Genomic DNA, 63,523 nt, shown 5'->3' with positions numbered 1-63,523 from the left:
TTTGTGTGGCATCTCGAGTAAAAAAGGTAAATTAGATAGAGAACTCTAATTTTGTTATGATTGAGTTTGGTTTTAAATTAAGCGAATTGTGCATAATATTCACATTACTACAGATTATAACAATGAATAATTAATGAAAAAATATGTAAAAAGAAAATGTGCTACTTATTGTTTAAAATCTGTTATCAACAAACTTGTTAAAATACTAAACAGAATCCAGTTACTCAATTCGCAATAATAACGGAATCAGTACATATTATTAGCTTGTGTGTGCAGTGATTAAAAGTTTTAATTATCTTTGTGAGCTAAATTACTGATGTAATTGAATAAGACATAATTAGGGGCAGTGGCGGAGCCACATGGGAACAAGGGGTACCAGTGTACCCCAAAACTTGTCTTTGTAACGTAATTAGATATAAGTAGCAATAACTCGGTGACTTGGTCTAGCGGTTTTTTCCACTTCTAACACAGCAAGGGACCGAATTTGAATCCCTTCAACGCATCTCCTAATTTCGTTTTTTCTTTGTTTATTCCATTTGCTTCAATTCCCTTCATACTCGCTTCTGTTTTATTAAATCTTATGCATTTCTTGTTTTTATAATATTTTAATGCATTTGAAAGTTGAAACCTACACAATTCACATATCTATTTATTTTTTCTGTTTTTTCAAATCTTTTAAAGTATTTTTTATAACTTCATCATTTTAGCTTTTTAAAAATGTTTTATTACATTTGAAACCTACACAATTAGCACATATATTTATTCTTTCAGATTTCAAACCATTAAAAGATTTTTTTTCATATGTTCATCATTTTAGGTTTATTAAAATATACTAATATATTTTAATTCCATATATATCCTTTGGTCATAATACATATCTTTCCAATTCTCTTGTGCACATTGTTTTAATAACAAAAATAAAATCATAAATTTTGATTGAAAAACAAATTAAAGAAAATAAAAAGAATTGGTTAGTTTTGAAGTCCCGAAGAGCTATAATAATTTATCGTACCCTAGATAAAAAATCTTGGATCCGTCACTTATTAGGGGTTGAGATAACCACACATCAAAGTAAGCCAACACGTACAATATTACTCTCGGCCAAAATTCCCAATAACAGGTAATTGTGGGGATATCCTATTGTTTTCATTTGAATATAATTAGATAATAATTCCTCAAAATGACAAATTATTCGAGTAGTGGAATATTGGTTGACTGGTGTCAATTTTGCATCGCATTTACCACCTCAATGCCACGTGTACCTCCGTAAGCCTTTCACTTGTCAATTTCAACACCTCACTATGATGTCAATTTGAGTTATTAAATTATTTTATTCATTGTTTTATTATTTATGGAACCTAAAAAATTAATGATAATAGAAAATATTCATTCTTTATTCAAACATAGTGCCTATCTAAGTTAGTACTCCCTCCTTCCTTTGTTACTTGCACTATTTTCCTTTCTGAGCGTCCCAAGTTATTTGCACTCTTTCCATTTTTAGTAAAAATTATCACCTACAGCCGCAATTGTTGACTTTGCTAATCACTCATTCCTTAATCTCCGTGCCGAAAAGCAAACGTGCGACTAACCCGGGACGGAGGGAGTATTTTACTGCGGCTAGCTAGATTAGTGGCCCATGCCTCTCATAAGCCAAATATAAGGCCATCCGCAATGGCGCTTATCGCACCGCCTAGCCGAGCGCCGGCGCTATGCGGTGTGCTAGGCGGTCCATTGCAACCGCCCAGCCATTTTCGGAATTAAAAACCGCCTAGCGCTCGGCGATTTCATGGCGCTAGGCGATCCGCTCGGCGCTATTGCAGCGTCCAGATCGCCTAGCGCATCGCCCAGACGATTTTTTTTTCAAAACACTATATATACGCGGTTTGCATGTCATTTTCATTCGCACCACTTATTTTAACGAGTACTCTCTCTATCTTAATTTCTGTACAAGATCAACACCGAGAAATGGAGAACACCAACGAAGGTACTACAGTGACGACCGGGTCTCAAACTCCCCCCGATACCCGTGGGAGTTGGATGGGGTCCGATGCCAGAGTACTACAACATGTACCCTTGGCAGGGGATGATACCCGGGATGGCAGCTGGGGGGAGTATGCCTGCGTGGCAGGGGGTACAGGGGATGCAGCCCGGTGTGCATATGATGCCGGGGTGGGAAACCGGGATGGGAAACCGGGATGCAGATGATGCCTGGGGAGGGACGACGATGCAGCCCCCGACGCAGGGGACGACAGGGTGGGTACCGGGGACGCCGGGGGATGAAAACGTCTATCGCCCCAGTTTTGATTTTTCAACTGCTTCTTCGCACACTTCGACCCCAACGGAGATGCATTTCACGCAATTTGAGACTTTCTCCTTGGAGTAGTTGGGGATTGATATGCTCGGTGTTCCGGAAACTCCCGTTCCCGCTGGGGGAGCAGTGCGGGGCGCCCCAAAAAAGAAGGGCAAGGGGAAGAAAAAGGGCGAGTCGTCGCAACCGGGTGAGGATAGCCAGGTCCGGAGGAGGTGGACGGACGCTGAGAAGTCGCGCTGTGCAAGGCGTGGGTCAGTGTTTGCGATGATCCTCTCGCTTCGAACAACCAGAGGATCGTCAACTTGTGGGGCAAGATAGCAGCAACCTACCAGACATTTTGCCCGGAGGGGAGGCCACGCAACGGGGAGGATTGTCGGAAGGGGTGGGACGGAATCAAGGCTGCCGTCTCCCGATTTTCGGGTTTGTACGCCAACATCCTCCGCATGCAGAGCAGTGGCCAAACGGAGGAAGACTGCAGGAGGATAGCGAAGAAAGCCTTCCCCCAGCCCGGGTTGTATAAGGAGTTCACCTACTGGAACTGCTATCTTGTGCTGAACGACTCCGAGAAATTCCGAGTAGGTGTCGACGCTGGCTGGCCGAAGAAGCAACGACTGAACTATACCGGTGATTATAGCGCCAACAGCAGTGGTTCCCATGACCTCCCCGAGCCGAACTATACCGGTGATTACAGCGCCAGGAGGTCCCGACCCCTCGTTCGTTCGCTCGCCGAACTCGCCCGGTTGGGCACAAGCGGCCTCAACAGGAGGCGAGGGGGGTCGCCGGGGATTCCCAGGAGGTCCAGTCGGCATCCCCCCTTGGCCAATCCACAACGAATCTCAAATTCTTCGCGCGTCAACAAACGCGCGCTCAGATGGTCAAGACGATGTCCGAATGGCGGGCAGCGGTGGACCCCGTGGAGAAGAGTTTGCTTCAAACATTGCTCATGAGCATGCAGGACGAGTTGGAGGCGGCATGGAGGGAGACCGGCGGGAGTAGAGGCGGCGGCCACGGAGGCGACAGAGGCGGCGGCGATTGTGGCGACGGAGGCGGAGGCGAGGGTGGCGACAGCGACGGAGGAGGCGACGACGGAGACGAGGAGTGAATTATTGTACTTTTTTTTAATTATTGTAATTTTTTAAAATTATTGTACTTTTTAAAATTATTGTACTTTTTAAAATTTTAATAGTATTATTAATGTTTCCCGTATATGTCTCGTAAATTAAATTCTGTATATTGTGTGATTGTTAATTATTTCATTTTTATATAATTGTTATTAGTGATGTGGCTAGGCTATGGCTGGGCTATTTGCTTGTTTTGATGATGTGACAGTAGGATTTTTAGTGCTGATGATATGGCAGAAGGAGTTTGTGGCTAGGCTATGGCTGGGCTATTCCTATTGTGGATGGCCTAACATGATTTGAGTGTCTCTTTAATTTTATTCGAATAATTAATACGTCATAATTAACAAAACGTGTATAAAATGTATTTTCATAATATAAATGTGGTGGGTTTCTAATGATAGTAATTATGGAAGTTGTGGGTGAGTTGACGAGTGGTTAAATCTTGAATTTCTAAGAAGGAGAGCTAGAGCTACACTAAATTAATTGTGTTCCAAATGTCATTATTAAAACATTCCTCAACCACACTTGGTAGTAGGAAAAGTCATAAGCAATGACATGAGCACAAGGGTGAACTTGTCAATTCACACTCTTGTATATTGAAATTACACCTTCGCAATAAGACAAACACATGAACCAGATGGCTATAGACTTGTGTAACATACACAAAATACAAAATACAAAATACAAAATACAAAATACAAAATACAAAATACAAAATACAAAATACAAAATACAAAATACAAAATACAAAATACAAAATACAAATTACAAATTTAATATACTTATATTTATAAATTAACCGCTTCTGGAAGGCTCTATAATTTTATGTATCATACAAAAAATTTCAAAATACTCTCTATACTATCTTCCTTAAAAATTATGTAAGTCTATAATTTTATTCAGTATGTTACTCCATATTTTCATCGACCTTTATAGCTTTTCAAGTTCGGTTTCTAAAATTTTAAATAAAAGTTCGGTTTCTAACTAACTCTCTTGAATTTGGTAGCTTATAATCGACGAGGTTTAACGGAATTTTTTTGCAGTTAATTATAATGAAGTATCCAAATTAATTTTGGTAGCTAATATCTAAACTAGATTTGTCAAATTAATTGGTGTAATTGTTGAATTTTATTCAAATCAAGCAAACATAAATTTAAAATTACTAGTATTATATATAGATGTATTAATTATTAATTGTTTAAACTTATTCACAAAACAATATATATGTAAATTTTATTAACTGTATTTTATTACAAATTTTATGTATGTTGATTAATTCTTTAAACCACATGTAATTATAGATTAGTTATATAAATTTATTATGCAGTACATAATTAAGAAAGTGATCTTAACTAAAAGAATATACTTATGTGTATTATAAATCTTCAAACTAGTCTGCATGATTATAGTTCTATTTCATACAGTAAACCAAGATATGATATATTGAAATAAAATTAATTATTGGCAATCTCGTACATGCTCATCCGACATATGAGGAGATTATTTACACAGTATTGACTCGGTATGCAAACAGAATTTAAAATAAACAATATGAATTTTACCTTTTACAATTTTGATCATAAGATGATTTCTTACAAATTTATACAGTATTAATTTAACTATTTAATAATCAATATAGTCACTGTCAGGCTTTGACCCGGGCCCGATAATGTGTGACTCATGCTGCGCGTGCCCCGTGCGGGACCCGACCCACCACCCCACTTAGCCGTGGATGCTTTATTTTTATTAATTATAATTGCTTTTGCTAGTTGCAATAGCAAATAAAAATAATAATTGTGGTGCAATATTGGAAACGTGTAACAATTTGTACTCTTTCTTTCTTTAATTTTTTTATCTTATATAATCAACGTATCGTAGTTCCAATACTTCCTTCGTCCATGAAAAATAGGACACATTGTGAATGACACGGGTTTTAATGTGAAATTAGTAAAGTAAAAGAGAAGGGAAACAAGTAAGAGAGAAGTAGTGTTAGTGGAATGTGGAGTCTATATAATTAGTAAGAGAGAAGAGAAAAAAGTAAGAGCATCCATAATAGTAAGGACTAGGACATCTCACTGCACAATAGTGGATAAACACTAGGACTAGCTGATGCCCTAGCCAATAAAATAAATTGAAATATACGATTAATTTATTTCAATTGTTGGTGTTTATCAAATATACAAAAAATGAAGTGCAATGAGTTGTAAATATTAAGTATAAAAAAAAGTACATTTTTTTTAAAAAATAAAAAATGGGACGTCCTACCTCTTGTCCGTCGTCTGCCCACAATAGCGGACGAGCGCACGGATAAGGAGGCGGACATCCGCCTTATCCGACGGACGACCTCTCGTCCGCCTGGGACGTCTGCCACCCGCTCGCCGCCCACAATAGTGGACTAGCACACGGACTAGCAGCTAGTCCGCCGCCCAAAGAGTAAGAGAAAGTAGTGTTAGTGGAATATGGGCTCCATAATATTACTAAGAGAGAAGAGAAAAAAAGAAAGAGATAAGTTGTTAAAACTTTCCTTTTATAAATGTTCTCTATTTTTCGTGGATAACAAAAAATGACAAATATGCTCTATTTTTCGCGGACGAATGGAGTGTGTGTTAATGTCAAGGCGTCGAAAACGTTAGTTGTGCCAGAATAAAATGAAATTTGCACGGTGCTTGTAAAATGGACCGATGAGTCAAACATACTGTCTTTGCCATGATGCACATGGATTTCAATCATCCAAGATTATTAGAGGGACGCATTCGTCATCTTATTATTTTGTGGCTTTTTTATAATTTTTGTAATCTATTTTTATTTCTTTTTAAGTTTCTAAAATTTTTAAACTACTTATAAATAATTAATTTGGATAAAAAAACTTAGTTTTTAAGGACACAAAAATTGAGACGCTACTTGCATCGTAAATTTTTTGTAAAATAATAGTAACAATTTAGGATGCAAAAGACAACGTTCCTAAATGAAGGACAAATTAACTTAATCTTTTACTTTTTTTAAGACGTATTCTTTTGCGTCCTCTAATTTTAGCTCGGATACTAACAATAAGAACGCTTTTGAGTGGTACTGATTCAGTACTTGTTCGGATAGTCGACTGCAAAAGTAGTTTGATATTGTCCGCTTTGGGTCAAGCTCATACGGATTTGGTTTTGGGTCACTCCAAAAAGGTCTCAAACTAATTTGGATTGGATAGAAATTATATACACCTTCCAACTTCCCTCAGACACCCAATGTGGGATAAGTTTGTACTCAACAATCCGTAATAAAAAAAATTTCTGAGGATAGATCTTTGACTGTAAGAAATGCACTTTCATACTCCTCCGTCCCTTAGGAATATGCACTCTTTCCTTTTTAGTCCGTCCCATAAGAATATGCACTTTCTAATTTTGAAAAATCTTTTCTCTCTAATGAGGTGAGACTCATTCTCCACTAATAATATTTATTTACTTTTTTTCTCTACCTCTCCCTTACATTAAAACTCGCGCTGACCTCAAAATGCATATTTTTTGGGGACAGATGGAGTATATGTTTTGAGGATAAGAAAATTACAAATTATACGGAATTGACCTAACATAGCTTTGAAATATTTTACATGTATGGACAAGTCAACACGATATATATGTTATCTCAGCCAATTCTATAATGTTCATTGCTTGAAGTAAATACGATTTTCAAAGAAAATACCCGACACCGTGTTGCTTGACATTAGAAGATTAGTTTTGTTAGAGGACAGAATAGTTGACTTTTATTTTTACCTACGTGGGACCAAATGCTAATTTTATAAATATAAATTGTTTAAATTGATTGGATTAACAATTAAGTATGACTGATCCTAGAATTTTTATGAGAGGATGTTTTATTTTTATGCAATAGTACGACACTTTTCAGACCACCACTACATGTATTCATACAATCATACGTATATATATACACACATGCATGCACATGTACGTATAACTATCGTATCAATTAGGTGATTATATAGTCAATTAATCAATCAATTAGGCAATTTTAAGTCATTTTAGGTCAAATTGAGTGCATCTTATGAGAAAAGTCAATTTCCTCACATATATATTACAAACAAAAATACTCTTGTTGACTCGATGCAACGAAGTCATTGATTTAACAAGTCTATTAGTACAAAGAAAAAGTCAACCACGTCATTTATTCTCTTATATATCTGAACTTTTTGATCTACAATAATTTTATTATCATTTTTTCGGCCACATTAAGACGCACAATTAAATCCTACAAATATTTTTAAAAATATTTATACAAAACAAATGAATTTTTAAGGGCATAAAAATCGAGAAAAAAATAACAATTTGGACAGAAAAAAAGGATTCCTAAATTAAGAACAACTTAAAATAATCTTTTGCTGTTATATGCTTTTTACATTGCGTCCTCTAGTTTTAATTAAGACACTAACAACAAAATTATTTTTAAAGCATTAATGGTATATTAAAAAAATACAAATTAACATTCTTAATTATATTAAAATTATTCGTATTTAATAATTTTTTATATTGTAGTGATATAAAAAAGGTATCTTATATATTCGTCCTAACATCGACGTGGCAAGTCAGTTCAAATTAAAATTTCCCACAAACCAAATCCCTTTCTTTGTAGTTTATAGCAACTTAGGCCATCCGCATCGCGTCTCGATGTTGTCTCTATCTCGTCTTGGAGAGACGAGACCGCATCGAGACAGCGATGCAGGCTCCGTCTCGTCCCTAGCCCGTCCCCTATCTCGCCGCGGAGAGGCGCCCCGCGAGACAGCTCGCCACGGGCGTTGGCCACGTGGCGAGCTGTGGTTCGTTTGTGACGCCCACTCGCCGGCCTGCGAGTAGGCGTCGTTTATTTCCGTTGAAAATGTATTTTTTTTGTTTTTTTTTAAATTCAGAAAAAATCCTAAAAATAAAAAAAATCCCAAAATTATACTAGCCGTTTATAGCCGTTTTTTTACAATTTTTTTTTTATTTTTTTGTATTTTAAGCCCCCAATCACTTCTATAAATATCAAATCATTCCCACAAATTAATCCATAAAAAAAAAACTCTCTATTCTCACTCAAACACTCTCAAACACTCTACAATTTTCATCTCAAAACATTATTCTTCTCCCAAATTTAATCCATTCATGGATCCATTTGAGCAAATGCGTCGAATAATGGAAGAATCGCTAGAAGAAGATCGACGTAGGGAGGAGGAGGAGGCCGCGCCGCCTCAAAGGCGATCCCGGATATACATCCATCGTAATCGGGAGGAAGCCGCCGTAAGGTTGGTACGCGATTACTTCTGTGAGAACCAGATATGGGGAGAGACCTACTTCCGTTGCCGTTTCCGCATGCGGAAACGGCTATTTCAGCATATCGCAAATACATTGGCAGCCCGTGAAGAGTACTTCCAAGAAGGGTTCGACGCCTTTGGCCGTCCCAGTCACACGACGCTCCAAAAATGTACTGCAGCAATCCGTCAGCTTGATACTGGACAAACGGCGGATGTGTTCGACGAATACCTGCACATTGGAGAAAGCACTGGGAGAATGTGTTTGATGAACTTTTGCAAAGGCGTCCGGGCAGCCTTCACCGACGAATTTCTCCGGAAACCAAGCACCGCAGATTGTCAGTTTCTGCTCCGACTTCACGAAGAAGTGCATGGATTCCCCGGGATGCTTGGCAGCGTCGATTGCATGCATTGGCAATGGAAGAATTGCCCTGTGGCGTGGAGGGGGTCATACACGAGCGGCCACAAAGGCACCCACCCCACCGTTATACTCGAGGTCGTTGCCGGCTACCGACTATGGATTTGGCATGCGTATTTCGGGGTCCCCGGATCGAACAACGACGTCAACGTGCTCAACCAATCCTACCTCTTCAGTGAAGTTTTGAATGGTAAAGCGTCGGCCATCAACTTCATTGCTAACAACCGCCAGTATAAAATGGGGTACTATCTTGCCGACGACATCTATCCGAAGTGGCCAACCTTCGTGAATACGTTCAACAGGCCGATGAACGAAAAACATGCTCTTTTTGCGCAGAAGCAAGAGGCTGCTTGCAAAGATGTGGAGAGAGCGTTCGGGGTTCTCCAAGCTCGATTCAACATTATCAAAGCCCTGGCTCGTACGTGGTTTATGGAGAATATGGTCAACATCATGTATACGACATAATCTTGCACGACATGATTGTCGCCGACGAAGGACCTGAGGCGGAAATTGGTTCGACCCTGAAACCCTGGGAAGCTCTACCTCAAGTAGTCCGCATCGCAGTGGAGTGCATCCGTCTTTGCAAGAGCGGCTGTCTGTTCGGGCAAGGACACGTGATTCTACCGCCCACATCCAACTCTAGGAGGATCTAATGGAGCACATTTGGGAAAAATTTGGCAACCAGTAGACGCACATGATCGTCATTAGACAACTCTTTCTTCTGCTTCTTTGAGTTATGAGATTTTGAATTTAGAGAGAGTGGAGCGGAAGAAATTAAATTATGTATTTTTAATTTTTTTAGGGTTTTAATTATGTATTTTTTTTAAATTTTTTTAGAATTTTAAGTTGTAATTTTATTTTATTTAATGAAGTGTGTTTTTATTAATTGAATTTGTTGGAAATAAAAATAAAAAATGAAATTGAATGAATAGTTAAGGGATGAGATAGTTAAGAGACGGTTAAGATATGGAAGGCTGCAGATGTTGTCTCTTAGTTAAGAGATGAGATGAAAAGTACACTGGGACTCATGAATAGTGAAGAGATGAGACGGATAAGTGACAACATTGCGGATGACCTTAGGAATTTTTAATGATACAATCAACACCTAAATATAATAATGAATAATACACGCACTTCCTAAATATACCAAATACACAAAGAATTCTACCCGAATCTCTATCTAATTAATTAGTAAGTAGAAGTAGTATATACTTCCTCCGCCCATAATCAATAATTTTTCACCAATTCACAAAAAAAAATGTCCATTTATTTTCGATAATATAGCCTACCATTTTACTTTTTTTTTCTCTCACTCTCAATTTATGTACTTCAAATTAATAATATTTCAATTTTTTCATTTATATTTTATCAAATTTATATTAACATTCGCATGTTCCACTATTAAGATTTTTCTAATGAAGTATTAATTGTTTATAGTAAGAATGTATTTCCGAATATTAATATGCATTGTCTAATAACGAAAACATGTAGCAAGTGTCGGGACCAGATTCCAATCCTTACCTACACCATTTTCTCATCTACAAACACATACATGAATGTATATATATAGAGCCACACACATACTTCCCACCTCAAACTCAACAAGATTTCAAGTGTAGTAGAAAAACAAAATCCAAAACCAAAAAAGTTGATCATATCAGCTGCATCCATGGCAGAAGAGGTCGGATTAAGCTGGTGGAATTCGCCCCAAAATCTCTTCAATTCGTCGCCATGTTCGCTAGGGAGCTTCGTTTGGCCCAGCCCCGATCTTCATCACCACAACACGGGAGTCGGCCTTTCGCCTCCTGATAGCTGGAACCATCAAGATATGCTGTGAGTAATATTTTATTTTATTTTTTTCTCTAAAAAAAAGTTAAAAGATTTATGTGACATTATTGATGAAGAAGGTTAATTCACAACTAACCCTAATAAAAAAATGAGTGTTTTTGGACTTGCCTGAAAAAGGAGGTTGAATTACTTATATATCCATGTTTTCTCCACTTGTCGTTTTGCAGCGGAAAATCAGAAGAAAATTATTCCAATTTTCTACTCGATTCAAGCATGAATTATCGGCCATCCAGCAAAGAAGATTCAAGTTTTGGTGAATCATATTCAACCTTGTTGCAGACTCTCTTCGACACTGATTCTCAACCCCTTCCATCTTCATTAGATCATCATCATCAAACTGTTTATGATCAGATGAATTCAAATGGATTTTTGGCTAGACCTAATGTTCGTCCGCTGCTGCAACCAACAACTCATTTCCTTCAATCATCTCTCAGCAATCAGCAGCAGCATGAACAAGCCACAGCGGTGAAGAAAGCAGCCAACCAACCTTCATATAAACGCCCGCGAATCGAAACTCCATCACCACTGCCAACCTTTAAGGTATGCACAGCTCTGAAAAAAAAAAAAATTGTTTTGGACTTGGAAAAACAGATGTTAACTTTTAGCTTTCTCTCTTCAACAGGTTCGAAAAGAGAAACTCGGGGACAGAATCACCGCGCTCCAGCAGTTGGTTTCGCCTTTCGGAAAGGTAACTTTGGAATTCATCATTATGATAAAAAGTTATACAATTAGTTTCAAGAATGCTAAGATTGTGAATTAAACTCTCAGACTGACACTGCATCCGTTCTCCACGAAGCGATCGAGTACATCAAGTATCTCCATGATCAAGTCCATGTATGTTTCAGTTTCAGTTTCAGTTTCAGTTCATTTAATTCATAAAAAAATCTGTATTGATTATGTTTCTATAATTCAATTTCAGGGCTTAAGCACTCCATACTTGAAATATGGAGCTACAACAGTCCAGTGCCAAAAGAGGAGTGGGGATGAGGAAGGGGTGACAAAGGACCTCAAAACTCGAGGGCTGTGCCTCGTCCCTATATCGAGCACCTTCCCCGTTGCAACCGAGACCACCTCAGATTTCTGGACACCAAGCTTCAGATAGATATCATGACTATTTACACACCAAAAAAGAGACAATAATGTAAGATTTGGAAGTGGCAAGAATGAAGGCCGCTCTCCATTGTTGTTATACATGTTTTCAAGAAAAGCAAGAAAAAGGTAAAGAGGGAAAAGGGACAATGCTGGGCCACATCTTTGAAAGAATGTAGAACTAATCAATGTAGCATTTCATATAATTGTAATAAAGTACAATTGATCAAGAGGAGGTGTAGGAAAATGGACTGCTAAACTTGTAGTTAATTTGTTTGTGAGAAGATTATTAATATGCATTAAGAGTTTCAGTTCTTGCTTCTTTGTTTTATTAATGGAGAGTTTGTTTTTAATTTTGTTATATTTGTTAGTGGAGGATTTACATGTAAAGGGAGTTAGATAGCATCCCAACATACACCCATTGAGATGATGGGGCAGCCTCTGATTATACCTACAATGCCATTATACTAATTTTAATTTCATATTTTAATATTTTGAATTATTTAGTATAAAATATTTTGAGATTTCAGATCAGTGGTGAGGGGTCATGTAGAAATTTGAGTCATTGAGACAAAAGAAGCTTCACTGACCAAAAAAAAGAAGGAGAAATGATGTATCCATGGAGGTGATGGATGAAAAACAAGAATATATATGAAATAAGTCAAGGTCAAATTATCCGACTTTGATTTCTTTTTATCCGAATAGAACATTACCCCATCTGTTTCATTCTATATTTGTTGTTTATTGATCAAATATTCTCATGGTATCTAGCTCTCTCTCTCAATAAAAAAGTACACTTAATTATGCTTAATTTTCTTGATAGTTGAAATTAAATTGTAAACTAACCATATGCTGATTCCAATCTAGTGGAGGAATTGATGTTCTTTCACAAGTACAAAGTTAGTACTTCTGATGTTTGTTGCACAACATTTTATACATCATGTAATTAGAAGAAGAAAATGGATCAGAGCTTTGATGTGTGTGAATGAGACTTTGCTTTGAATTTATGCATTCAAAAGGTGTAAAAACTTTGAGATGGTACCAAATTTTTGTTGATGGTGTCTGTGGCATGTGCTTTCTAGCTAATCTCTTTTGTGAAGGACTTAAATATGATGGATTGATAGGAATTATACCATACAAAGAAGCATCAAAGATAAGCTTACGTTTACTGCTGAAAAGAATTGATTTTTATCTCGATTAAGGGCATGTTTTACTTTAAAATCAGGAGAGAAGAAAAGGAAAAAGCATAATAAAAAGTAAAAGCATTGAGGCTTCATTGTGAAGCAGAGATTAAAGAAGACAAGCTTCATGCCACACTTTGCTTTTCTCTTACTTGCCTTGATTAATGCTTCAGCTGTTTTAGGTAATCATTCCTCATTATATTATTTGACTTCTTTGTCAAGTTTGGAACATGATCTGTAAATTCTGTTATCAGTTAAAAGTTTAGTGATAATAATACTTGTATGTACTTAAAAAAAACAAACTTTATTAGTCTATGATGATTTCAAACATAAGAGTAATAATGTGACAACATATGAAGTATAGTGTAACAAAACAGCAACATAATGAAGAACAACAAGTGTTGATGAGATGAGGAGATCAAGCAGATTGTTTAAGCTTCTTCACGACAGTGGCGATGATCTTCCCTTGGTGGAAGGCTTGGGCCATCTCAATCTCGGAGGGCTGTCTGGAGCCGTCTCCAGCAAAGGTCCCGGCGCCATAGGGGCTACCTCCCTTGACCTGCTCCATCTCAAACATGCCAGCTCCAAATGTGTAGCCAATGGGGACAAAAATCATACCATGATGAGTGAGCTGAGTAATAGCTGTCAAACTGCAAAACAAAGAGTGTTAGTACAAGTGAAGAGGGGCTGATTGGATTAGGTTGTGTTGATTTATCGCGTACGCTGTGGTTTCTTGTCCACTTCCTTGGCTTCCCGTGCTGTAGAAGATCCCTGCAGGCTTCCCGGCCAGCGCCTGAGTCCTCCACAAGCCTCCCGTTGAATCGAAGAAGGCCTTGAATTGGGCAGCCATCATTCCGAATCGAGTTGGGAAGCCAAAAATGAGGCCATCGGCTTCGGGGAGGTGGTCCGGGGTGATCACAGGGACATCACTCTTTGGTGGGGCGCCCATCTTTGCAAGAATCTCAGAAGAAAGAGTTTCTTCAACCTTGTTTCAGTCACACAACATTCAAATTATGTAATGAATGAATAAGCTATTTGTTTGTGAAATTCTTGATTTCAAACCTGCCACAATTTGGCCTCTACTCCTTCCACTGATTCTGCTCCTTTCTTGATCTCTTCCCCGAGTCTCTCGACGTGCCCGTATGTGGAGTAGTAACTGTCGGGGGTTCAAACCATCCCACATCGGAGAATCAGAAAATGTTCAAGCAATATATAGGTAAATACTACACCTAGAGTTATTTAATATGGGAATTTAAGATCTTGACAAAGATTTCAAGTTTTGATTTTACAATGTATGTGAAAACACATCTGATCCATGACTTATATATGCATGACACAAAGAATCACCATATTTGGATAAAATTGGCAAGTGTATCAAAGATCAGACAAGTATCAAGAAACAGAGGATTCTGCAAATGAATATATATATATATATATATACATACTATATATATGAGAAAAGTGAGATTGGAGATGAAGAGAGAGAGAGAGATACATACACTATGTAGACCTTGACTGCCATTGAATTAAAGGATCTCAGTGTGTGTGGAGTTATTTGTTTTTGGTGAAGATGATGAATAATGAGAGGAAATGGCGGTATATATAATTTCGAAGAGAGCAGCCGTTGACTAAAGTAATTTTTTTAGGGTTTGCCTAGATAACTACACTCTGCATCTCCATTCCTCTATTTATTATTCCTCATTCATGGAATTTGAATTCTTCAATTTGCTTGGATTCTTGATATCACATTTATCGTCATCGTCGTAACTTTAATCTTACAATCCTAATTCGTAATTCCAAATGAATTCCTGCATTCCTTCACACAAAGTGTTTTAAAAACCGGACCGGCCGGTTCGACCACGAACCGATAGGTAGTCCGATCCGGTTTACCTATTTAGACCAGTGTGAGGTTGAGCCACCGAGAACCGTTTGAACCGACTGGTTGGACCGGTCTGGCCGGAAACCGGTTTTTGCTTTTTGTGTTCAAAATTTTTAAAACTTGTTGTTGGAATGGCTTGAACTCATGACCTCCACTCCAATTAACAAGAGCTTAACCACTCCACCACAAGCCCCTCATGGAAAAATAAGAACATTAAACAATGTTATACATTACTATTATAAATTGATCATATTATATTGGACACTATATTTTACATTATATTGGACACTATATTTTACATTATATTGGATACTATATTTTACATTATAAATTGAATTATACATATTTGTAACAATAAAACGGTTCGACCAGTGATTAAACCGGTCCGACTGGTTGAACCATGAACCAGTAGCTTCACCGGTTCGCTTACCGGTCCGGTTTTTAAAACATTGTTCACACACAAACATATCATATTCTTTTTAGATGTCTCGTACAAATAGTTCATATCCATTTATAACAACTTTTTTCTCTTTCTTTTTTAATTTATCTATCCACCGCACAATTTCAATTACTTTTTTCTTATTTTTTTGTCATACTTTATCAATTAGGCATTAAAATTCTTATCAACCCTAGATGGTCTATTTGAACTTACCAATTTGCATAAAAATAGTCATGGCTGATTTTGATGAAACCAGAAATATTGAATAGAAGATAAAGCTGCAGAGAAACTGAGCATTATTTTAATTTGTTTGAATTGATTTTAAATTAATTAGAAGAAGATATAATTTGAGGATTTTTTTTTGTTATATGAAGATTTTTTTTAATGAATTTGGCAATTTGCATACATAATACTGATGCTCAATTGCCGTCATCTTTTATGAGGGAAAAAAATACTAAGTTGACTAGACTTAACGAGATGGCGATGAAATGAACATTTAATGAATTAAACTGAATACATCCGCCGCCAACTTCGCCTTCGTCATTAAACGAGATCATCATGTAAGTATTTGTGGAAAATAAATATTACCGGCCAAAAAAAAAGGCTAAAGATATTGTTATTTAATAAAAAAAAATCATTTACGTTTATAAATAAGTTTAGACTTCATTGGAAATCAATATCTTTTATGCATAATTTAAACTTCACATTTTTCTTTTCTTGTAAATATTCCAATAACTTTAATTTTTAAATCTTTTTAAAAAAATCAAATTTATCCAAATATATTTTCAAATATAACTTCTATGATTCTATCAGTAATTTTTTCTACGTCCACTATGGATTATATCTCTATTGGATGAAACAAAGCTTGGATATCAATCAATATTCAAGCCGACTTTTCCCATTACTAGAGCCACTAATTAGCTAACGAAGACAATAAAATTAAACGAACCTCCCCCTATACTAGGGAATATATAATTAGATGCACCGTGCTGAATCTATACACCTTTTTAGTAATTAAGCTAGTCTATGATTTATAATTAAAATTAGGTCTTGCATTAGATTATTGCTAATTAATTCAACCTACACACAATTAAAATTAACACTCGGTATTAGCGGAATCCAGAAAGTATGTAACACGCTAATTCGATATTCACCACAAATTTAATTAAATGGGTGATAAAAAAATTGTTTGAACAAAAGTTACAACCAAACAAGACTTAATATTTATGTATTAATTGATTTTGCATACATAATGATGATACATGCATCATGTAATTCATGCTCTTCTCATATTTTATCTTCTTGAATGCTCTTCGCATTAGATAGGGTTAACTAACTATCAAGTTGTAATAGGCATGCAAATCATCTTGAGTAAGTCAAATTTATAACTTTCAAACATAGAAAAAGAAAGTTTTAATGCGAGGGAGTTTAGGTTTTACATCATAAATGATGATAGCTTAGCGTCATCCATTTTCTTTTTCATTTTAGGAAAATGGCAAAACTTCCTAAACAATTAAGTGTCAATTTGATACAAATCTAAACTTTGATTTAGACACAATATGATATTTTGTCCAAAAATCAAGGCAACTAACCACCCAACTAACGGAACTGTTTAGACAAATAAAACTTTGATTTGAACAAAATATGATCTTTTGTGGTGAAATTGTATATGATATGGAACTAGAAAAATTATATTTGGATGCCACCGTTGATAAAATAATCAATATTGTATTTTATAAATTAAATGATATTGTTTCGATGAAAAATATGAACAACATACTATACGTAGCGACCTGAATTTTCACTATGGGATAATTGATAACAAATTCAAACTTTATAGTTTTTCTCAATTTTCAAAGTTATGGCAAGCTATAATTATTTACTAGCTAATAATGAGTAGCTTATAACTCTACTCGATACAAATATTGGACACTTTCCGTACTTGAATTCTTGTAATAATGTTAAACAGCCCAATTTGAATATTTTGTACAAATAGATAGGCCTTTCCATGCCCTTTTGCTTTCTCAATTTGGCCTCATAGCCTCCTGGTGCAAAATATATCAAACTTTAGTGATATTTGAGTTTTTTATTCGATTACACCAAAATTCTCAAATCAACTATTAGAGTACTAATTATTTGAGTTTATCTCTTCTTTATAATAATTTTACTTCATATTTTCGATGTGGGACTCGGATGTAATTATTTTAACACTATGTAGTTAGCTTACGACAAATCATTAACACCCCAAGTCCCCAATAAAAGAGCTTGTTATATTCACTAGTGTAACACCCGCGCTATGCGCGATTTAAAATATCTTCCTTCTACTAATTTGACATTGTAAAATTCCAAGCGCCACAACTTCTTTCCACTGCCTATCTCCCTCAATCTACCACTGATTCAACCTCAGCCTCAGTTTAATTATTTTCCTCCTTCATCTCCAAATGGATAATTTGTGCATGTACACAGAAATAATGTGATATTTTATGTTCTTTGTCTTTGCTTCCTTTTGACATTTCCTTGACTTCGGATGTTTTTTTTGCATGACCACTATGAAAGTGCCGAAGTTCGAGACGGATGTAAAAACATTAGCTATGATTTCTTTATTTGTGAAAAAAAGAACTATTATAGATAAGACGGAAATAAACTCAAAAATAACACAAACTAACATTAATAAAAAGTTAAAATATAAACTAATATCATGCACTCCGACATAGAATAAGCCTCAAAATAGGATTTAAAAGTGATCTTTTTCTTTCATATTCTCCCACACGACTCTTTGTCCATAATCTCCGACTTGGATCTTTGGCTCTTTGCTTTTCACTCTCTCATAGGACTATAGCTCCACCGTCTCCATACACCGTTCAAGGAGAACTCTCGTCGTCGGCTGTTAGAGTTGAATCAAGGAAGCAGTAATAAAAAAGCATGTATTTATAGACATAAACTAAAAGTTAACAACATTTACAAAACCTTTCAAGTTTTACCTTACAGCATAGACACAAAAATATATTTATCTAAATAATCAATAACATTAAAATGAATAATAAAACCTTCCAAATTTTATTGTGTCTCTTGTAGTTTACTATTCGCTCTTCATCATAAAAATGCTTCTGAAAAGCATCTGAAACCCCCTCCCCTAATCATAACATCAAGTACAACACTAAACAAATCTTACTAATTCATGTGTACATATTAAAATTCCTCTAAAATCTCAACTCTCAACTATTCCCTAAAGCATATCCAAGCCCCCTAGCTCAAGTGGTTGAGGATGGTGGCAAGGATACCGCGCCATCCAGGAGGTCTTGAGTTCGAATCCTGGATGGCGCAACTTGAGATTAATTTCCCTTGTGGGCGATTACAAGGCTGGTTGCCTTGGGGCTTTGCAAGCTTACGAGCCTGGACCCGTCTGATGGTGCCTCACTTACGTGCTTGACCCGTCTAGGGGTGGATAACTTACATGCTTAGTACCAGCTGCGAGAGGCTAGTTCGTTTGGGGGCCACGAGGTGGTATATAGCTTACATGCCTAGTACCAGCTGGGAGAGGCTAGTTCGTTGGGGCCACGAAGGGCTGGGAAGAGAGCTAGGTCGTGCGGCCACGAAGGAATGGGGGAGGCTAGTTCGCTTGCCAATGTATCTCGAACTCCGATGTGTGTGTGTGTGTGTGAAAAAAAAAAACTATTCCCTAAAGCATGGAATACAGAGGAACAAAAACAATTACAAAATGCAGAAAAATAAGAGGATTCACCTGTTTTGACGTTTGTACGAACATCATCGTTGCAAGAGAATTGCAGCGTGGAGACGGTAACTATCCTGCTTTTTGCCATGTTTGTTTCTAGCTCGGATTTCAGTATGGAAAACCAATATATAAACGCCAAAATCTCTCTTTTCATTGAAGGGAGGGGTTCATTGCAATTTATATTCCAAAACTTAAAATCACATTAAATTTGTTGAGTAATTGTTTGTGAGTACGTTTTGTAACTGCAACCCACATTTAAATATATATTTATACTATGCGATTACATTAAACGCTGAAATGCTTCTTTGTATTGAAAGGGTGCATTTCAATTTATATTCCCAAACTTATTATTAGTATAAATCACATTAAATTTGTTGAGTGCTCGTTGGTGATGTTTTGAAACTGCCACCTACATTCAAATAGTAGTATATATTTACATCGGTTACATAATTTCTTAGTCACGGATTTGATTAGATACCACATTAGTATAAATCAATAAATTACATCATTTAAAAGTAATTTAACGGAGAAAAAAATGTAAGCACAAAACTTATAAATATTTAACTTCATACCCAAAACTTTATAAATATTCAAAATTAAGGCCAAAACTCGCCTTTTATTTTATATATATCCCTATATATATATATATATAGATTAGATTTAACAATTGTTAATATGTGTCCGAAGAAATGTACCGAAATGCAGTGATTCAAATTAGCACAAAACACGTTTATCTTCTGGAATTAGTTCTTGTATGTTTTATGTAAACATTTTGGGGACATGTAATGATGTTAATGTGCAAAGCATAATCAGAGTTAACAGTTAAGGAACAACACATGCTCCTTTATGACTGTCCATCTCTTCCATCTCATGGCGTGCTTGTAATAATGCCTTTGTTCAATATATGGATTCACCGTCAAACACAATGAAGAAAGTTGTCTCCATTCTCAAAGAGACAGAAGCACGGGGCATACGAAAAACAAAATCCCAAAGGACAGAGATGGAATTGTCGCATTGTAGAGGCCAGAATTTGAATTTAATGAAGTTTTTCGATTCTCATGAGCCAGATGTGGGGTCGGTCGATCCTCGAACCCCACTAGGAGAGAGTGAGAGATGAAATGTATCCAAATCAAAAGTAATGTGTATGTTGCGGCAAGAATTGAGAGAGACATAATTGGCAATGAATAGAAGTGAAAAAGCATGCAAACAATAGAATTAGAAGGAATCGATGAAGCTCCTTTTATTTCAAGTCAAATCACAACATTATTATTTCACTCAATCGGCCCCTCCACCAATATAGAATATACCATTCAACTCATGCCTTTTTCCCACACCTAATTACTCTATTTTTATCATACTATATAATATCCAATATTTCCCTATGCATAACACTGATATGGACCAGATATCAAAGAGCCCAGTACAATATTAGGCCATCAATCCCAAACCGAAATGAAGGACCAGTTTTTGCAATTATATTCATTTATTACATACACAAAAAAAACGAAATATCACATCCATGGAACTACTTCAACTCGGCCCTTCATTTATGGACAAATTTATGTATTTTTATACTACTTTTCGCTTTTTCTAGATAAGGCTCTATAGATACTTCTATTTGCTAAAATCAAATGCTTTATACAATCATTCACATTAGAAGAATACACTCTTTGTATAAAATTCAATTCTATAGTTCACACTAGAAGAATACACTCTTTGTATAAAATTCAATTCTATAGTTCACATTAGAAGAATACGTAGAATACACTCCGGGGTGTTTGGTTTGCAAGATTGTAACCGGTATTAAATTTGTAGTGTGTTTGGTTCATAAGATTCAACCCTATAACTCAATCATAAATGGATAATCATGGGATAATTAGTCATAGCTAACCCCATATGACTAAAATAATCTCACAACTCAATCATAGATTGTATCTTGATATTATTTTATCTTGCTAACCGAACATCACCTCCTTGTACAAATTCAATCCTATCATTCACATTAGAAGAATACACTTTGTATAAAATCCAATCCTTACTTTAATTTGTTGAAGTTGGGTCCTCGTGTCCCATGACAAAAATATACCTCATTCTTCTATTTATTAACCCCGTCTAGGATTAAATATTGTTTCATTTGGAATCTGCACGTATTTTTAAAAAATGTAAAAAAAAATGCAAAAATTTATGTGAAACTAAGTCAATAAAATATGAATTGTATTTATAAAAAATTGTGAAAGTAAAATATTGAATTTAAATATGGAGTACGTGGTTCTACTAGAATGATAACTGCATATTTAGTGACAACTAATAATTAAATCTCGGATATTAGATTTTCAAATCTAATGTCAATACATACGGATGCACTATCAAGATTAAAATATACGAATGTCAACTTTCTTCATAAGAAAGTCTTTTGAATTAAAATATACAGTCTTTTGGATTAAAATATACAAATGTCAACCAGAGTTAAATGGGATATTGTTTTGTCAATATTTGTAATTTATTGATATCGGATCTAAAAATCAAAAAGCCAAATTTTAATTATTAGTTACTGTATCACTAAATATGCAGTTATCATTTGATTACACCTATGAAATAAGGCCTATTATCTCTTTATATTAATGAAAGAGACAAATTTTCACTCATACATATGCTAATTAAATGGCTATACCTACTGCTATGCGAAGCCAAAATTTGGCATCACTGAGAATAATTCTACAATGTGCACAAATAGCAATCCCATAAATCCTTTTAATAAAAATAATTACTTATATCGAATAATCTCAAAGATGAGGACCAAACAGGCTAACCTCTGATGTGGAATTTTGAAAGATTCTTCCTACGTTACCACTTGCAATACTAAAATAGGTTAGCAAAAGCATTAATTTATCCAATTAAGAACCAAGTTTACCAACACAAAATTGCATAATTAGTCCAATTTAGCAATTTAGGTTTTTCCGGGAAGCTGCTAATCACCACCAACCAAATCATAGTGAAAGTGACAACAATCTAATCCCAATCACCAAGTTTTGATTTGATCCATTCTTCTTTATATTAATCACCTCATCACTTTTAGAGGTCGGCAGCTACAACAAATTCAAAATACTTTTTTTTGTAATATTGAAATACATACTACTATATTCCTTGATGCCACATTATTCAACTAGCTTGGTTGCATATTTCAACGACACAGGGAATCAGACCCACAATCATGTCATATTTTTTACTCACCAACGTTGCAATCACTTTGGTACACCACTCTACGGATAAAATCATAGCTCTAGCCTAAGAGCATCCGCAGCGCTGCTCATCCGAACGGACGGCATCCGTGCCGCTGAGCAGGCTGACGTGGCTGGCATCCATGCCGCTGACGTGGCTGGCATCCATGCCGCTGAGCAGGCTGACGTGGCGCGATGGGATTGGCCAACGGCAAAGCCGTTGGCATTTTTTATTTTACTTTTTTTAAAAAAATTGAATTTAATTTAAAAAATCAATTTTAAATAAAAAAATATTTTCCCACTTCCCAATAAATTATATCCGTTTTCTTCCCACTTTTAATTTATTTTTCAATTTTTCCCCAAAATTCACATTTTCATCTATAAATTCCCCCACTTCCACACAAAAAATTTCACACCACACTACACAATTCTCTTCTAAATTCTTCATCTTCTCATATCAATTTTCAATCTTTCACTCTTACAAAAAAAATGTCTGACTCCGGCGATCACCCCTCCGACTCCCGCGGTTGGAACCATGAATGGTTCGGCTCACAACCATTCCCTAGTCCGAAAACGCAATTCTCGGCCCCTCCTCAAACCCAAGGTTCTCAAGTTCCGGGTGGCTACCAGCCTTACCCGAATGACGACCAAGATTCCCCCGATGGGCGATACGGGTGGAATGATGGGACCCTTGAGGATTTTTTTAGGATTTTAATTATGTATTTTTATTTTTAAGATTTTAATTATGTATTTTTATTTTTTAGAATTTTAAGTTTGTAATTTTAATTTTTTAGGATTTAATTATGTAATTTTTATATTTTAATGTATTTTTAGTAATTGAAGTATTTAAATTAAATAATGGAATGATGAGACCCTTGAACATGGATGTGAGTGTTGTGCTATTGGGGAAGAGTATGGAGTAAAAAAGTAATAAAAGTGGGTCCGAGTCTACATCCGTACTCTTGCCAAAGAGCAAGATGGATGCTCTAACAAGTAACCAAAATATAATACTCCCTCCGTCCCGCACTACTCGCACTTATTTCCTTTTTGGGCGTCCCAAGTTACTTGCACTTTTTCCATTTTTAGTAAAAACTTTCACCTACAGCCGTCATTTTTGACTTTCCTATACACTCAGTCCTTAATCTCCGAGCCGAAAAGGAAATGAGCGAGTAGCCCGGGACGGAGGGAGTATTATCCACACATCAATTTACAAATCAATTATTAAGAAATGTACCATCTACCTCAAATTGCAGAATCTGAAACTAAATTGAGTCAAGGACATAACAGAACATATGAAAGTTAGAAACTTCTCAACAAAAGGTATGTTTTGCATCAAAGCAAATGAGAAGAAGGAATATGCAAAAGGCAAAGACAAATATACCAAAACAACATGCTTGAGCCAAGTACATTTCACTAAACAGTTGATTCTTGCATGAAAAAAGAGGCCTCACCATATTGCAAAATAGTTGATTCTTTCATAAAAAAGCAGTCTTCACAAATTACACCACTGTAGCTTCACCTCCACACAGCAAATTCACCAAAACAGAGAACAACTCAGAGAATTTGTCTTCCACAAAAATTCAAATTGCTAGCAAAAGAATAATCCTAGCAACGGTCATATTGCAGTGAGGAATCAGAAAGCATTAATACCATTTGGACAAAAACACAGAGTCACTACCAAATTCTGATCTTTCAGTATCTACCTATTCTGAGAGATGCATCATCTGATTATTTGAAAATGTACAACAAAGAACCAGATTCCTTAGTAAGTCATTCTTTATACAATATCCTATCCAACAACACTGAAAAAATTACAAAAACTTGCTACTTACTTACCTTCAAGATCAATTTTTTTTTACCACACTTCTATCAACAACAAGATCATATTTTCCTCTTCCCTTGCAATATCTGAATCAACATATTAGCATTTCTCCTCACCTTCTCATTATCATCCTCAAGCAAAGCTACACATGTCTCAAACAACCCCTCTCTCAAAGCCTCCAAACCCATCTTTTCATTGTAGCAACAGAGGGAGCTCAGAGTCAGCAGAGCATACTGCACTCCTCTTGAGCTCCCATTGCTCACAATCCCAATCAAAACATCCAAAAACCCACAAAATCTCAGCATTTCATCTCTAGCAAGCTTGCATTTTGCGAGGAGGCCGAGGACCTCCACGGCCCGGTCGAGGCCTGAATCGGCGTTCTGGATCAGAATCGGCACCGCCCCGGACTGAATTGCGCGAATTCGATTGTCGGAGAAGGAGCAGAGAGTGAACAATGCGGTGGCCGCCTCCTTCCTCTCTCTTGAATTGCCAATTTGAAGGAGGGATACCAGACCCGAGATCGCGTCCGGGTACGACCCGATCGTGACCTTGTTGACTTCGAGCACGGCGAGGCTGGTGAGCACGGTGGCGGCGACCGCGCGTGAGTCTCCGACGCCGCAGTGGAGCGCGTAGACGATCTTCCCGACGATTCCCTCGGCGACGAGCCCTACTTTGCAGTCGTCGTCGAGGCTGAGATTGAGGACGAAATGGAGGGATTTCTCCTGGAGGCCGGGCTCCCCCGACCCGATGCAGTTCAGGACCGCCGACACGGCGCCGGACTCGGCCAATCGGTGGCGAATTGAGGAGTCGCGCTTGCAGAGGCGGGTGAGCTGGTCGAGCGAATTGAGCTTCTGTTCGAGGTGGGAGGAGCGGGAGGTGAGGAGGTGAATTAGGGATTGGGGATTGGGGGTTTGGGGGGGCTTGGGGAGGGAGAGGAGGGTGAAATTGGAGATGAGGCTGCGGAGGGCGTGGTTGGGGATGAGGGAAGGGGGGTCCGAGAGGGGCAATTTCGTAATTGGGCAGGAGCGGTGGCCGGCGTCGAGCCACCGCTGGATGGAGGCGCGATCGAAGGTGTGGCCGGAGGAGAGGATGACTGGGTCGGACATTATCTCCAGAGAAATGGGGCATTTGAAATCGTCCGGCAATTCGGCGGCCATTTTTTTAATTTTTTTTTTCTGGTTGTGTCAGTTGAAAAATGGGGAGAGAGAGAGAGAGAGAGGTTTATGAGGTTTACCGTTTACGTGAGAGAGCTCTGAGAAAAGAAAACAGTGTGAGTTGTGAAATTGTGAAGAGAGGAGATTAATATGTGTGAGGTGAAGAGCTCTTCCCCTTGTGACACTGCTTCTTCTCTCTCCACTCACTACCTTAATTACGATACTACCCTCCTAATTCTTTTCCCAAATTTTACAAACAAATCAGGATTAATTGAGATTGCTGCTATTAATTGTTGATTTCATATATTTATTGGTCTGATTTATCTTAATTGTGTTGATTTAATTGGGATTGGTGGTATTTATTATAAATAACTTCTTTACTGAATGAATTTTTTAAAAAAATTGATTATGATTTTGGGTGAGATTGTTTGTGCATTTCGTCACTTCAATTCCATTTTGGAAGAAAAAAGGAAAAAAAAATTATATTATGTTGACAATAAGATTAAAAAAGAAAATATCTAAAATCAAAACTAAAATTTATTCATCAAAATAAAAAAAAGGCACGCTTTAAGTTGATTGAGATTTTGATATACTATTTATTGCTCGAATGTTCTGAATTTTGTTAATTTGATCGAGATTAGTGGTATTAGTTACTAATTAAAATATTTAATAATTGAATTTGCTAATATTGATTAGGAAATTTGGTTGATATTGTTTGTGCACTTCATTTCTTCGTTTTTATTTTGAAAATAAAAAGGAAACAATTAATGAAGAAAGAAGAATTAAAACAAAATATAGAATCAAAATCACAAAAACATAACTAATGAATTATTATTTAATAGGAGTATCATTTTAGATATCATACATAATACCGTAGTAGATTTAATCAATAGATAATTTTGTTCCTCACATAAAAAAAAGTAAGAGAAGACAAAAATATCTCTAATAATAGAAAAACATTTCATATATTATTATTTATAGGTTCAAGTTCAATCATAAAAATAGAACCTAATTATCCAAACATATTTTTATAATTCACTCAAATATTAAACATAATTTCTCTACTATAATGAGTGTCATGGATTTTTGTCGGTCGTAGGTTTTGCCGGAAAATAAGGGGAATTAAGGAAGATTCATTTCAAAAGGGTAGTTTGGGAAATAAATCATTCTCTCGACTCTGCCTTTTGGGTAATGTTTGAAGGCGTGCTTGTTCAGGATTTATCTTACCATCTTCATTTATTTCTCAATTTTATTATCTTGACTTCATCAAACTTTGACTTTTAATCAAAGTTTTTGACAAATAAATTAATAAAACTATGAATTAGTATTATTTGCTTAAACAAAATAGACACAAATACCTATCCGAGCCACTAAACAGGAATAAAGACGGAAAATTTATGGTAAGTGGGTTAACCTTTTCGAATTAATACATGCTTTCTATATCCATTGAAACATTGATACGAAAATTATGAATAAATCTTAATTTAAGTCTTTTATGGAAACATATTACAAACTAGTTATCCGGATCCAAAAAAGTCGAGACTATAAATTATTCATCAATGTGAAATTAACAAAAAAAAAAACAACCGATGTGACTGAATAACATGTTTAAAAAAGAAAAATGCAAATACTCCTGTAAAGCTCATTTTATGGGCCGATTATCTAAAAAATCCGAATTAATTTTTTATTCAGATTATTGAATTAATAAATTACCTCAAATTGAATAAAAACACTAATTATACACATAGTTGCTATCTATAACGATACAAATATATTTAAAATTTAACACAATTTTCTCAAAGAGATGTGAATGTCCCTAGTCCTACCCATTTTTTTTTGTCTTTTCTTGAAGATATCAAAAAGCAATTTTAAAAGGTGGAAACACTAATTGTAATAGAGGTTAAATACCAAAATTAGGGATCTAAAGTACTAGTATAAGGCCAACTCCATGTATAGAAATAATCAATTTTATAATGGGGTTTATGAAATAGTTTAGGGATCATTCTTCATAAAATTAACATTCACGCCTAATAATAAAAAAGAATCCTTCCACCAATCTCTTTTTTTATGAGAGAAATTTATCCTCCAAACATTTATTAATTGATATTAATGAGATATTCTAAAAATATTCATTTTGATGCGCTATTTAATATGAATGGATACATTTGGAAATTAAAAGGTTTGGTGTCACCGTTAAGAAACTATAGTCAATAATCAATACATATGGGATTAGAATTATTATTATTATTATTATTATTATTATTATTATTATTATTATATTATTAGATATTCATTAATTCAGTTATTTGATGATAAATGGAAACTATTGTTATCATTCTATTCTCACATATAATTCATTATTAAGTGAGTCATTTTACACCTCTCACAAATTACACAGACTTAGTCGCATTCTGCCCAACCGACTGACTTGTATCAATCTCAAGGAAACAAATGTTAAATTAATTCTTGAAAATGATGGGTGATGAACCTAATCCATCAAGAATCAGAAAATTCAGGTTTTCACCCTTTTTATTCAGTCCAATCAAATTGTTTCTTACATGTATATATTTTATGTGGTCATAATCGCCTCGACCCATAATTCTTGAATCATCAACGTAACACCTGTCATGGTTTAATAAGAAACGGCAAAAAGGGAGGAAAAAGAAAACTAAATACTAAAAGGTTGCTAGATTGATTAGTCACTAACCAATTCAAGAAATGTTTTGTTTCTTTTCCCATTCCACTTTTAATTTTAAAAAAATACAAATCTATATGAACACAGAACACCTATAACATCAGTATATACCCCATCCCTCAAAAAAAGAGAGAGATAATCTATCAAAATAAAAATCATATAGTCTAGACATATTATGACATGGTATGTCCAATTAATAATAAATAGAGAAAAAAAGAAGAGAAGTGGTTTGTATAATTATGATTGATTGAACAACCTACGTGACGATATGTCTATGATTGATTGAACAACCTACGTGACGATATGTCTGAACCATTAAATTATATGTCAAGAGATTGTTGCAAGCATAGTTGATGTGTAATTTTTGAGCTTTTATATTAATGGATTAAAAACACACAAGTTTAATTAAATAGCTCTAATATTACAACCTATCTGCAAGAGTACAAAGTCAACTGTAGTACTTCGAGTGTCGAACCACAGGGAGGCGTAGATTATTTAATTCCAAAACAAACAAAAGACAAAATTAAAAAGGACTTTGTTTTGAAGGTTTTGATATGTATAAGCTAATGATAAAATTAAGCTGCAAGTTAACTAAGGAAAGACTAATCAGATGGGAGAAACATGTCACTCCAAGTTGCTCATTAGACTTGAATCATTCTACACCTATATCGAAAGCACATATTTGGGATTAATTAATCAACCTAATCGCGTGCACTGAACATGTTTGCGACGTATAATTCACAGTCAGCTGAACACTTGTTCCATGAATTAACTTTCAACGATATTAATTTCCTGCGGAAGCGCGGGAATAAAATATCATCTACTATAAGAACTTACCTAATCCATTGTCAAATTATCCTCTGAACAATTCAAATTCAACAACACATCAATTGATTAGTCTATCCAAGTTCATGTTAAAGAGACGATAAACAAGGATTAAAAATCTATAACGATAGAGGCCTCTAAAGTGATAGAATCTAACATTAAACACATCAACGATGTCAAAACGTGAATTCAAAGGTGCAGATACATTCAAACAAGTGTAAATCACAACTTGGAGCAACATAAAGAGCTTAGCCTAAGCACATGGTGATAATACAATTAAAACCGTAGGAAGCTTGCTCTTGTTGAGTGGAATGGAGATATGGAGGCGGATCGTCGGAAGGTTGGTCAGATTTTCTTCCTCCTCTCCTTCCTCCTCTCTTTCTCCCCCTCCTTCTCACTTTCCCCTCTGCCAAAAACCGTCACTTCAGCTCCCTTTTTTTACTTTTCTTTTCTCTGCCAAACCACCACCCTCCGAAAAAACGTCCCCTCCTTTAATCCTCCTGCCACCTTTAACTGCAATATGGCAGTTATAATGGATCCACCCGGCCGGTGGATTATTGGGCAAAAAATTCACCCGGCCGGGTGACCAATTTTGAGGACTTGCTAGAATTTTCGTGTTCTAAACATCATACCCGGTCGGGTATTTTATTAGGCTTAAAATACACCTGGCCGGGTGGCCAATTTTGAGAGCTTTCTGGACAGCTTTTTCACAATCCAAGATTCATTCTTTGTTCCACCATTTATTCCTCTTCCTACACCATAAAACATACTTTTGCAAGCATCAAACTATATAAATCATGTGAAGTTAGGGGAATAAAAATGTACAATTTGATTCACATCAATAGTATTGTTGCACGCATAGTATTGAACCATTGAATTTTGAACCATTGAACAACCTACGTGACGATATGTCAAGAGATTGTTGCACGCATAGCAGTCCAACTTGGATACATCTTTGCACTTCCATAGATTCTTTGTTTAGAATCGATGCATCCACAATATCCCTAGAGTTTCCTTCCCTCCATAATTTTAATGCCTGGATTATAGTATAGGGACAAAAAGAAAGAATGTGTTTTGTATGAAAACTTGATTAGGCCAAATAGAATATGAAGGAGTATGTTTTGTAGCTGACATATCCTAAGAGATTAAGGGAATGATAGAATCCTGTATTCTTCTTGCCCCTTATTGGACTTGACTGAGAAGAAGCAGTCTACTGCATATTCTGGGGCCATATATCCTCCATATCATGAAACAACATGGATTATTAGCTAGGACAATTGAAGAGTAGGGATGAACAAGTTTGTTTGCTTACTAGATCTGCCCCGAACATTCTTGCTAGCCCAACGTCTGAGATTTTTGGATTCATTTTACTATCTACGAGAATATTGCTTGCTTTTAGATCATTCCCTGTGAATAATTCTCAATCTTGAATCGCGATGGAGGTATAAAAGTCCGCGAGCAATGCAATGCCTACTATTATGTCATAGCGCGTCCGAAGATGAACAAGTCCAAACACTTGTTGGGCAGTACTCATAAACCAGCATTCTCTCATCCTGATGAATGCAGCATCCCACAAGCCTAACCAGATTCCTATGTTGCAGTTTAGCAATCAAAATCACTTCATTCTTGAAATCTTGTAGGCCTTGTCCGGAGTCTCGACATATTCTCTTAACCAGATTCCTATGGAGACTTTTGCATTCCAAAATGAGATATTCCATCTAGAAGTTATATAGGTCAATCCCCAAATCTCCAATGATGTACGACTTACTTTCTTTTTTTCAATAATTAATCAATCCTTCTATAGTTCAAAACTTGAACCGAAACATTTACAAATTAAGCTGCACTTGCACTACATCATCACGTGCAGGTTAAATTGACTATCATCGACCATCAAGCATGGTAACGGTAACTTGGTTGATGGTGCATGATTCGTCGTCGTTTCTAGGCGACGATGAGTCCGTTTCGTTGGGGCGCCTTCCCAGGCAGTATCCCGGATGCTTAGGCTGTTGCATCGACACAAAATCGCTGCTCAACATTAGTACAACATTGGACATGTTGGGTCGGTCTTCTGCGTGCTCCTGCACGCATAACAACCCCACTTGTATGCATCTCATCGCTTCACCCACCACATATTCCTCTCCAGCCGCCGCGTCCACCACCTCCAGCGCCCTTCCTTCCCTGTACAACTTCCACGCCTGTACAATTCCATGCATTCATTATATAAATATATGTATGTATTGTATTGTTAACATCACTGGATGAATTATCTTACATAGGCAAGAAGGTTGAGCTGGTTGTTTGTTTGATAGAATCCTCTGTTCTTCGTCCCGCTCACTATCTCCAAAACCAGAACTCCGAAGCTGAAAACATCGGATTTTATGGAGAAGAGGCCGTCCATTGCGTATTCTGGCGACATGTAGCCGCTACAAACATTCTCATATTAGTAACTGTCGTCATCTAATGATATGCAGCAGAAATAACAGACATGAACAGATAAAGATTCATAACAGATATTGCATGCTGGTGAGAATCTTACTATGTTCCGACAACTCTTTTGGTGTTGGCTTCGGTCTGATCTCCCCCGAAGATTCTTGCCATCCCAAAATCCGATATCTTGGGGTCCATGCCTTTGTCAAGAAGAATATTGCTCGCCTTGAGATCCCGGTGGATGATTCTGAATCTCGAATCTTGGTGTAGATAGAGGAGGCCTCGCGCGATCCCACATATGATCATGAAGCGCGTTTGCCAGTCCAGCATCGAGCTTCTGTTTTTCTCTGCCAGAAACAACACTCATCAGTTCATACCAAAAAAATTGCATCATCCATTTATGTAGGAGAAGAGAACTGTTTCTTACTGAAGAGAATAGAATCAAGGCTCTTATTCTCCAAGTATTCATACACCAACATCTTCTCCTCCATCTCAACGCAGCATCCGAGCAGACGAACAAGATTCCTGTGCTGAAGTCTGGCTATCAGCTTGACCTCATTCTTGAACTCTTCTACTCCTTGGACCGAAGTTTTCGATAGCCGCTTCACAGCTATTTCCTGACCTTCAGCTAGGACACCCTAAAGCATACATATGTTCAATATTGGCCTCATTAATATTGATGATACTTATATAAAAGATAATTCACCTTGTAAACAATGCCAAAACCACCTTGACCTAGCTTATTCTCATCACAAAATTTATTGGTGGCAACTACTAAAGTTGTGATGTCAAACAGAGGCAGCTCGAGTTCATCGACTGCTGCTTCACCGGACTGGTCTCGTTTGCTTGGAATTGTTGGTGAATTCGTGAGATAGTCTTGGCTTCTCTCCCTCGAACCTGTTTTGGAATTGGAACATCAAGTTTACTACATATGTACATGTAACTGCATCATTAGACACAAATTTCCTTAGTAGTACCTCTTGGCTCTAGTATATTCACGGCCTCTGGTTTCCGTTTCTTCCATACGAGGAAAATGGTGAATCCGACGAGCAATGCAGCGCTTCCCACGACGATTCCAGTGATCATAATGGTTTGTCTAGTCTTGTTAGAATCGTCTCCAGCTGCTGAAGCTGCTGGTGCTACTAGAAATAACAAATTAACATGTCAGCCACTTAACTAGTGTGTGTTAATTAAGATTTTTTAAAAAAAGTCCTCTTAGTAGTTTAAAAAGTAGCCAAGTCGATTTGGTGTTATGCACCATTAATTAAATTTGAAATGAGAAATGCTCTTGTCAAAGTTTCAACTCATACATCGCAGTCCTCAAACGCTACATATTACCTAACCCTACCTGCACAAATTTAAAACTTAGTATATATTACTCTTTATTTATTTTGGGTTGGTAGTAATTATATACTCCTTATTTGCCTAATTGAAGATAGAGAAGCATTTAACGTGGTTGTAATTAGAAGAAGAATTGCGTGATTAAAGCAGCCTAAGTCCATAAGGTCGGCGGGTTAGGCATTGGAGGTTCGGAACTTATAAAAAACAAGAAACCATTTTAATAGGCCTTTCACCAACCGAATTTTTATAGGTTAATTCCGTCCATAAAAAACACTCCCAGTATTAACAGTGAAAGCAAACCTGGTAAAATATGAAGAAAAAATTATTAAAATTTTTTATTAGATAATGAGACTCGAGACATTATAGAGAAAAACTTACTATAAATAGTATTCCTATTTTTGTCGTAGATGGGAATAATTGAAAATGGGAGTATTTGACAAAGTGCATCTTTTTAATTATATTTCAATCTATATTTGTAACTAGTAACATAGACTAATATAAATATTAATAATATTTGAGAAGCGGATGTATTACGCATACATGTGGGAAATCATTTTTCCTACAATTTTTGGTAGATAATAATGTGAATTTGACTTATATTTCATCTTTTTTTTTAAAGATGAATGTTAGTGGTAGTACATCATACTCTATTGGTAGGCAGTAGGTGATTAACATATAGTATGAACTACCCATATGGTTGCAGTAATATAAAAGTGGTATGAACATTAGCAAATTAATTTTCCCAATTGACTTTTATAACACTAAAAGAATAGATTCTGTATTGTTGTTAAATACAAAAACTAAATAAAACAAGACAATGCATCATAGAAGGTAGCGGATGATGACGTCATGTGCATGACATGTTCAGACATGTGAATACAAAGGAGTTATTCCTCCGTTGTTACTCAGTAGGAGTAATATTTAATCACCAAATTCTAGAGATAACACACTACTTTGAAAATGGAATTGGACCCCAACACAACCTTTTTCTTGTGAGACAAACTAATTTTTACGTGCATTTGACTTTGTATCCTACACATCTTTGTTTGAAATTAGGAACCAAAATTTTAAAAATTCCAAATATTACCACAGAATATTATTGTATTCATGTAATGTTTAATAGTGGATGAATTAAAAAAGGGATCAGTCCACAACATTCATTATCGCCTAAATAATCCTGACAAACACATAATCCTGTATTAAACGAAGAATAATTCGCTCTTAAGTACTACTTGGGCCACCAACCATTAACCTACTACTACTAAGATTACGACCTTCATAAATTACTACTACTTCAAATAATTACGGCCACCAATAATAGAAACCCCGCATCAAAAGCAGTAAATAAACGATCAAATGTGAACGAACGTACCTAATTCCGCCGCCGGCACCCGGTAATAAAAATCCTGGCCTCCGCCCTCCGCCGCCGCGTATTGCCTCATATCATACAAATCCCCCGCCCAAATCACACATCCACTTCCGTCGCTAATATTCGAGCTCGAATAGCCCCGGCACGAGCAGTTCCGCTGGCACATCTCCCGGCACTGATCCAACCCCATCCCCGCGTCCACAAACGCTCCCCCACTCTCCGGCAACTTCACTCCGCTCATCGCCAAAAAACCGTCGCTATCGCACTCCAATTCCGTCTCCCTCACGCAACCGTCCGAACCATCTCGAAGGTTCCACGCCTGCGGATTCTTGGGACGGAACGCTTTCATACACTTGCACACCGGCGAAGCGTTCGCGTCGCAGATTCCGTAGACCCCACACTCCCTGTAGTCGTCGCACTGATCCTTCGGCGCGTACCAGAAAAGATTCCAGATTCCGCTAGACGGAATCCAGATGAATCTCTGCAAAAAACCGCTGTGTTTCACCAGCAACCTCGAATGCATTGATTCGTTTAACTGAGTGAAAGAGTATGATACTTCTTCTCGATTCCTGACGAACAGGAACGACAGAAGCGGGCTGCTGGGCCGCATTTCTGGGACCCCACTGAATCGCAGCCCATTCCACGGCCCGCTTCTGTAGTACATTTTTCCCCTGTTCGTCAGGTGAATCTCTGGGTAACCGGAGATGTCCAGCTTGAAACTGAAGTCTCCCGTCGAGGGATCATCCGCGGATTTCCACGACGTTATGTAACGATTCAGCCCCGTTTTCGAGTCCCACCCGAGTTTCATCCCTGGCAACAGCGTATCCGTTGGATGGTCAAAGCTTTGCCAGAGATAACTCTCTGGGTCTTCGTCGTCTGCTGCGTGGACGACGAAGTTTCCATTATCCAACAATACTGCGATTGTTGTTGTTGTTGTTGTTCCGGTGATACCAGTGTGGTTAGCTGACCATACTGGTATTCCGGAATGATCTGATAAAATCAGCCCAGTGCCGTCTGGGCTGATTTTTAAGACTCCAGAGGAGTTCGTGAGGGGCGAGTCGCGGTTGGCGACCCAGACGACGACTCGTTCGGGGATGTTTTTGTACCAGATTCCGACGTACCAGGTGTTTAAGGCGCCGGGGAAGAAGCCGAGCTCGAATTGCTGGGCGGCGGAGACTAAGGTGTGGTTTTGTGTGAGGGGATTTGTGGGGGTGATGAGATCGGTTGAGGCGGTGAGGAGAGGGAGGAGAGTGAATGTGATGAGGAAGCGCCGGAGGTGGTAGGGGCGCTCCGCCGCGTTTCTCATTTTTGAGAGAGTTGGAGCATTTCTGGTGTTGGTGATTCAGGGGTGATGAATGAATGGATTTTTTGGGTTTAATGTGGACAGGTGGAATTCTGTGTGTTAAAGCAGGGTGGAAAATGAAGGACCACGTTTATTTTGTCCTACCTTGACAAAGATTAAAATCTACTGTTATTAATTTTTTTTATTAGATAGATTATATGTTAATTTTATCATTAGCAGCTCATTAATTCGTTGGACTAGCCCTGCAATCAGATCAGTTTGAATTAAGATTAGAATTTTTTAGTTTGATAAAATTCTGACCCAATTAACTGTATCTAATTAATCTGTAATGCGAATAGAATTAATCTGAAACTTAATGAATTGGTCGGGTACCTGCACCGGTTCCCCAATATCCGGCTGGTATCAGGTCAAAATGGGAACCCATTGCCCGCTAGTTGGAGACCAGTCGTGTGAAGTACTCCCTTCGTCTCACTTTAAGAGTTTCAGTTTACCATTTATTTGTGTTCCACTTTAGAAGTCTAGGTTAAAATATTTCATAAATGGTAATAGGTCCTACATTCCGTTAACTTTTTTTCCACTCACATTTTATCATAAAACTAATATATAAAAGTAAAACTTACATTCCACTATTTTTTTTCATTAACTTTTCTTTATATTTCTTAAAACTCGTGTCGAACTCAAATGTGACTCCAAAAGTAATATAGATGAAAGTAAAACTCGTGTCGAACTCAAATGAGAATCCTAAAGGGGACGGAAGGAGTAAAACTTAGAGTTACATTATATACCAAACATTAATTTGAGAAATTCAAAATTTCATATTTATTTGATAGTATGGTTAGCGTAATCAACTTTGTCGCAAATCTAAGTTGTATAGCTCTTGCTTTGTTTTCTACCTAATTATGTTGGTCATAACGATTTAGACAATTTGCTGGATTTGACATTGGTAGCTTCATTTCCACCACAAAAGTATTTAAAAACAAGTCATGGTAACCATTTACAAATATTTTAGTAGAGTTCCAAATGGTTGAGCGAATAATCATATTGACTATTCGTATATTACTATTATATAGGAAATGGGAAGAACAACCCATTTATTAAATAATTAATCCAACCATTCTGTTTGTATATTCATACAATGACTAGGTCCAAAATTTAATTTATTACCACAATTTTCGGTCATAGTTTAGACTTTAGACCATCATTCTCACAAAAAGCAAATTTGAAAAATTGATCTTCCTAACAAATGATTATTCCTTCATCAGATGCAATAAACTATATACAACATTTCATATTAACATAAAAAAAAAAGAATCAAAGAATTATCTTCCAAGAATAGCAGTGATAGTAACATTGTTTGAGGATGCAGCATCTTGATTTACATTCCACATATCCTCATCTAGATTATGCCTCATTGATGTAAAAGTAGGCTGTCTCGGCAAAGGCAGCGCCACGTTCTCGCCCTCCAGCATCAGCAGAACAGCCGGCATGTTTGGCCTGTTCGCAGCAACGTCTTGCACGCACAGCATCCCGACGTGAATGCATCTCAGCACTTGTTCTTGCAAGCTTGACTCCCGGATTGAAGAATCCAGCAGCTCGATCGCTCTCCCTTTGTCCCAAAGATCCCACGCCTTAAACCAAAAAAAAAACACAGTTAGATCCATCATCATTGCAGAAAAATATACGAGGCTGTCATCGTAACTTACAAATGCAACCATATTTGAGAAGTCCGTTGAACGGAAGCTAGCGTTTCTTTGGCCCGTTATGATCTCCAAGAGAAGTACGCCAAAGCTATAAACATCCGACTTGAGAGAAAACAAGCCTTCCATAGCATACTCAGGTGCCATGTAGCCACTGTCAAACAAACATTTTTTTATCTTTCTGCTACAATAGGAAAAAAGGTGTCTACCATAGATGTTATAACGATGACTTACTATGTGCCAACGACAATGTTCGTGTTCGCTTCGTTTTGGTTCCCACCAAATATTCTGGCCATGCCAAAATCCGAGATCTTTGGGTTCATCTCTTCATCCAGCAAGATGTTGCTGACTTTTAAGTCCCTGTGTATTATCCTCAGCCTTGAATCGCGGTGCAGATACAGAAGCCCTCGTGCAATCCCCGTGATGATGCTGAATCGTTTACTCCAGTCTAGCTGGGGCTTCTTATCAGGATCTGTATCCAAACCAAACAATTGACGTTAAGTTTAGCAGGATTAAAATTAAGGTCAGCAACGAACAATCTACACACGCGACTAACCAAACAGATACGAATCGAGGCTTTTGTTGGGCATATACTCATAAAGCAGAATGTTTTCTTCTCCTTGAATGCAGCAGCCCAATAGCCTAACAAGATTCCTATGCTGTAGCTTAGCAATCAGCATAACTTCATTCTTGAACTCCTGTAGCCCCTGACCAGATTTTCGCGAGAGCCTCTTCACTGCTATCTCCTGCCCGTCCGGTAGTATACCCTGAGGACATCAAAAATCAAGTTCAATACATCAAACGTTGCAATTCCACTTCAACTAGATCACTTGAGACAGTTTGTACCTTGTATACATGACCGAATCCTCCTTGTCCGAGCTTATTATCGTCAGAGAAGTTGTCGGTAGCTGCTACCAAGGAGTTGAAACTGTACAGTGCCAGTTCAGTTCCATTTCCTTGCTGTCCCTCCACTCCAAGATCACTTGGACCAGAGTAATCTATGGAGCATTCTCTGCTCGGGCCAACTTTGGGCACTTCGTTCGTTTCTGAAACCACTGAAATAAATCGAAATCTCTGATCCATGAGGCAGTTATACTTATACACACATTAGCAGTTAACTACAGAAATGTAGCAAAGGCTTACCACCACGTTTTCTTCGTCTCTGCATGAAAAGCCAACCCGCGATAAATAAAAGGAACGACCCAACAACAGCGGCTGTGATAATGATTGCTCTATAAGCACGCTTCGTTTCACCTACGAAAACAGACCACAAATGCACAGTTTAGTAGTGCTCAGCAGATCCATTAAGTAATACATTATACACATCCTAAACATAGAGTGACAGAGCAAACATACAATGCAGATATGCTAAACAAACAGGCCCCCTCACAAGAATCATTAATAGGCAACGAATATATACGCACCCAATTCTGAGGCAGCGAGGCGAACGAACAAAGTGTTCCCGCCCTCCACGAACCGTTCAACATCAACCAAGTCTCCGGTCCATATCATACAGTTGATCCCACTAACAAAAGCATATCCAATGCAAGAACAGTTGTGTAGGCAACGCCTTTGGCACTCCTTCGCACTTTCTAACCCGACATAATCCACAAAGTCGGGCAGCTTAACGCCCTCAACCTCCCCAAATCCATCGTTCCCAACGCCCTCAACCACCCCACACTGCAAACGTGCCCTCCTTTTACACCACTGCTCACCATCATCTATCACGAACCCCTCCATACAACGGCACCTCATCCTATCCGTCCGATCACACACTCCAAATGGCCCACACCGGTTATATCTATCGCAGTCGTCGACAGGGTGAGCCTGCACAACGCGCCACTCACCATTGCTCCACGTCTCCTGCCTCTCAACCCCCTCCCAATCAATCTGAAATTTCACAAATGAGGAATCAGAAGGGGTGTAGGTGAAGAACAGCTTCCCATTCCCCTGATTCGTGAGGCGAAAACCAGAGAGGTAGATCGTCCTGACATCGGTAACGCCGATGAATGAGATTCCATTCCAATGGCCGCTTCTCCATCGTCGATTCTCTCCTTCCCAAATCACAATCTGCGGAGATCCACGAGGATCTAATCCTAATGTATAATTCCCCGGTGAAGGATCAATTGCGGATTTCCACGAGCGGAAAATTTTCAGCTCTGCGCCGGCGGCGTCCATGTGAACTTCCATGTCCGGCAAATATGTATCAGTGGGAGTATGGAAACTCTGCCAGAGCATTCTCTTCGAGTTTGGGCTTGGGAAAATTGCTAGATTTCCGGTATCCAACAGAACCACCGTCGAATTAGGCGATGAAGATGAGACACTGGTCGACCAAAAAATCTCGCCGTCGCCGCTTTTGATCTGCAAATTGCCGTCGTCTCCCATGGCTAAAACGCTGTCGTTTCCTGATAACGGTTTGTCTCTGTTTGCAACCCACACCACTGGTTGAACTGAGATTCCGTAGTGCCAAACCCCCACGTAGCGGAATCGGGAGCCGTTAGGGCTGAAAAATCCTAATTCGAATCTCTCTCCAGCGGAGATTATGGTTCCGCCGCCGTCTACAACTGATACACCCTTCGGAATACTATTGCCGGCGGAGATGAACACGGAATAGACATGGCATGTTACTAACGATAACCAAAAGAAACATCTTAAATGGCGAGAGCCCATTTCAAAAGGTGAGATTTTGGGAAGTTGAGAGGCTGTTTTGGAGGAAGAAGGTGGTTTTTGAAGATGGTTTTAATGTGAGGTTTTGTTTGATTGAAGATTCTTCGTTAGCCCAAATCCGAAAACTGCGCCGCCCCAACAAAAAGCAGTTCCTTGACATTGGCTCATTTGAATTTTACACAACGTGTTCAAAATGAATCGTCACATTTGTGAATATTTTAAGGAATAAAATGCTGCTGAATTGGGTAGTTCTTCTCCTACTCTGACAGTGATGGCAGTTACTGAAAAGGAATAGTCAAAGATGGGTTAGCCAACTCGTTGACCAAATTTCACACATGATCATTTTAGAAAAGGTAGACAGAGATCTACGGCGCAGATCTTTATTTTAATAAATAAAGGATGTTGCCACAGATTTGGATATGAATATGATACTCCCTTCCCTTCATTTCAGTTTCGTTAAAATAGTTTTTTTTTTGGTCTACCTCATAAAAATATTATATTTTTATTTATGAAAAAATTTTATTTGGATATTAGTGGTCGATAGTCGATACACATATTATCACTTGATATGTTAAGTCGAAATATTCTCATTTTCTATACTTCAATTATAAATTTATAATTGATTGGATTACCGCATAGTAATATGTGTGTGTATCAACAAATTTTTTATCTTTTATCCTGGTTGGATTGCAGTAAATAGGTTAGCCTGTATATTCAAGGTGTTTTTCATTCAAATCAATTGTAAACGCTAAATTGGTATCATATTTATGTAAAGATAAAAATATAGTGCATTTCAATAAATGTAATAATAGATGTTGTATGAATATAAGTCTAACGTCTAAATTATACATAGAGTCTCATTATATGCAAATCTACTACTTATTGCCGAACCAAAGAACCATACCAAATTAAGGCTTTTAGATCTAGTTTTTTTATGAATGAGATGCACAAATTTATAAATTATTTTCGCCTTCATCACGAGCCTATTTTAATTCATCCAAAGGCAAATAAGTCATACTAACATATTACTAAATTTAACTTCATTCCAGAATATATTACTTCATTCCAATATGATTATTACTTATTCCAGTACGTAAATGTGGTTTCGCCGTCGCGTACCGTTCTTTCTCTCTACAATGTCTATCACCACCGCCACAACGCTGATATGGTGTAAATAACGCACTGATATGGTGTAATAAATTATTTGAAGGAAGTATGTGTGGAAGCATTTGAAATACTATTGGAATGAAGTAAAAACCTTATCCAAGAAGTAATAACGTTTATGGATGAAGTAATAAATTCACTTGAATAAATTGCATTTTTTAAAGTGAATAAAGTAAAAACTCATGTCAATAAATTCGAATGAAGTATATGTTAAATCATTTCAAAACCTACTAGAAACAAATAAAAACGTGTTACAGTTTCAAGGTATTACATACGGAACGAAGTAATAAACCTAATACAATGAAGTAAAATGAGCTTGTAATGAAGATCGAAAAAAATTTACATAGCAGCACATCTCATCAAAAAACTAGATCTAATGGCACTAATTTGATCTCTAGTTCGATTTTTAAAATTGGTTCGATATTGATCACAACGCATTATACATATATGTATGTTTAAGTGGAAGCCTATTTAATAATAAAAGTTGTGAATAGAGCTACAACATTTTTCCAAAAAATTTTACCCTGACTGTTCATATGATTTGTTTTATATTTTTAGATTCTGTTTGTTTTAGACTTTCATGAAAATTATTGCTATTTTATGTATTTTATAAAGATAGTTTCCGAATTTTTAAATTTTTTAATATTCATATCATTATTACAAATAACTTGGTCATAAATCACAATTGACCTATTATTTATTGATAATTCATTATTTGTTATAGTTATAACAACCGCTTGCTTTACGAGAATAGATACGCGCACACTGCTTAATGATAACAGAGGATTAGGAAATGAGTTTTTTTCCACCTATATTATAGTGGATTAGGAGATAAGGTTTTTGACTATTTTTGTGGCCGGATTTATATTGTGATTTTGGGATATGAGGCATTGAGGTTTTTATTGTAAGGCTTAATGGGTGACTTTTACAAACCATTTTAATTGGTCAATTGATCAAAATTATTAATTCTATTTGATTAAAAGTTACTCAACTTCCGACATGAAAAAGTAAATGAAAAGGGGTGTATTGATAATGGAGTGCTATTTACTTCTTTTATTTTGGAAGAGTAAGAGGAGTTTAACCTTAAATCTTGCTATCTTGGCTCTAAAACACTAACTTGTAATGTTACTCGTACATATCGGCCGGTTTATTTAATGTTTTAGTTTCGTCAATGGAGAAATAAACATAAATAATCACTAAATAAACACATAGGATTAGTAATTTTCGGATACAATTTATAATAATAGATAGAAATATAATATAAACCTAAAATGAACCCTAATTCTATTCACATTAGGAATTGAGCTGAGCCTATATATAAACTGTATGAACGCCTAAATTTTACGGGATTGGGTTGGTTCGATGTGGCCGTGGAATGGTTGGCTTCATATAAGAATCTATCCAACACATTGCTTAGAGCATCCGCAATGGGGCGGACGATAGGCCGTTCGATGCCTCGGGCGCGCCATCGTCCGCCCACTGTGGGTACGCGGACGATACTCGGACGATAGGGCATCGTCCGCCCCATTGTCCGCCCATTGTGGGCGACGCAGACGATGCAACGCGTTTTTGTGTTTTTTTTTTTAATTTTTATCTATTTAAACCTCGTTTGTCATTATATTTTTCATAAGAACATTTCTCTCATCACTCACATTCCGTACGAATATTTCGATAATCTCTCACAAACAAAAATGAACCACGACGACGACTGGAGTACCTCGGATGGTGTTAGTCGGACCTTGATGCGAGCCTTATTCGATGCCGTCAATGACGCAATGACGGATTGCTTAGTCGAAATGCAGCGCAAGGAGAATGTGGAACGGGCATTTGGTGTGCTCCAATCACGGTGGGCAATAGTGAAAGGGCCGGCGTGTCTCTGGTCAAGGAAGTCATCGCCGATTTCATGTATGCGTGCATAATCTTGCACAACATGATAGTCGAACACGAAAGTGGAAGCGTCACCGATTGGGCCGATGATGAAGGTGGATCTAGCTCCAGCACGGCGACCGCACCCCACGCTCGAGGATTACCGACGGGCTTCAATGAGGTTCTGTCTAGACAGACCTCAATGCGCAACCAACAAGACCATGGTCAGCTCATGAACGACATGGTTGAAGAAGTTTGGGTTCGTAACCGCCGTCGTTGAGAATGTGTATTTTTTTTAATTCGTATCGTAATATATTAATTTTAAATGAAATGAAGGTTTTTTTCTAATTTTTGTAGTTATTTAAATATTCAAATAAAGAAAATGCTTAGGGCGACCTTTATGGCGGCTTATAGGGCGCCCCACTGCAGGTGAAAGGGTAGGAGGATAAAATGCTGACGTGGCGGTTCATAGGGCGGGCTTTAAGACATCCTTTAGGGCGCCCCATTGCTAATGCTCTTAAGAAGCTTGTAAAATTTCTAACAGTACTCTCTTCGTTTTATGTTAATAGAGACATTTCTTTTTGCCACGGAGTTTAAGAATAATGCGTTAAATGGATGATGAATAAAGTAAGAGACATGAATAGAGAATAAAATAAAATAGAAAATTATTTTTTATTAAAAATATAAATGACTCAATTAGCTTAGAACATCCCCAAATAGAAAAATGATTCTATTAATGAAACGGAGGGAGTACGAATTCGTTGCATCTAAGGGTGTCCACTATAGGGGGCGGACAGCCCCCTCCCACCGCCGCCCCCCTTCTCGAACCGCCGCGCCGCCACGTTAGCCGCGGCTACTGCAATAGACAGCCGCGGCTATTGCCCCACTCCTTCTCTCTCTGCCACCCTCAGCCGCGTCCTCGCCCCGCACGCGGCGATTCCGCGTCCGCCGTCCCTCCCCTCACCCGCCGCGTCCACCCCCGCGGCGGACACCCTTCCCACTATAAGCCGCCCCGCTTCCGCCCCGCCATCGCCCCGCTCGCGGCTATAGCCGCATCCACGTTATAGTGGACGCTCTAATCTCCTTACTCATTGGCATGGAAGGTAGGCGAAGTGTTATTTGTATTTTTTTTTATTTAAAAATCTATATCTTCTTAACAAGCAGTCTATTAGGCAAGGAAAATGTACTACTACTAATATTCAACAACAAAATTAAGAGCACTTGACTTCTTTAACATAGATTTCCGACTAAACGTATTTGTAACAGCTCACAAGTGTTCATACTTCATATATATGTATTCGGGCGTGTATTTTGTAAAGTTTACTTTATGATTATTGGAGTGCTTGAATGATTTAATCAGTAAGTCTTACTAAGAAAAGAACTATAGAAGTTTTAGATTTCATAAATAAGAGAAACTCGACTAATTAACAATATGAACACGGTCGTGTTCTTGAAATGATGCTACACTTACCAAACCAGACCATCACTTATGTTAAACCATTATCCAAAATTGATCATCTACATCTTATTTCAGTTGCTTCATAAGTAAATCTCAACTAATCATATCGGCTATCGCCATCAAGTGTGTATACACAAGAGATCAACAGTTCAAGCATCAATGTTTTGCAAGAGAATATGCTGCTTTTTTTACTATTTATATAAAACAAATATATTTGGTTTCTCAATATTTTCTTGAATCGTTGATGCATTAAGTTACTTCCAATAGAATATATGGGTGTTTGATATTCCTTCCATCCCAAATTAATAGAGACGTTGTTACATTTTGATACTGAATTTAAGAATGTGGTATTAAGTGTGTTAATGAAATAATAATAAAATAGATAAATAAAAAATAATTAAAATGAAGTTTATGTCTAATTAAAGAATGTACTATAAACTTAACGGTGCAATTGTAATACCTGTCGAATATCGACAAAAAACTATTTAGCGTGGTGTTTAATTAATAGTAGTCTCGATCCTTTGAAACTAAGATAAAATGTGAGTAAACTAACTTAGGACTTCGGATCTCATCTTGCATATGCAATTAATTAGGGCCTTGCATAAGCCTAATGCTTGATTAAGCATATTTATACAAATCCTTTCTTTTTTGTTATCTGCAAACCAAAACACCAAAAGCAATGGAAATAGACAAAACGTGCTTTTTCTTCCTTTGTCTTACTTAGGTTGCAGCTTGAGCTTAACTAATCTTAACATTCTTGCTTCTTGTAAGCGTCTGTGACGATAAAGTTAAAACAATGATTTCAACATGTAGTGAGAAATTGTTCAAATGGTGACAGCGAATTAAGACAAAAAACTGCCCCGTGTATTCTGTTATTAGATGAGGCCTTCTACGAAATTTCTTATTTATTCATCATCTTCTTCTAATCTTCTTCCCCTTATTCTTAAAATCATAATCATACCAATTTGTAATACTGTATAAAATATTAGTAGTAATTTTCAATTTATTGCCTGACACTAAAATTTCTACTTTTCCAGGTTATTGCCGTTGATTTGTTTGTAATCAAACTTTTATCCCAAGTTTGTGGGCTCAAATCGCTCGACTTTGATAAGTTTTATGTATTGGGTTGGCTTATAGCTCAATTAAATAAAAAAAACGACGTAAAAGCGTGACTGGGATCGATGATATGTAAAATGAGTTGGATAAGTTCACATTAATTATCAAAGAAAATTCACCTCATTTAATTATCATATAAGCGGCAGTTTCAACGCTAGCTATAAGCCTATAACTTCTCTACAAAACTATAATTAATTTTTACTTCCTCAATTTTTTATAAAAAACATTTAAAATTGCACAGATTTTAATGCACAATTTGTTAAAGTAAGAAAGAGGATGAGAAAAATTGGTAAAACAAGAAAGAGAAAAAAAAAGTGGTAAAGCAAGAGAAAGGGAGAGAAAAATTAATGTTAATGGATTATGAGGTCCACTTTATTAGACGTATAAATGGTAAATAAATTGATATATGAGGGTGTACAGATTTCCTAAAATAGAAAGTTTAAAAGCTGTTATTTTTAGGGAACAAACTAAAATGGAAATAGTTGTTATTTTTAAAATACGGAGGGAGTATACTTTTTAACTTTGGATTCTTCGTTAATCACTCCATCCTACTCTAAATGGATTTTTTTTTCACAGGAGATTTTATGTAATGTTGTTTTGTAAGTGAAGTGGAAATATGACAAAATGAAAATTAGAAAAATTAAAGAAAGTGGCTTTTCTTTTAAGAAATGTGTCATTTAACGGGAACATCCCAAAAAGAAAAATATGTCACTTAAAACGGGACGAAATGTAGTACTCCCTCCGTCCCAAAAAAGTTGAGTCGTATTCTTTTTTAGTCCGTCCCAACAAAGTTGAGTCATTTCTTTTTTTAACAAAAGACAAAACATCTACTCACTCTTACTTTATTCCATCATTTACTTTACTATTTCTTATCTTTCCTACTTTTTTTTCTTCTATTTATTTAATATAAATTTTTAATCTCCATGCCCTAAAGTTTTGTATTAACTTTCTTGGGATAAATGGAGTATCAAATAGTATATTGAAGTTAAACTAAAAGTTAAATCAAAATTAAGTTGTAAACTAAAATTAATTAATTATTAGTATTATATTATTATTATTATTATTATTATTATTATTATTATTTGAGGGATTGCATAGTCTGACAGGCAAATACAGGTGTCGCCCGAAAATTCCTAAATCGGAATTCAATATTATATGATTATATAAGTAAGTTAGTTTAATACGTTTGGAACAATGATTTGATATTTGATGAAAAGAAAATAAAGATTAGAATATACACCAAATTAAGAAACCGTTTTGGAAGAGAGAAGGAAATGCCTAGCCTATGCACGATGATGCCTAATCGCCTCTTCGTTTCCCTGAAACTTCAACGAAACAGTTGCTTTCTCTATTATGAGAGAGAAATAGAGAGACGATCCATCTCCCCTACAATAATGGTAGCATTAAAGTTTAAACAGAATCCAATCTGAACAGTGCTTTCGAAGTCGGCGCTGATGAGTCCGCGAATTGTTGATGTTAGTAAATGCAGGAAAATACAGATCACTACACAGAGAATTTTACGTGGTTCGATTTACTGAGGTAAATCTACGTCCACGGGGAGAAATGGGGGCAGGTTTGTATTGCTTGATCTGGAATTACAGCTTACAACACAGACTTGCTATATGGTATTTTTCTCTAGAGAGCTTCTAACCCCTTTCTATCAGATCTAAGTTCTATTTATACATTGAACTAAGATCGTGGCTTACATCATCACTCTAGGTCGTGGAGGTCGTGTAGGTCATGGCCTAAGATCGTGGCCTGAGTTGACGCCACGTGGTAGTGGGTGTGTTGGAAGTTGTGGAAATCCTGCATGGGTCCACTAACTCCTTGTTCGGTCGAAAACTGAGACCGAACTGCTTTGGTTGCCGATCTGAGAGTAGAGCTTGATGCCGACCTGAGAGCAGAGCTTGGTTGGCTTTTACCGAGCTGTAGGCTGAGGCCGAACTCTTTGGTAATGCCGAACTCGCAGAGCTTGATTGGTCGGCTTTTACCGAGCTGTAGGCTGAGGCCGAACTCTTTGGTAATGCCGAACTCATACTCTTCCTTAGGCTTTGGGCTGATGGGCCGTCATTGCTGTCGGGCTTGTTTAGTACGCACCCCATCAGGCGCCATTCTTCAAATCGCGAAGTTTCCTTCTCCACACATTTTTACCACGTCTGTCTATATAAATCAAACCCATCAATCAACCTCTCTCATTAATCATTACATACAATCGCAATTATAAAATGGATAAGAAGAGAGAAGGCAACAATTATAATGGCGTCGGCGTGGTGTTCGAGGATCATTTTCCGGCGATGGTGGAGAAGCTGGGGGCGGAGGGGTTCATCGATGAGCTGTGCAAAGGGTTTGAGCTGCTCATGGATTCCCACAACCAGATGATCACATTCACCAGCTTGAAGAACAATGCTGCGGCGTTGGGATTTGAAGATGATGATGATGATGAGCTGCTGCGCTCTATGTTGGAGGAAGGAGATTTGGACGGCGACGGCTGTCTCAATCAGATGGAATTTTGTGTTTTGATGCTGAGATTGAGCCCCAATCTCATGGATCATGCTACGGATATCTTGTTTCATGACTTCGATTAGCTTACCTCACATTTTGTGTTTGGATCTTTGTAGTTTATTTTTTAATACGATTAACATTTTGATGCGTATTTTTAAAAAATTTACTGTATTTACTTTTTTTCATTATTGATACGAGGAGGGGTCCATAAGACTTATATACTAGTTTCAGTTTACATTAATTTTAGTTTCAATTGCCTATACTAGTTTCAGTTTACATTAATTTTAGTTTCAATTGCCAACACCCTCCCTCCTTCCCTCAAAGTCCCTCCCATAAAGTCAGACTCATTTACATTAATTTTTTTCATTCGCCTCTTCTTCCCTTTTTCTTAAAATCTACACCAAATCAAAATAAATATCGCTGCGACATTAATGATGGCTATTAATTTTTTGTTTATTTCTTTTCATTTCTGTTTTGCGAAATTTTTGTCAATATTTTGCGAAATTTATTTAGATGATTTACACTTTAGAAAGTACTCCTCCGTCCAAGCTCAATTAATTGATTTTTTAGCCGTTGTTTTGTGAAGATAGTAATAAATAGTTAAAATGAAAATAAAATAAGTAATAGATAGAATAATATAGAAGAGAATCTTATCTCTATGGTTCTCTCACTTACTTTACTTTCTCTATTATTCTATCTCTTATTTTCTATTAATTATAACTATTTATTATCATTTTCCATATAATCAAGAGATGATATTTATTCGGAAAATTGACAAAAGAAAGTGTTTTGTACTAGTACTATTATGTAGGTATAGTCGTATAGACTTAATGTAGGTAACTAGGTATAGACTTAGTAATCGGAGTGTTCATAGGGGCAGTGTAGTTGGTTCCGGAGGAACAGATTTGCAAGAATGACCAATGATCGATTTTTACTACTACTACTGCCGTGTAGTTGCAACACATCTTAGGTACAAATGTGAGCACTTGGGAGGTGAGCTTCTATCAGGACAATGGGTTACACCTTCCTTTTTAATGGGCCACTGCATACCCGTATTAAAAACGCCTCATATTACTATCGGGCCAGGACATGGGGTGATCTTGAGTTGGAGTTTCAACCTTTTGCAAGACTTAATAGTAGAGGTACGTTATAGCGTTAGATATTACGCCATTCTTATATTCTTGACAATAACATCCATCGCGTGTTTATCTTATAGTATGAGCTAATTGCTGGGGTTTGGTGCCCCTTGCACAGCGGAAGACTTGTACAAAATAAATAAATCAGATAATGATCTATTTGACTGATTATGCGATTAATCAATTCACATGTTAAACAGATAATTGCATGCTAGATAGCAAATAATTCATGCTTAAAGAAAGTAAATCCTAAACATGAATACTACGGTTTAGAGTTACCGATTTGATTCTCCAAAGAATCGTCGATTGCTTGCGCCTTCTCCACGTGATGATCTTTAATACTAGACCACGGATCTTCTGACTGGTTCCCGAACTGTATCTCGATATCAGGGTGGACTGATCTTATCAAAATACTAGGACTCGAATAAAGAAGACAGAAAAATTCCTCACGGAGGAGGAGCTGAAAAATCTCATGGAGGAGAGGTGAAAATTTCGACTCCTACTCTAGAGATAGGAGGGAACGGAATTTCATGTTTAAAATTAATAATTTTTCTCTCATTTATTCTCATATTTATATTAAGTCCTTATTGGGCCCAGTCAGGGATCTATAGAAGGTTTTGGATATGGTCTCCCCCAATTAGCTTTTTACTAATTAAATTGAACCCACAATTTAATATAAGCTTATATTGGAATATTACGAGCAACCACTACAGAATTAATATTGCACTGTCCATCCAAATCCGAAATTATAAGTAATCCTGGCTTCCTTTTGTTTAAATGATTATTTCCCGCGCTTAAGATAGAAATGCTCATTAATTAATTAATGTCTGCTATGGACTTAATTAATCAACATCTTATTAATTCCAAGAGTGGACGTAGCAAGAAACACTTATTTATTATTCATGGAATAAATAAATTCCAACTGACCAGTTTCCGAATAATAAAAACTTGTTCGAGCTCCTCTTGGGGACATTATCAAACCAGACTCACCAGGCGCGCGATTCAACATAATAGCAATCCTAGCACCGCTAGATATTAATTACCACTACCCAATATATCATGATTATTTGATTGCGAAAAATTTGCACCATTTGATAAGTCAAAGTAGTGCATAATCAATAACGTATGCTCAATGCTAACGTGTGTTGATTAAGAAATACCAAGACCTAGTCTTCCAGTAGATAGCATGAAGACATGTCTTGCTGTTAGATCCTTTTAGTGCTATACCACACCAATGTTATCTTATTTCAGTAAGGCTTAGAAATATCGGACTGACATTGCAACCTTTTACGATAGGTAGTCTAAGCCTATCTGGTTTGTGAAATTCTTCTTTTTTTTTGCAAAGCATTGCATAGAACCGACCGTGTTACCTTAAAGTGAACGACGCCCACGACCGGTCTACTAAGCAAAAGACTTAGACTTTGTTTACTTCTTCTGCATTTAAATGTTTATAAAACCTCTTATAAATTGCACAAGCAAACACAATGTAATAATATTAGTAATTCTATTCGTGCGAAAACGGCTCGAATAATACCGAATCGGGTTAAAAGTGGATTGTAGAGTTTTTCGTATACAAGCAAGATTCTATTCGTACTCGAAACATGCTTTTCAGTATACTCAAATTAATATATTTTTTTAATAGAAAGGATTTTAAAAAACTAATTAAGTACTATACATACACATAAAAACTAATTTGGAACGCGAATATTAATAACCCTAAATTAACTAAATCCTGGTTAAGTTTTTATTCATAATGTGGTATGAATAAATATCCATATGCTAATCCCATTCTTATACAAGTTTCACATTTTATTAACTTCATTTTATTCTCATTTTATTATAAAACTAATATTAACATAATATATAAAAATAGATCTATATTTCACATTTCCATTATATTTTTTATCAGCTTTCTTTTACTTTTTCCGTCTCTAATAATTTGTCATCTTTTGACCCAACATGAGTTTTAAGAAATATAATAGAAAATGAGTTAAAAAAGTTAATGACATGTTGGGTTCTACTTTTATATATTAGTTTTATAATAAAATGTGAGTAGAAATGAGTTAATAGAATATGATTGTCCATTACCAAAAATAATAAAAGTAATAGTTGACAAATATATAAAGACACCAGTATATTTCTTAAAATCATGTCAACTCAATTGAGATTCTTAACTTGGGAAAGAAGGATTAAATAAAATATAGGAGCATTATTAAATTATTTTTAATAACACAACTTTATGTGACATTCCTTCTTTCCATTAGTTAGAGTAAAACACACAGTCGTGTAATCGTGGATGGGCCACTCTTTAGCTTATAAAGCCCATTAACAGATCAGTACTACTACGTACCATATTAAATACACACTCCTGAATCGTTGATGGGCCACTCATTTCATTTATTTCATATTTTCTCTTATTTATTGATTTATTTTTAATCTTTTTACTAGTTTGATTAAATTGATCTAGGATATTAACTGCAAATTTTCTAATTTCTACCATCTTTGAGTTTGATTAAATTTATTTCTTAGTTAATTTCTCAAATTAAATAAAAAAATTTAATTTGAATTTGAGTATTTAAATAATACTACAAGAAATAGATAGTTGTAGGATAAGATCCATCATTAGTAGTATTTTCACTGTAAATGCTCTTATATTATTAATCTTATTTGTAGGGGTTTTGACAGATAGATATAAAAAATTAAAATAAATTAAAAATTTAATTACATAATTTAAATCTTCGATTTCCATCATTAAATATAACATTTTTGTTTTTTATTAATCCATCAATAATAATTATATTTTATTGTTACTAATTTTAATAAATGAACCTCATATTCCACTAATTTATTTCACTCATATTTTAATATAAATTTAATATATATGAATAAGATTCATGTTTTATTAATTTTTTCAATGAATTTGTTTTAAAAATTTAAAATAACATTATAATTATTACCATATAATGACCGCGTCTAATTCTACGCGTATCTTGTACCCAAGTTTTACACTAGTTCAAATTCACCCATTTTGAATATTATGCAAATATTAGAGCTACTAGACAAACACATACATATCATTCTCTCCCAGTGAACTGACTCGCTACGACAACATTGGCATCGGTCTAGCAAAATAGAGAAAAATGTTATTTCTACAATAGCAAACAAAATAATTATCTGGCGTAATTGAAAGACTAAATAAATCATGATACTCTCGTTCTATGTTAAACCCAATATATAAAAGTGAGATTCACGCTCTGCTAACCCATTTATCTATTTTTCTTTACAAAATCAAATAGTTTATTAAAATTCATGTCAAGTCAAAATGAGATTATAATTGGTGTATAGAGGTAATATTATTTATCAGTACATTCCAAATTAAATGAGACATATCTTTTGGAAAAAAATATATTTATACTATTTTATTCTTTTTTTACTTGTATACTTTATCTTTTCTGTTTATTATATTTCTATTAATTCGATAATTAAAAAGAAAAAACTAAATTAACTTGTATCTAGAAGAATTATCAATTCGAGTAGTGGTGTAAAATTAGTCCATTCCACCAACCATAAAAGCCATTCACTGCAAGCTACCAAAATCATAAGCGCAAGATGACACCAAGAATCTCTCAACTCTTTGTCCATAAATCTCTTCTTCTTCTTATTATCATCCAAAGTGTACTTGTTGCATGTTTGTGCAAAGAAAATGACACCATTGCAGCAGGTGTAGTGATCAAAGATCCACAAACCATCACATCCCAAAAATAGATATACAAATTGGGATTCTTCACACCTCCAAACACAACCAACCGCTACTTAGGCATCTTCTTCTCCTTCTCCCAAGAAACCGTGATTTGGGTCGCCAACAGAGACACCCCCCTCACTGATTCTTCCGGCTCCGTTACTCTGTCCCGCGACGGCAATCTTGTCGTCTTGGACGGGACTACTAATCAAACCCGTCTGGTCCACCAATCTCACCACTAGATCTTCCGTCATTAATCCAGTCGTCCAAATCCTGGACACTGGCAATCTCGTCTTGCGGGAAGAGGCCTCTGGAGACACGTTGTGGGAGTCTTTCTCACAACCTCTGGATGTTCAGGTGCAGGGAATGAGGCTAACTCAGAACGTTAACACCGGGAAGCAGGTGCTGCTGACGGCGTGGAAAAACGCCACTGACCCCGAGAAAGGGAGCTTCACCATGGGCCTCGACGTCACTAGCGGGACCAAGCAGCTTTACATCTGGAACGAGCTGGAGAAGCGGGCCGTGGAACAACCTGGTTTTCCTTGGGATAAAGAAAATGTTCTACAACTGCTTAGATGGGTTCAATCAAGTCACGAATGACTGTGCTGGAAATTTCTTCTTTACCCCGCCCCAGCAGAATGATAGGCATATCATATCCACCGTGAATTATTCAGGAAGTCTGAACCGAAAGGCGTGGAATGGAATGGAATGGGACGTGGTGATGGCGTGTCCTGAAAACGAGTGTGATGTTTATGGAACGTGTGGGGCGTTTGGTAGCTGCAATGCTCTCGAATCGCCTATTTGTAGTTGCTTGAGAGGTTTTGAGCCTGCAAATGAGGATGAATGGAGGAGAGGGAATTGGACTAATGGTTGTAGGAGGAAGATCCAGTTGCAGTGTGGAGACAATGGATTTGAGAGGCTGCGGAATATGAAGGTTCCAGACTTCGCTAAACCCTTGCCTTTTATGGTTCAAGACGAGTGTAACTTGGGACAACCAAAAAAGGAATACGACTCAAGTAACTTGGGACGGAAGGAATACGACTCAAGTAACTTGGGACACAAGGAGTAGTATTTCGAACATAACGCCCATCGCGTGTTTATCTTATACTCCCTCTGTTCCAAGTAAGATGACTCATTCCTTGGGTGGCACGGAGTTTTATGATTTTTATTTTGTGTGTTAAATGAAGAGAGTAAAATAAGAGAGAGGGAATAAAGTAGAGATAGATGTGTTTCTGATACGTGCATATCCACATGAAGATCCCCATATCTTTATTAATTAGTTATTTTGATTTACCGTATCTTTAGGATATCTATTTCTTGCTCATTAGGTTAGTATTAGTATTATAAATAGGGTTATTGTTATTTTCTTTATTCAATCAAGAAATATGAAATTATCTTTTTAGCTTTTACCGTTTTTATCTTTTTACAATCTTAAATCTTGGTTTGATCGACCGACAAAGCTCCGGCGACTGCCTTTTATCGTGATAAGGGAACTTCACCCTTATCAACTGGTGCTTTCATTGACGATCTCAGATTATCCTTGTCGAATCGAATGGGGAGCCGTACGGAATCGGAAGTTGTGACTTCCGCCGGAGTCATACGCGGCCTTGAGCAATTCACGGCGTCGAGTGGATCGCTGGACTCCACGGCGATGGCGTTCGAACATCTGCTGGCGTCGCTTGCACGCGTGGAGGCGCGCTTCGACGCGATGGAGCGGCGGCAGAACGTCGCGCATCCTCCGCCATGGCCAGACCCAGACCCGCCGTTTGATGATGGGCAGCGGGGGAAAGGAGATTCAGCGAGGAACATGCCGATCTTGGCGACGGCAACGGCGGTGGCGTCTCACCCACTTCTAGGATTTGACGGAGCACAGGCGCGGGGCAGTTATAGTACGCCGCACTCGGAGGGGATGCCGTGGGATGCATCGGGCTCTAGCAGCATTGGCTTTCGGCCGGATCAGACGCAACAAGGGTTCGCCGGGCCGCCTCGCGGCAGATTTCTTCCGCCGAACTCGGAGACGATGCAGTGGGACCGCTACGGGGTCAACACCGGGCAGAGTCGCGGCAGGCAGGCGACGGCGTGGGACAATCCCCGCGCATAGACTGGACATTCGAGCCGGAAGACACATGCCGGCGTCGGAGAATGCATGGGACCGGCGAGAAGAGGGTCCCTATTCTCACTTGCAGCGTTTGGATCATGGGCGTCTAGTTCAGCCACGCTTTGATCATTATCTTGGCAGACAACCGACAGAGTGGGACAATCCCGCTCATAGGCTGGAGAATCGGTCCGGGCGACACATGTCTGCGTGGGACAACGCATGGGGTCGACATGACGGAGCAGGCTATTCTAACACACCCCGTTATGATCAATTTCGTCAGGAGCATGCACATTACGAGAAGATGAAAGCCCCGCATTTCGATGGATCTGATGAGGCCGTGGATTGGGATCCCTGGGGTAATCGGTTCCCAGATCACCAAATTCAAAACGGTCACAAGTCGTGGGAACCCCAGGAGCAGCGACAACCAGTGTCCTTACCGATCGCGGATGGGGGATTTTCCAAGGAAGAGGATCAGGACTACCGTGAGCTTCTCTCGGTGCGGGATTCCTTCAGATACACAGAGGGTGTAAAAGTTGTTGATGTTAGTGAGGATGCTCCTGCTGTAGCTGATGAAAATAATGTTGCTTCCCGAACGGTTCTCTATGTTCAGGATAGTTTGGAAGGGAAACCTGAGGTTTTGCTCCACTCGAACACGTTACGTGATGATGGAACTGTGGCACTGAGTGAAAATGCAGTTAGTGAGGATGGAAAGTACTTGGCCTATGGCAATAGTTCAAGTGGAAGCGATTGGGTGACCATTAAAGTTATCAAGATTGATTATAGAACCACTGAGCCTGATGTTGTTTCATGGGTTAAGTTTTCGGGTATTAGTTGGACGCATGATGGCAAGGGTTTTTTCAACAGCCGTTATCCAGCTCCGAAAGAGGGAGAGAATTTAGATGCAGGCACAGAGACCCTTTCCAACTTAAACCAAGAAGTGTATTATCATTTTTTGGGTACCAATCAGTCTGAAGATATCTTATGTTGGAGGGATCATGATAATCCCAAACATTCACATTCTGCTTCAGTCACGGAAGATGGGAAGTATGTTCTTTTGTACATTGGAGAAAGTTGTGACCCAGTCAACAAGGTTTATTACTGTGATTTATCATTGCTCTCTAAAGAACTTGAAGGTTGTAGGGGGACAAAGGAGTTGCTACCTTTCATAAGGCTTGTTGATAACTTTGATGCTTCCTATCACTATGTTGCAAATGACGAGACGGATTTAATCTTCCTCACAAGTAAAAAACCTCCAAGATACAAACTTGTACGAGTTGATCTAACAGAACCTAATTCCTGGACTGTGGTACTTCAAGAAGATAAAAAGGATGTGCTTGACTCTGCTTCAGCTGTAAGTGGCAATCGGATAGTTGTGAATTATTTAAGCGATGTGAAAAATGTTGTGCACACAAGGGACCTGAGAACAGGTGACCTGTTGCACCATTTACCACTTGACATTGGAACTGTATCTGAAATTTTTGCTCGACGCAAAGACAGCAGAATCTTTATTGGATTTACAAGCTTCCTAGTCCCTGGAATTATATATATGTGCAAGTTGGAAGGCGATATGAGTTGTCTAAATGAGAAAATCGACCACACGAAATATGCATTTGGAGATGTGATTTTATTTGGTCATGGTCAAAGAATGAAGATTGATGAGCATACGGAGTTTTGTGATAGCCGGGTTTCGGAGCCAGGATGCCTCATTGCTCATTGGTTTCCACCTTGAGGGCAGGTGAATTTTAACCGCGGGGGAGTTGATACGTGCATATCCACATGAAGATCCCCATATCTTTATTAATTAGTTATTTTGATTTACCGTATCTTTAGGATATCTATTTCTTGCTCATTAGGTTAGTATTAGTATTATAAATAGGGTTATTGTTATTTTCTTTATTCAATCAAGAAATATGAAATTATCTTTTTAGCTTTTACCGTTTTTATCTTTTTACAATCTTAAATCTTGGTTTGATCGACCGGCAAAGCTCCGGCGACTGCCTTTTATCGTGATAAGGGAACTTCACCCTTATCAGTTTCCATTTATAGGAATAGGTCATCTTGGATGTGACAAACGAAAAAGGAAAGTGAGTCATCTGTAGTGGGACAGAGGGAGTACTTGCAAAAAGGTTAAAACCCCAACCCTAAGGGCCCCACATCCCGACCCAACAGTATTGTGAGAGGTGTTCAATCAAGATACGCAGTGACCCGCTAGGAGGGGGGATAACCCACTGTCCAACGTGTTTATCTTATACTCATGAGGTAGGAATATCAGATTTTTTCATTTGTTTGGATGTCTTGAATCATTACTGTTTGCCGCTAGCCAAACGGGGGTCTCACTGTTGTACCAATTTATATAGGAGTAGGGCACAATAGATATGTATCTGTAACCGCAGTCATAATACAATTTGTTCTCCGTTCTTGCCCGTGGACGTAGCCAACACAACGTTGGTGAACCACGTAAATTTTGTGTCTCTTTACGTTCTTTCGTTTGTCGATTACACAATTACTCTATTTATCATAACATCAATAAACCAAGATTACAAAATTTTAATTATCATACATGCATATAAAAAATAAATTTTAAGGTTATTCTCGATCAAGGTTTTTTCAATCAAAAAGAGAAAAATGAAGAAATGACTGAGAACTTGTAGCCTCGGCTTTTGAATGATCATATTAGAAAATCAACCATGATCGCAGGTTTATGGACAATCAGTATTCTTAATAATAGTAGTATTAAATAAAATATGGAGTACTACTACTCATTTAAATAATCTACATTTTTCATTTTGCTTTTTCTTTTAATTTCTTCTTTCTTTTTAATTTAAAAATACACCGTCGTGCTATAAAGCTCATTAGGCGAGATTAAATCTCATGATTAAATATATATGTTTGGTTCATAAGATTGAACTTCACAACTTAATCCTATATGGATAGTCTCATGATAATTAGTTATAGCTCCCCCTCCAACTAAAATAATCTCACAGCTTAATTCTAAATGAATAGTCTCATTATATTAGTCATGGCAACCGAACACCAAACACTCGTGCTTATCGTTGATGGGCCACGCTTTTCATCTATTTCATGTTTTTGTAGTAGTACTCTATTGTTTTATCACTTTATGTTTAATCTTTTTAATTAGTCCATAAATTCAACTAGGATATTTAACTGAAAAATTTTCTATCAGCTTTGAGTTTAATTGAATTTACTTTTTAATTAATTTTCTAAATTAAATAAAAATATAATCGAATTTGAATACTTAATTAATAGGAGTACAAGAAATGGATAAAAAGTTAAAGGGTAAGATCCATAAATAGTGTAAGAAATCAAAGTGTGGTTTATTGTAAACGATCTTAAATCATAGTGCAAGAAATTTTGTAAACTCTCTTAAATCGTAGTTAGCTCTTAATCTTATTTGTAGGGATATTCACATATAGATAAAAAAAATTCATCATAAGTTCCAAATTTTGTATGACAATCAATATTTGATTATTATAATATTATTGCATAATTTAAATCCTCAATCTCCAATATAACAGGGAGTTCGAATAATTTGCTGCATGCCCTGCCAACAATCACATATAAATATAATACTTCCGAAGTTTCATTTTTTCATTTTAGTTTGTTCGCGAATAAGAGTCACAGTTCATTTTTACTATAAATGGTCATAGACTCCAAATTCCTAACTCATTCACCTCACATTTCATTTAAGACTAATACTATGTAAGTGAGACTTATGCACCACCAACTTTTCTTAATATTTCTTAAAATTTGTGACGAAAAGAAATGAGATTCATATTCGCGGACGGTTAATATGGTGGAACGAAGATTACGCGTGATCAAGTTATATGGAAAAATAACCGACCGAGTGGATCAGTTAGCAAATGTCGTTGCGACTTGATCAAGGCGCTTCTCTCTCTCACAAAAATATTTATAACTCCCTAACATGCATCCTACTTTAAACAGCAAGCGGCAAGTACGTGGTCGATCCCACAGAGAAACTGGTGCGTTGAGTGTGTGTGTTTAGTGAGCAGGGTTCGACAGCTGTCACGCTTTATGTTGGGAGTTTTAGACTACTGGATTAAACTAGGCGGAATGTAAGCTAACTACTGGATCAAGTGACTCATCATGCTGGAGAATAGCGAACCGATCAAGTAAACAACAAACTGGAATAAAAGATTTATGATAAGGCCTATTTCATGCATCGGTTTATGGGTAAAATGTGTACTACTTGATCGGTTTATCATGCAAAACAAGTGTTAATTGTGCAGAAATGCCGCTTGACCAAGGCAACGAAGCCAAACTGATCAAGCAAGTACAATCGGCGGAAAAGGCCAATAAATCAGGGTAGTTGATCAAGGGGAGTAATCAAGCAGTTAGGCAGTGACCAATGGCTTCCAGAAGAAGGGCACGTGAGGAAATGAGCTGGATGTGGCGCACCATTCTGTTATCAAGTACAACGTTCTAGAAGGGGACACGTGCTGGCATATGAGATGCAAGGACGGAACTGAGTCATGAATTTGTTACTCAAAAGCGTCGACATTCTAGAAGGAAAAGCACGTAGCAATCAATGAGTCGCTCATCCTCAACGTGAGTGAATATTCCCTGTCAAGCTCGTTATCCAGCTGGAGGGCGAGTAGAGCTTATAAATAGAGGATGTGCCATCACAAGAAAGAGGAATCCGATCCTTTACTTTCCGTCTAGTTTAGCTTAGTTCAGTTCTCTAGATAGCTTAGCCTAGCTTAGATAAAGTGTTGCTTAGTTAGAAAGGGCAATTGAAGAAGCGCTACAGAATACTTGTTATCTGTCATCGTATTCTGAAGTTTCCCGCCGAGATTCTTCTTGGTTTTACTTGCTTTCGTAGTTTCCCAAAGTGTTAGCTTAGTTTAAACTTTTCGTTGTACTGTTCTCAGTTTTAGTTTAATCAAAGTTATTTCATTTTCATCCTCGCATTTACTGTTACGTTTTCGCCTGCAATTCACTTGACCCAGTAGTTAAATTTACCTTGATCAAGTCAGCAAGTTTAATTCTGCCTAGAGTAAAATCAGTAGTTAAAAACTCCCAAGTTAAAGCGTGGCAGCAGCCAACCCCCTGTTCACTACTCACACACTCGACACACCAACTTCTCTGTGGGATCGACCCCGAACTTGCCGCTTTACTCTTAAAGTAGTGCAAAATTGGGAGTTTACAAATTACTTTGGTAGGAAACGAGCGAGAGCGAGTTTGCATCGATCAAGTAGCAACAACATTTGCTAACTGATCCAATCGGTTCGGTTATCTTCAATATAACTTGGTCTGAATTCGTGCCCCTCTCGTGGTCCTTTCAATTTAACTACCTAAACATGCTACGAATCTATGAAACACTCTGCCATTCAACATAATGAAAGTTCAACTTTGGATTTGAAATTTTTTTTAAAGATAAAGATTAAACTAGAACAGTAGACGAAAATTCCGAAAACATATAACTTTGATTTTTAACTCAAAACAGAAATGTGAAGATGCGGAATACAAAACAATAAATGATTCTTTAACTACGCAACAAACACGAAATCAAACTAGTCAACTAGATCTAGAGTGAAAGAAAGCGAATAAAGCCGAGAGATCCTCAGTTGGAAACTTGAGACGGCGCCGAACAGATCTGGGTTTCTCTGTCGCGCTCCCTTCGGTCGCTCTGCTTCTGGCTAACCATTACTACTTTCTAATCTAAGCTATTTTGGAACTGGGAGAAAAAGACTCGGAACCAGGAACAGGCGGAAAAGGAACTGAAGGAATAAGAAGCCCTCTACTATGGCGTTGCGTCCTCTATTTATATGCTCTTCACAACAACCTCCAGCTATGATAACAACTTTGGCAGCGAATATTTTTCCTTACTGGGATTGCGCGCCTCATCCGTTGATACGTGTCCTCCTTCTAGAATGTAGTGTTTCTTCGATAACCGAGTGAGGATTCGTCTTCGTTCTTGCGCGTCTTATCCATCGATACGTGTCCCATTTTCTGTTTCACAGCTGTAGTCCTTGATAACTGATTGAAGATCGCCTTCCAGTGCATCGGCCATACGTGTCCTCCTTCTGGAATGTAGTGGTCCCCCGCCTAACTGCTTGATCACCACCTTGATCAACCCACACGGTTTTGGCCTTTTGCGCCAGCTTGATCAGTTTGGCCTTGCTGCCCTTAGTCAAGCGGCATTCCTGCACAATTAACACTCGCCTTACGCATGAAACTGATCAAGTAGCACACTTTTTACCCTTTAAACCGATGCATGAAATAGGTCTTATCAGAATACTTACTTCGTCAGTCATTAAATGTCTCCTTTTTTCGTCCGTCCATGGATAAATATCTAATTCAACTAACTCATTTCTACTAATTCCACTTATTTATTGCTGGAAGGATGAAATACAATATAATTCCAAATTTTTAAAAAAAATCCATCAAACTTATTGCCGTAGTGAGTGCGTCTAATTTTACGCGCTTGAAAGTCGAACCCAAGTTTTTTACTTGTTCAAATTCAAATGATTGCCGTAGTGAGTGCGTCTAATTTTACGCGTAGGTAAGTCGAACCCAAGTTTTTCACTTGTTCAAATTCTTTGAATTTGAATACTACAATGCAAACACTAAACTAAAGCTAGCAGACAACACATGCACATTATTCTCTTTTAAGACTTTGGAATCGGTCTACCAAAATGGAAAAAAGTAATGCTATTTCTGCAATAGCAAACAAAATTATTACCTGCCGTACAATGACTTTTCAAAGTCTCCGTACAATGACTTTTCAAAGTCTCCCCCTTGGTTTACCACAAATCATTTCTCATCGCTAACTTAAATTACTCTCTCATCCTAAGTTAACCCATTCTTACTATTTTCAGCACATTCCAAATTAAATTGAGAGTTTTTTTTCGTAACTTAATCGATTTGTATTATTTTTTGGTACATTCTAAATTAAATAATTCATTTTCTTTTTGGCAAAAATCAAAGTTTATATTATACTTTATTCTCTTTTTATCTAGTACTCCATTGGTCCACCATTCAAAGAGTTACTTTGACTCTCATGACTTTTAAGAAATTGTTTGACTTTGTGAAGTAAAATTAAAATGGATAAGTGGGTGGAGTATGTGACCAATTTTTTAGTATATTAGTTTTATAATGAATTGTGAGTGTAAAAGTTAGTGCAATGTGAGATTTGTATATTTAAATAAATGAATATTTAAATCATGGATAATCTAAAATTATAAAATGATTTCTTAAATAGTGGACAGAGCGAGTAGTGCTATATACTTAATCTTTTCTGCTACTTGTTACTCCACTAAATACTACTCTTGTGGAGTATGTACGAAAGAAACTTCTCCACCAACTTTGAACTAAAAGAATTATCAATTTGAATTTTTGAGAAGTGGTCTAAAATTCACGCTCCATTCATTCAACTATAAAACCATTCACTCCAAACCACCAAAATCATAAGCCCATTGCTCCATACCTTAAGCCAAAGAGTGGACAAATGACACTCTTTCTTCACAAATCAATTCTTCTTCTTCTTCTTATCATCCAAAGTGTTGCATGTTTGAGCATAGAAAATGACACCATTTCAACTGGTGTAGTAATCAAAGATTCACAAACCATCACATCCCCAAAACAAATTTACAAACTAGGATTCTTCTCTCCTCCAAACACAACCAACCGCTACTTAGCCATCTTCTTCGCCTTCTCCCAAGAAACCGTGATTTGGGTCGCCAACAGAGACACACCCCTCACTGATTCTTCCGGCTCCGTTACTCTGTCCCGAGACGGCAATCTTGTCATCTTGGACGGGACTAATCGAACTGTATGGTCGACTAATCTCACCACCTCTCCTACCAATCCAGTAGTCCAAATCCTTGACACTGGCAATCTCGTCTTGCGGGAAGAGGCCTCTGGAGACATGTTGTGGGAGTCTTTCTCACATCCTACGGATATTCAGGTGCAGGGAATGCCATTAAGCCAGAACGTCAAGACAGGGAAGCAAGTGCTGCTGACGGCGTGGAAAAACGCCACGGACCCCGGGACAGGGCGCTTCACCGGTGGCCTGGACGTCACGAGCGGGACCCCACAGCTTTACATCAGGGATATTGAGGGGCGGCCGCGCTTGAGGAGTGGGCCGTGGAACGGTTTCATTTTTCTTGGGATGAAGAGATTGTTCTACGCTATATAACACCGATACGCCACCCTGTTGCCGTATCACGTATCGGATACGTATCCGATACCGATACGCGACGGATACACCGTCGATACGTATCCTGGGCGTATCCGCGAGCTGGGCCGTATTGGGCCGGGAAACCTCAGATTCGATACGTATCCTTCGGCGTATCCGCGAGCTGGGCCGTATTGGGCCTTCATCCTCCTCTATCTGCAAAGATCTGAGGTTCTCCTCTTCGAAATCAACGTCCATCTCTGTCGAAGAACTTCGCAACTTTCAATTTACGAACTTCAATCCGATTTGGGAACAAAATTGACAGTTAATCGGATATGAAGAAGAAGAAGAAGAAGAAGAAAAAAGGGGAGGCGCCGCTATTGCCTCAACTAGGGATTGAAGAAAATTGGAAATGGGAGAATGAATTGGGCAAGAAGTAGTCACGATGGAAAAGGAGTATA

General features: G+C 37.3%; 7 protein-coding genes across 7 annotated transcripts in view; 4 read left to right on the top strand and 3 right to left on the bottom strand.

Moving 5' to 3' along the window:
* Positions 1-10,647: 10,647 nt before the first annotated feature.
* Positions 10,648-12,388, top strand: LOC121776029 (transcription factor bHLH112-like). The gene is made up of 5 exons (XM_042173142.1): positions 10,648-10,970; positions 11,153-11,525; positions 11,608-11,673; positions 11,754-11,819; positions 11,905-12,388. The coding sequence occupies exons 1-5, from the start codon at positions 10,807-10,809 to the stop codon at positions 12,085-12,087; spliced, it is 852 nt and encodes a 283-aa protein (XP_042029076.1). The 5' UTR covers positions 10,648-10,806; the 3' UTR covers positions 12,088-12,388.
* A 1,152-nt stretch (positions 12,389-13,540) lies between these two features.
* LOC121776133 (NAD(P)H dehydrogenase (quinone) FQR1-like) lies at positions 13,541-14,908 on the bottom strand. Its single transcript, XM_042173275.1, has 4 exons — positions 14,755-14,908; positions 14,318-14,411; positions 13,978-14,240; positions 13,541-13,905 (listed from the first exon to the last, which is right to left on the bottom strand). Exons 1-4 carry the CDS (start codon positions 14,775-14,777, stop codon positions 13,674-13,676), a joined length of 612 nt encoding a protein of 203 aa, XP_042029209.1. The 5' UTR covers positions 14,778-14,908; the 3' UTR covers positions 13,541-13,673.
* A 9,287-nt stretch (positions 14,909-24,195) lies between these two features.
* Positions 24,196-25,638, bottom strand: LOC121775894 (U-box domain-containing protein 8-like). The gene has a single exon (XM_042172976.1). It carries the CDS (start codon positions 25,501-25,503, stop codon positions 24,406-24,408), a length of 1,098 nt encoding a protein of 365 aa, XP_042028910.1. The 5' UTR covers positions 25,504-25,638; the 3' UTR covers positions 24,196-24,405.
* Positions 25,639-30,778: 5,140 nt separating this feature from the next.
* LOC121777885 lies at positions 30,779-39,974 on the bottom strand. The gene is made up of 14 exons (XM_042175225.1): positions 38,582-39,974; positions 38,301-38,411; positions 38,004-38,212; positions 37,714-37,924; positions 37,392-37,629; positions 37,164-37,311; positions 36,783-37,088; positions 34,161-35,499; positions 32,425-32,589; positions 32,154-32,344; positions 31,875-32,085; positions 31,557-31,794; positions 31,293-31,443; positions 30,779-31,215 (listed from the first exon to the last, which is right to left on the bottom strand). The coding sequence occupies exons 1-14, from the start codon at positions 39,825-39,827 to the stop codon at positions 30,901-30,903; spliced, it is 5,079 nt and encodes a 1,692-aa protein (XP_042031159.1). The 5' UTR covers positions 39,828-39,974; the 3' UTR covers positions 30,779-30,900.
* A 7,672-nt stretch (positions 39,975-47,646) lies between these two features.
* LOC121777166 (calcium-binding protein PBP1-like) lies at positions 47,647-48,127 on the top strand. The gene has a single exon (XM_042174322.1). The coding sequence runs from the start codon at positions 47,655-47,657 to the stop codon at positions 48,012-48,014; it is 360 nt and encodes a 119-aa protein (XP_042030256.1). The 5' UTR covers positions 47,647-47,654; the 3' UTR covers positions 48,015-48,127.
* Positions 48,128-54,932: 6,805 nt separating this feature from the next.
* On the top strand, positions 54,933-56,633 carry LOC121777883 (prolyl endopeptidase-like). Its single transcript, XM_042175222.1, has one exon. The coding sequence runs from the start codon at positions 54,933-54,935 to the stop codon at positions 56,631-56,633; it is 1,701 nt and encodes a 566-aa protein (XP_042031156.1).
* Positions 56,634-62,377: 5,744 nt separating this feature from the next.
* The window catches only part of LOC121777882 (G-type lectin S-receptor-like serine/threonine-protein kinase At1g11300), a gene marked incomplete at its 3' end in the record, with an annotated part of 1,813 nt that continues 667 nt past the window's right edge, over positions 62,378-63,523 (top strand). The window contains exon 1 of the mRNA XM_042175221.1: positions 62,378-63,067. Coding sequence (XP_042031155.1) covers positions 62,394-63,067 — 674 coding nt within the window. The remainder of the gene's footprint in view (positions 63,068-63,523) is intronic.

The sequence above is a fragment of the Salvia splendens genome, chromosome 18, assembly GCF_004379255.2.
Source record: "Salvia splendens isolate huo1 chromosome 18, SspV2, whole genome shotgun sequence".
Taxonomy (NCBI): domain Eukaryota; kingdom Viridiplantae; phylum Streptophyta; class Magnoliopsida; order Lamiales; family Lamiaceae; genus Salvia; species Salvia splendens.
Note: the sequence above shows the minus strand (reverse complement) of the source record. Positions and strands in the feature narration are given on the sequence as shown.

Bases quoted from the DNA above. Each gene is read 5' to 3' on its own strand.
- LOC121775894 (XM_042172976.1), bottom strand. From the start codon at position 25,503: ATGGCCGCCGAATTGCCGGACGATTTCAAATGCCCCATTTCTCTGGAG.
- LOC121776029 (XM_042173142.1), top strand. From the start codon at position 10,807: ATGGCAGAAGAGGTCGGATTAAGCTGGTGGAATTCGCCCCAAAATCTC. The intron at 11,674-11,753 runs GTAACTTTGGAA...TTAAACTCTCAG, and splicing joins TGGTTTCGCCTTTCGGAAAG to ACTGACACTGCATCCGTTCT. The intron at 11,820-11,904 runs GTATGTTTCAGT...ATTCAATTTCAG, and splicing joins ATCTCCATGATCAAGTCCAT to GGCTTAAGCACTCCATACTT.
- LOC121777885 (XM_042175225.1), bottom strand. From the start codon at position 39,827: ATGGGCTCTCGCCATTTAAGATGTTTCTTTTGGTTATCGTTAGTAACA. The intron at 37,630-37,713 runs GTTAGTCGCGTG...GTTTGGATACAG, and splicing joins CCTCGATTCGTATCTGTTTG to ATCCTGATAAGAAGCCCCAG. The intron at 37,089-37,163 runs GTAAGTTACGAT...TTTTGGTTTAAG, and splicing joins TCTCAAATATGGTTGCATTT to GCGTGGGATCTTTGGGACAA.
- LOC121777883 (XM_042175222.1), top strand. From the start codon at position 54,933: ATGCCGGCGTCGGAGAATGCATGGGACCGGCGAGAAGAGGGTCCCTAT.
- LOC121776133 (XM_042173275.1), bottom strand. From the start codon at position 14,777: ATGGCAGTCAAGGTCTACATAGT. The intron at 14,241-14,317 runs GTTTGAAATCAA...GACTGAAACAAG, and splicing joins TAGAGGCCAAATTGTGGCAG to GTTGAAGAAACTCTTTCTTC. The intron at 13,906-13,977 runs GTACGCGATAAA...TTTGTTTTGCAG, and splicing joins AGTGGACAAGAAACCACAGC to TTTGACAGCTATTACTCAGC.
- LOC121777166 (XM_042174322.1), top strand. From the start codon at position 47,655: ATGGATAAGAAGAGAGAAGGCAACAATTATAATGGCGTCGGCGTGGTG.